The following is a 66,824-nucleotide window of genomic DNA, read 5'->3' on the forward strand; positions in this document are numbered from 1 at the left end:
ATTTCAAAAATTATAGCTTTTCTAACTCTTATACCTAGTAATAATACTCCAATAAATAGTTGGTATGTATTAAACATGCTGATAAAAATGTTTTGAAAATTTTACTTATACATGGTATTTTGACCCCCCTGCCATGGTATATTGACCCCCCTCTTTATACACCTCCAATTTCGAAATTTATAGCTTTTCTAACTCTTTGACATAGTAATAATACTCCATTAAATAGTTGGTATATGGGTCATTATCAAAAAAACATGCAAATATATGTTGTTTGGTCTTTTTATTAAGTCACAGACATGAAAATATATCAAAACAACACTTGTATATGTTAGATATGGATGTTTTGTGATACACTATATACAGTTTACAGTATGAAATGTTATAAAAACATCCTTAATGTTTTCTGAAACCCTTGGATATAGCCAGAATTAATTGTTATTTTTTCTATAATACCTTTCAGACCTGAAATAGGACTATTATTCATATTCTTTGTTATTAGGATTTATCACTTTTTATTGCATTTTGATATATACAAACATCTTTTAATGATTTGGAAAGTGTATGTTGGTTTTATAATAAAAAATTACAACAAAAAGAAGAGTCTCATTTTTTTAGGTCACTGGTGTAACCAAAAGACAAATTGGTTGGGTAAGAGTTTTCTTTCTCAAGATTTCAGCATTTACAAGTTTTTTTTAAAGTTTCTCCCCTAGCAATGTTACCTGTAAGCATGTAATGCAGACGACAAAAAAAATATATGTTAGAAATTAGTGAAAAATTCTTAAAAGTAAGTAAAAGCTGTATCGTAAATTAAATTAGTGTCCATGGTGTACCCCTATAAAAATCATTTTCCGAAAGATTTCCTAAACTTTGATTTATGAAAAGATATTGATTGTAGAAACATGCACCAGGAACAACATATAAAATAGGGTAATGGAGCACTTATTTTGCAACTAAATCTAAAAATACACCTGTACGGCATTGGTGTTACTGTCAATGGTGAGACCACTTTATTAAAGTAACACCTTTGACCAGTTTAGTAACACCACTGAATATATTATGACAATCAGCAATTTTTTGTGTTTTTTCATCTTTAACAACCGAAACATCATATTATTTATGAAATTTAATACTTATTTAACAATGTTTTAACAATATAATGTATTACCTATACCAAGTTTTCACAAACTGGTGTATGCTGGCAACACCAAATGACACTATTTAGTAACACTATTGACATTTTTAGTTATTGATGTTATTTTATATAATTTGGGATTTTTTAGCATAAGAATTATTTTTTTTTTCTTTTGCTTAGTGTTCTTTGTTTTGTGTTCAGTACTTAATAAAAGTAAAATTTGAACTTTGTTGTCAATGGTGATACTTTTTTGTCATTGTAGTTACTGAAGGGTCAGTGGTGTTAATATATAAAAATGCAATAATTTCTATTTTTTATTAACAAATGAAAGTTTTTTTAGGCTGTATACGAAGGATTTATTAGGTATTGATTTCAGTCTTACACATTTTACATATATTCAGTTTTAGTGTATACTTTCATATTAACAACAGCCATAATTAGGACAGCTATGTTTTTTACAACAATTTATTCTGAAATTTATGTTCAAATAGAATGCATACCTATAAAAATAATGTCTATAAGTAGTAATTTAACCCTTAACAACAAATTGGAACAGTTGTTTGGTTTTAAAAAAAATATGTTTTTTAATAGCTAAATGCATGTTTTTATATTGGTAACACCATTGACATGATTCTATCAAAGGATGACCTAAAATTGTTAAAATTGAAGGAACTCCTATTTTTCCCCATTGCATATTTCTGAATATAGTTGCTACCATATTTCAGAATAGCAGGACATATTTTAATTTTTAAAACAATGACATCAGTTTCCCGAAATTTCCCTCATCGAAATATGCATGTTTTTTCTTATAATGACCCATATATTAAACATGCCTATAAAGATGTTTTGAAAATTTTACTTAGCCATGGTATTTTGACCCCCCTGCCAAGGTATATTAAACCCCCTACTGTATTCCTCCAATTTCAAAAATTATAGCTATTCTAACTCCTTTACATAGTAATAATACTCCAATAAGTAGTTGTTTGTATGTATTAAACATGCTTGAAAAGACGTTTCAAAAATTTAAGTTAGCCATGGTATTTTGACCCCCTGCCATGGTATATTGAACCCCCTCCTATATACCTCAAATTTCAAAAAATCATGTACGTTCAAACTATCTTACATAGTTATAATGCTGTAACTAGTATTTGGTATATCTGTCACATGTTAGAAGAGATTTTTTAACAATTTTACTTAACCTTGATATTTTGACCCCCTGCCATGGTAAATTGAACCCCCTTGTCTATACACCTCCAATTTCAAAAATCGAATTATTTCAAACTGCTTTTCAAAGTTTTAGTACTCTAATAAATATATGGTATATATAAAACATGTTGAAAAAGATGTTTTGACTATTTTACTGAGCCATGGTAATTTGACTCCCTCCCCCTTTTTTACCATGGAAAATTTAACTCCCTTTATATGTTAGGATTTCAAATAATCAAAGCATTTAAGCTACATGGTATAGTTACAATGCTTCAATAAGTATTTTGAATGAAATTATGTTGGTAAAGACTTCAGAGCACTTATACTAAGCCATTGTATTTTGTTTACCTACCATGAAAAATTGACCTCCCTTTTTTGTATGTCTGATTTTCAATCTACAATCAGCTTTAAAATAATGTATAATGTTCTAATAATCATCTAGAATGAAAAAAAACAGGGGTGGATCAATTTACCATGGGGGTCAATTTTCCATACAGGGGGGGGGGGGGGGGGGGGGGTGTTCAATTTACCATAGCGGTATTTTGACCCCGGGGTCAATTTTCCATGGGGTTCAAAATACCATATGACACCTGGCGTTGACTTGTTGGATAGTTCCACCATATTTTCATGGGCGTGGACATGTTTGATCTATCCAAATATACCAATGCCGGTGTCCATGCAATTTATAAGATGTGACAAACAATAATATATACAAATACTAGTATACAATGCTTTTTACGAATGTACTTGTTACGAACTACAGTATTATCAAACTAGTTAAATGCATTGGTTTCGTGCTTTAAAAAGTACCTTATTTGAACCTTTTTCATTGTTTTTAAAACGTAATCACACTGATATATAACATTTAAAACCATTGTAATTTTATTTAATCACTCGATCATCACCTGGACCGAACAAAAAAATCCGGACAGCTCTCGGAAAAACACGGACATATAAAAATGAATTCATTCTAAAAATGTCCTTCTTAATACAATAACAAGAATTTTTGTAAAGTGTCTGTATATCTAAGGATAATTATATAGATTCGAAATATACATTTCCTTTGAGATTTGCATTGGTACTTGTATATAAATATCTTTATTCTATATTTTGGAATAAAAGTATTATAAAGCTAAATCAAACGTTTAGAACACAAAATAATGTAGAGGTGATGATTTCTTTTTATCACCAATACTAACTTACCTTGTATGATCTTGTATATCAAGTATAAGCATCTATTTCACGTCTTATAAAAAAAATGTCTGTTTGTTAACATTTTTTATCATGTTCACTCGAAAAATCGTGGTCACACTCGAAGAAAAAACCCTATCAAATCACTCGAAAAAAAAAAACGATCCCAGCCGGACACTATACCTACTGTGACATTTTTGTATAGGTCTTGCAATTAATTTTCACTGTTTACAGTTTTTACCTACGGGGCGCCGAATGGTACTTGAACTTTTTGTTATCAAAATCAATTTTGTGTACACAAAATTCAATTCTGTCATAACAAAATCATGTTTGTCTTACAAAACTGTGTGATACAGACTTGTTTTATGAGAACTTCAATTTTGTATTGACAAAATTCTTTTTTGTAGACAAAATTCATTTTTGTAGACAAAATTCATTTTTGTCATGACAAAATTCTATTTTGTCAAATAGGTATTCAAATATAAACTTATTTGCATACAAAATTGACTTTTGTTACCTGATATGGAAATTAAAATACAAAAGTCAATTTTGTGAGACAAAATTGAATTTGTACGCAATTAACATGTTGATTAAATTAGCATCCTGTGATTTTGTAATTAAAATTATTTTTTGTGTAGACAAAATTGAGTTTTGTTAAACAGAAGTGAAAATTTAACACAAAATTGACTTTTGTGGCACAAAAGTTGACTTTTGTGACGTGACAAAAATGACCATTGTGACGTGAAAAAAAAAAGACTTTTGCGACACAAAATTGACTTTTGTGAAAAAAAAAAATGAATTTTGTGACACAAAATTGACTTTTGTGACGTGACAAAAATGACTTTTGTGACACAAAATTGACTATTGTGACTCAAATTTGACTTTCGTGACACAAAATTGACTTTTGTGACACAAAATTGACTTTTGTGACACAAAATTGACTTTTGTGACATGACAAAATTGACTTTTGTGACATAAAATTGTGACGTAACAAAATTGAATTTTGTCACACAAAATTGACTTTTGTGACGTGACAAAAATCACTTTTGTGACGTGACAAAAATCACTTTTGTGACGTGAAAAAAAACGACTTTTGCGACACAAAATTGACTTTTGTGAAAAAAAAAATGAATTTTGTGACACAAAATTGACTTTTGTAAAGTGACAAAAATGACTTTAGTGACACAAAATTGACTATTGTGACTCAAATTTGACTTTCGTGACACAAAATTGACTTTTGTGACACAAAATTGACTTTTGTGACACAAAATTGACTTTTGTGACATGACAAAATTGACTTTTGTGACATAAAATTGTGACGTAACAAAATTGAATTTTGTCACACAAAATTGACTTTTGTGACGTGACAAAAATCACTTTTGTGACGTGAAAAAAAATGACTTTTGCGACACAAAATTGACTTTTGTGAAAAAAAAAATGAATTTTGTGACACAAAATTGACTTTTGTAAAGTGACAAAATTGACTTTTGTGACACAAATTTGACCATTCTGACACAAAATTGACTTTTGTGACATGACAAAATTGACTTTTGTGACATGACAAAATTGACTTTTGTGACATAAAATTGTGACGTTACAAAATTGAATTTTGTCACACAAAATTGACTTTTGTGACGTGACAAAAATCACTTTTGTGACACAAAATTGACTTTTGTGACACAAAATTGACTTTTGTGACATGACAAAATTGACTTTTGTGACATAAAATTGTGACGTAACAAAATTGAATTTTGTCACACAAAATTGACTTTTGTGACGTGACAAAAATCACTTTTGTGACGTGAAAAAAAAATGACTTTTGCGACACAAAATTGACTTTTGTGAAAAAAAAAATGAATTTTGTGACACAAAATTGACTTTTGTAAAGTGACAAAATTGACTTTTGTGACACAAATTTGACCATTCTGACACAAAATTGACTTTTGTGACATGACAAAATTGACTTTTGTGACATGACAAAATTGACTTTTGTGACATAAAATTGTGACGTTACAAAATTGAATTTTGTCACACAAAATTGACTTTTGTGACGTGACAAAAATCACTTTTGTGACACAAAATTGACTTTTGTTAAATTTTCACTTCTGTTTAACAAAACTTAATTTTTTCTACACAAAATTGAATTTTGTTAAATTTTCACTTCTGTTTAACAAAACTCAATTTTTTCTACACAAAAATAAACACAATATTGAATTTTGTGACAAAATCTCATTTTTGTATGCAAATTAGTTCACAGAATCCAAACTAAACTAATTTGCATACAAAATTGACTTTTGTCGCCCAGTTTTCAAATTAGGTAACAAAAGTAAAGCCTGTGATACAAAAATGAATTTTGTCATGACAAAATTATTTTTTGTCCACTGAAAGATAATTTTGTATGACAAAATTTACATTAATTTGTAGTATGCTACAAATTTTGTTAAACTGAACTCATTTTTATTGAACAAAACTCACTTTTGTCCGTACAAAATTGAATTTCGAGTACAAAACCACAAGAGTCCCGTTCGGTGCCCCGTATTACCTTTCTACTGAAGATTTTGAAATAAAAAAAAAGTCATTTAATGGCACAAGGATAATAGTTACGCTGAACGGTGCCCACTGGTCACCCTATAAATAGTGCTCTTGTGTGTAGTAATATTGTAGTTCTAACACATGTCTAAAAATAGAAAGCTTAAAATAGACAATTCATCTTTCTATTTAGCAATACACCATAGAGCCTGTCACCGTCTGTATTATCTGTAAGTAAAATTAACATACCGAGCAATTGAATACAATGAATAACACAAACTTAAGCATATTAAGTTTAATTAAGTCATTCGAAGCAAAATAATTGTTTCATCCATTTTGCATGATTTGTCATTTGTGATGACACGTTTTTTTTAAATGTTCGAATCACAGACTAAAAGGATATATTCACCCTAAGACTCTAAGTAGAAGTAGATATAAAAAAAATTCACAAAATAAATAATTCACTAAGGCCGTGTTCACACCAAACGTCGTGTACAGTAAACATGTTTACATTTGGTTTAATGTAATGTACGCTAGTTTCACATTAAATTTGTTCACATCTATACACCTTGTTTAGTTACATGTACATAAGATTTGTTCACACTCGTAAACTATATGTCATTTAAATGTTCATTACGTAGAACCGAATTCAAATTTTCGAACAACTTTTCTACAGTTAATAAACGACCACTTGACTTTAAAAAAGGGGGGGGGGGGGGTGGATTTTTCCACAATTAGATTAAAAAAAAAAATTGAGACATTCAGACAATTATAGAATGAACAAATATTCTGAATCAAACGTTTTCCCATACATTATAGTGTTAAACATGTTAAATATTATATAAATTGGTACCATCGAAAAAAAACTAATTATAAACTTTCGCGCGAGAACTCAGAACCCCTCTCCCTTTTTTTTGAAGTAAAGTGGTTGCTCCTTTAAGAAAGTCATTTTGGATGATTTGCAGTAGTTTAAAGATGTCTCGATTACGCATTAAAAACGTAGGATTGCCATTAGCGTGCTTACAGACGAAGAAAAAGAATTGCTATGTTAAGGATCACTACATTTCTATCTTTTCTGTTTGTTTCAAGTGCTATTTTTTTTTATCCAAGGAGTATTTGTCAAAGGGAGGGGAGAATGTTTTTTTTATTATTTCTAATAGTATTTTAACGAGTCTCAGATACTACACAAACAAACAATTAACCTCCCCCTTTTTCAGTAATGCATTTATAAGTGAATCGCTGTTTGAGTATAAAGACCAGTGGCAAATATTTCTGTCAGTGTGTACGTCTGATCGATTCAGGAAGACCTTTTCAAATGAACTATGTGTTCGGCAAAGATGATAGATGAGTCTTGATTAAATCTTCATGTAAACATTAAGTTTTATCAATGGGAACGCAATTATGTTTAGTTAATGTGTGAGTTACACTAACACAACACCGAGTTTAAGTCAATGTGAACACGGCCTAATCTTATACATGTAGTTGATGATATTGATAATGTTAAGATAACTTAAGCAATGGATGAACTGTATTTTAATATTTTTTAAGGATAATGTTAGCTGTCATAAAAGAAAGAAGTAAAGGTAAATTTTTAAATCAATTCTATATTTATCTTCAAGAAGAAAGGAAATGCTATTGATCTAGTGCCACCTTACAAACGGAAGACAAAAGTTACACAATACAAAGTTAGGGATTTACCTACTTTAGAGGTTTGATCAAGAGTACCAGAAGGTTCCATATTATGACATTTACTTTTAATAATATTTTTCAATGATTTATCTCTTGAGCTTGAGAAGGTTTCTTCTGATGTTATGCTGATCTTACAGTTTTATTTGTCAACTCAACCAGTAACATATTTATATGTATTTATGAATGTAGACATTTGTAATGTTGTTAGCTATATATAGTTGGTGTAATTATATTAAAATGCCATTGAACAGTATTAAGAGTAAGGTCACATTCTAATCGACTTAATCCTTTTAATTCAGGATTTAATATTTATATAATAGTTGGACCGCTCACAGGACAGTGGTATTGACTAAGGTAGCGATAATGACGCGAAGGCGAGGTCATTATCGCTGTCATAGTCAATATTACTGTCCTACGGGCAGTCCATGTATCACGATAATGACCAGTTTTTTTTGAAGAACTATTATGTTTATTTCATTGAGGAACTATGTTTTGAAAATTTTCATTAATTCAAAATGCCTAAAGCGAACTCGAGTAGTTGACGTACGATTTGTATGGCAGAGAGTGAAGACCAGTTGTAGGAATACTCCCATTCATTTTAGTGCAATTTTTCAGTATATAAATACTTAATCAAGTTCTCTTTAATTTTATTATTAACAAAAACAAATAATAAACAATTCAACAAATTAAATATAATATTAAAGAAAGGAACATGTTTTAAAAATGGATAAATCTCTCTAAACAGAGAAACCACGCCCCATTGGTCATTAACAGAGAAACCACGCCCCAACGGTCATTTACAGAGAAACCACGCCTCAACGGTCATTATCAGACGGAAACCACGCCCACCTGTCATTTTCATGTAAAAGTTCGTTAACGACCAGTTTTCTGGTCCGTTTTGTTCTGTTAATGAAGGATGGAATTTATTACTGAAAAATAATGAATGTCATATTACCCCTTTTTATCCAATAAGAGAATCTTATTCTGAACCGATATGAAATAAATAAAATTACAATTAAATTTCAAAGTAGACGTAAACCATAACATAAAACTGCTAGGAATCCAAAAAAATAAAGAGGGAGGGCCAATTTGCCGGAGATTTGTTTCATTCGATAAGATAGGTAAATAATGTTTTAAATAGCCCGATAGATGCTAATTATAGTACAAGAAAATACGTCACATTATTTATTTTCATACCTTGAACAGGTATTCCTACAAAAACAAGGCCAAGACTATTGTTTTTTAATATTGATTTTATTTTATTATTAACATCCTTTATGCGAGGTGCCATACCATTTAAATTGTCAAGGAGCCAAATAATATCGAACTAATTCAAATCGTGATTTTCTCATTCTGAATATGTATATCTGTATTTGTCCTGGTCTTTTAAGGTTTTATCGTCTATAAGATAAGACAAGAAAATACATGTACATGTATATAAAATTAAAACCGGAGAACATCTTACATCAGTTGGTCATAGATCACCCTGTGTTACTACTTCATGTTTTATTGCCTTTTCTGTAATTTTAACAAATCGGCCCTTCGTTGTGATACAGATGCAACAGCTTCTTGATGTTTTACCTACAATCGCGATTTGTAGTGTAATTGATTTGTTCTGTTATGTTGTTTTATTTTTCTGATGAGTTAGGTACCCGTGTATAGAAGGTGGTAAAAATTTCAGTACTAGTATCTTTACAGTTTGTGATTTGGCGACAAAATTGTTGTTGACTGCATTTGTTACATATAATACCATGTTCAAAAAAGGTTTCAACGAATTGTTTTTTGTTGTTATGAAACTTGTATACAATGGCCTTATTTTAAGTTATGTGTATATTACACCCGCAACATGTAGGCTTAATTTCTATAGAATTAATTCTCGTGTTATTGGTTATGTACAGGCACCTACATCAATTTGACGGCAGTTGTCCCTTGGATATACGTAATAATGTAAACACATGAATAGAAAGTAATTCAAGAGTATGGACAGTCATAGGATTGCACACAATAAGCGATACATTATTTTTCTTTGATACACGTAAAATTATATACTAGTAAACTAACTGAATAGTCAAAATGAACCAGAATGACTCTATGAGTCAAGCAAACATCCGAAAAAATATGATAGAAACTTTAAAATTTAATATAACAACACAAAAAAATGCAAAAGTTCTGAGCGAGGTTCGAACCCTTTCTTCAAATTCATCATTTATTAGTAGTTCTGTGCTCTAATGGTGGAGCTACGGCGATTCTGATCATTATGACTCTTATTTAGAAGGTATATCGGTACAATTTATCGATGTTACAATTTTTTCTTTAAAAAGTTGTTTTTTATGTAATAAGGACACACTAAACCAATTTCATTTTTGAAGTAAAAAGTAGTATGAATAACAACAGTCATAAAAAGCATAACTTTTTTTTGGTTTGAAATGTCCTTCTTGGGGGATTCCCTGTTTTTTCCACATAAAAACACCCGAAAATCCGGATATTGGATTTTCATAATTTTTTAGGGTTAAATTAACTATTGATCACACATATCATACTATATGTAAATCGAGATATTGATCAAAAAGCATTTTTATTTTTTGTTTTTATAGTAAATTTTATTCTGTCGGCACTTTTTGAAATTGGCCCTTCTGTGAAAAAAAATCCTCGGCATATTGGCCCTACCTCTTTCTTTCGTTGGAAAATTAAAATTACCAAACTCTGTGCAGTAATTGTGTGCATACTAACATCATATCTTCCAGATTAAACAATGGTTACCTTTGGTCACCCTTCATATATATTGAAACTGGTTACTTCCTAACGCCATACACGTGACAGATATTGTCTTTCGTTTGCTGTCGGCAGTTTACATAGATATAGATTTTGAATAAAGATTACATCTGGTCGCCATAGAGATTTATTGACTGGTGCCCTCTGGTCACCTTTCACATATATTAACTTTGGTTACCTCTGGTCACCTAACACAGATATTAACTTCGGTTATCTCTGGTCACCCTACTCATATATTGACTTAGGTTGCCTCTGGTCACCCTTCACATAAAATGACTTTATAACCTCTTTTCCTACTAAGTTATTGACCTGAGTTACCCCCGCACAATTATCAAACTTGTTAACTTGTAGGCAGTTCACACATATACAGATTTGGGTTACATTTGTCCCCTACAGATTTATGGACTGGTGCCCTCTGGTCACCCCTTCCCATTTATTGACTTTCTCTACATTTGGTCACCTTACATAGTAATTGACTTTTGTAACCTGTGGTCATCTTACACATATATTGATTTTAGTTAACTTTAGTCAGGTGACAAAGTTATGAACTTTGGCTAGCTCTGCGACATTTAAACAGATATATATTCTTTGATTAAATCTGGTCACCCTACGCATATTGTCTTAGTTAACATTCGCTTACCTTACAAATATATTGACTGGTTACATCTTGTCGCCCTTCACTGATAGTGACTTTGGTTGACCTCTGGTCACCCTACATAGTTTCTGACTTACTCTGCTAACCCTACACATATGTTGATATTAATTACCTCATGTCATTCTGTAACTTGTAAACCTTTATTACCTCTTTGCAATTTAAACGGTTATAGACTTAAATAATATGGCACCTATTGTTTATATAATATTGACTGCGGCTACTTCTGGTCACCCTACCCAAATATTGTGATCTTCTGTGCTAAACAAGATTGCACTTCTGTTTTCGTAGAATTCCAAAATTTAAAAGAAACTTAATTGATGTCATTTGTTTCAGGTATTATTATTTGTATTACTTTGATTGTTAAAAATGATTATTTATTTAAAGCATTTTTGGAAACTATATGGGATTCATGGAAAGGAAATGCTGACGAAAAGTTTGGTACGGTGTATGGGAATGTTCTTTACGTATCGGATTTAATGAGCTTAAAAATTGAGGAGGAGTTGAATGATCAGGTAACAGTACTAATGGTTTAATTTATGTAATAAAGGTTAAACGTTTTCAAAGATCTTGAACTCTCCTCTGAAACTACTGAACCAATTCCAACCAAACGTAAGCTTAATCATCCTTAGGGTATCTAGAATAAAATTAAATCTGACATTGGTGAAAAGGTTCATTAGGTAAAGCATTTTCAGACAAATAAAACTACCCATTGTTTGGTTGATGCCACTAAATTGCTAATTTTTGTGACCCCTTAAAGAGTTACTGGCCTGTAAGTAATTGTGTTTTCTTTTATGCCAAGAAATATAGTCACTATGGCTTAATAGCATATTGGTTTAAAATGCATTGTTTTGCCATTGAAGAAAATATGACAGATACCAAAAAAAATTAAATACCAATTTGACAATGTAAGCACTACTTTATTTCCATTGAAAAGCAGAAATAATCATTGATGAAAGATTTAACAACAAAAAAAATGCAGGTAAGTCATTCAGGTTTTTGGAGGTCTTTTGATTTTATTTAGTTCTATAAAATGTACAAGGATTTTTTTAAATAATCTGTCTTAAACTGATAACACAATCATGGTACTTTATGTTATGTGTTATCTTGATCAAACTTGTATGTCTTCACCTTTGTGATATTTAGTTTTGTTGATGGTTTCCTTTGTATCATACTGATTGAAAAGATCTGACCTTATCATTTTCTTTTTTTTCTTCAGATAATTAATCTTTATTGTAGTGTACTGCAAAAACGGACGGATCAGTGTGTACAGGTAAACGAATTAAAAGTATTTATTTAATAACCGTTTTATCATATTTCAGTGCATTTATTTTAGAGTTGACTGATTTTTTCATCGGCTACTTTAAAGCATGCTTATTTTTTTGTAACTTCCAGGATCAATTCATTTAATTTCGCTTTTTCTACATGATCCATTCCTCCATTAAGGGTATCTGAATTATCATTCTAAACTTGTTTTATGCATTTTTTATTCATTTCCAATTTCACCAAAGTAAACTGTGTATTGTAAAAGTTACTTTCGCACCCACCACCCTTTTTGCAGAGAATGAAATATTTGTTCCACTAAATCATCTTTTATTTTTTCCCTTTTATATAATTTAAGGTCTTTCTACCTTTCGGTTGAAAGACTTTTAGCTTTACTTAAGGATTATAATTATTATCATTATTTTGATATTATTATTTATATTTTGTTCGCCTTTTTTAAGTTGAGCTATTATTTTTAACAGATGTAGCTTTGACTTTGTTTTATATGATATCGTACAGCTTATGAGCTTTCGCCATTGCCCTAACGAAGACTTTTTACTCTCATTAATAGAGTTACCTCCCCAATCTCGATTTTGCGTGTAGATACATCTACTGCGATATTTTATTAGTTTACTCAATTACTCGTTACACCCTTATGATGTCATATATTATTTAACCGAAGCTATCTGGATATTCCTTATAAGAGTTATATCCCATTTGGAATTGTCGTTAAGGAAATATATGCACAACTCATTAACTATGAGAAAAATGAATTTACTTTTATTCCTCGTATTTTTGATGGGTAATTTCATACTGACTTTGAAGAAGTATTGAACCAGGCAAGAAAAACCTTATATTATTTCACGTTCCGATGTAATAGAAACAGTTAAATAAATCCAATGTTCTTGTCACACAATTTGTTTTATACATATTTCCGTTTTCCAGAAAGTGTCCCGTGCAGATTGTCTGATTCTGACCTCAATTTTTGAAGGGAGGAAAAGCGTAACTTGGTTTAAAAAGGTATAATACTATATAATCATCTGTTATAAACTCTTTTTATATAAGTGCTTTTGATTTACACATAGATTACTCTTTTTACAGCTAAAAGCTGGATATTACCAATTCGCCTTTCACGTTTTAACAAAATAATAAGACATTCTAACATATTGATGATATATGTAAATTATCAAATGATAAATAATAAAACAATATGCTAAATATTGTATTGTGTATGGTATTATATTGCTGTTTATAAAATGTATTTAATGTTTCATCGGTCTTTTTTTTATCAGTTTGCAAGTTAATAATAACATTTTACAATACTTTTTTAGGACGATATACAACAGTATGACACTGTCATTGGGTGCATTAATGACGGGAAGTGTCATTGGGTTGCTGTGGTAGGTTTATTTGCTCAATTAATGTTATTAATTACACTATTCAGGCATTTTTCCATGAGGTTATAAGTTAATAGAAAAATGAGTTGCAAGAACAGCATTTCAGACATTTCGTTGAGTTTTTAGTCATGTTAGTTGTTCTTCTATAACTTAATTCAACTTACTTGACTTAATATATATATTTTCTCATACATTTTTCCAACTGATTTTGCACTCATTTATATGAAAGCATTTATACTGCATGGAAATGATAGTTAGAAAAGAAATATCAGATATAAAATATTGGCTTCTTCGTATAGAATATTATCAAATATTTGCTTCTGAACATTGAGCAACAACCAGTAATTAAGCAAAATATTTATTTGTTTATAAATGTTAATGTAAACAGATTTAAGTATGTGAAATTAAAAAGAGAGAATAATTTTTGTTTCAGGTTATGGATGTCCAACACCATATTGTGACAATTATGGACCCGCTCAAAATATCAAAGAAATTGAGAACATATGAAAAGAATTTCAAGTAAGATTGAAACTGTAGTTACATGACAGTCGTTTATTGCTTTAATGCATGTGATTTGTTTCAAAGTAAATTTTTATTTCTGTGTTTGATATATATACTTAAAAAAAAGTTTATTATTCTGAAATTTTCAGAAGTGAGTCACAAGTTATAAGGACAAATCTAGAGAAATATAATTTGTTAATCTAAAATGAAAATTACTTCTGGCTGATACTGGAATTGAACTATAATTGTATTATTGATTGCACAGCTTTGTAAATTGAATATAGCAGTAAGAACTGAAGACCAGTTATTTTTTTCCAAACGTTGTTGATATCAACTTTAAAACAGCTGCAATTATTTTTTTTCCTACATTAGAAAGGTTGGTCAAATGAACGGTTTTCTATGGAATGTGCAATATCTCCTTAAGTATCATACATCTAGCTAGACATGTAAGTTCTATGATACAGTCCGGGGTAAGGCAATGGCTGGCATTATGGCTATAGCCAGCTTGACTTTTTAATATATATCAATTTTAAGTAACACATTTTTCTTTTCATATTATATTATGTAGCTATTTCACTAAAAGCAGAGATCTTGGTACATGGACAATCTGTACAGCAGTTGGGTATCCTCTGCAAAATGATTTTAGCTCATGTGGTGTTTATTGTTTGAAGGTACATAAAACATTGGGCTTTGCATGTATGAATTGAGAGTTAATAAATGAAAGTTCAATTGAAGCTTGAATCTTAAATCAATGGTATATATATACTAATAAAGATCACAATTTTGCACGTAAAAGACACCCTTGTTGATTTTGAAAAAAAGGCAGAATCGTACAAACAAGATGAACAAAATATTGTTGTAAGTTGTAAACAACTTGTTTCCCAAACCTGTTTATTTAAATATGTGTAAACAATAACTTGGAATATATATCATGTAAACTATTTCAGTAAAATCCGCAAAGCACAAAGGTTGTGTGAAATTTAACCAAATCTATGATTTGCATAAATTACTTTAAATGTAATGGAAAGAAAAACAAATAAATATGTGGTACTTTTAATTTACCTTTTGTAAAAAAAACATTTTTATATCATTATTAGGCCTACATGAATCATTTCAGTAATTTAAACATTCAGATTTGAACAGGCCATAGAAAATTTACAAAACAATGTGTACATTTAAGAATTATTTTTTTAGTTCCTCGACCGATACCTAAGTAAGACAGATACATCTTTGGAATTAAACGTCCAAGCTGAAAGATTCACAATTAGCAGTGAAATTGTTCAAGCTGTGCGTAAGTAATCAATAGAATAAAAGCATTTACTAATAGTACCGTATGTTATGTAAATACTTAATATCTTCTTGCTAGACAATAAGTGAATCTAATAAAAAGGGAATATGAATTTTAACATGTTCAATAATGTGTTTGAAATCCTTTTCTTTGATGTTTATCTCAATTCATTGATGATTTGTTTTTAATTTTATCTATTGTTTCTGACCAAATTTCTTTACGCTATAAATGATGTATTTATGTTTCTTTAATGTATTATTCATTATTGATATGTTATACTTAAAAATGTAGTTTGGAAATAATAGCTTAATAATTCCGGTTGTTTTCTGTAATAATTTCTCTCTTTTTTCTACAGCTCAAACTGTACTTATTTTTATGATATTCTATGTCTTATATATGTATGATAATGTGTTGTTGTCAAATATTACGATCTTATTAATGGAAATATAAACATGGAAAGTAGATGTTTAAAAATCAACTAGTTTTTGTAGGTCTAATTAAGTTAGCCGATATATTTATGCGATTGTCTTCTTCATATAAACTGCCGCTGTCATCAATGAGCATCACCATCATAATTACCATCTACGGGAAGGAACGTAAAAAATAACATCAACCAAGTGTAAACATTTTCAATTTTATGACTTATTATCAGCTGCTGCAATTTGTGATTTGGAGCAGAAGAATGTTGTTCCTAATTCATGTTAACATCTATTTCTATTTTACTATAGAAACAAAAGGTGCTGTTATGACATGCTTCTTGTGTGCTAAAGAACCAACTAACATGGTAAATATACATTTATAGATCGTTGATGTTCAACTTAACAGGGTGCTTTATTATTTTTATTGCTTATTTAAATACGTTTTATGGTTAAAATTGATAATTTTTTAACAGAACCTTGTGATATTGTAGGTTAGAATATAAATGGTTTTTTTTATATCAATTTGATGAACTTTCACTAATATTAACATTTTTCGCAATAACTACATTAATTCATAGAATTTGAACATGTCTATTAAATATTGCAGAGAGCATGTTCATGCTGTAAAAGGAATTTCCACAAAAAGTGTATGACTCCAGGACTATGCAGTCTGTGCTCAATTTTTCCACCTGGTGAGTGCAATAGAAAATTCTACCATTTCTATTTTTTTTTAAAGTAATACAATGAAATAGAATTTAATTTGCAAGGACAAAATGCGATATAACAAAATTGTAGAATGATCATTGTTCTTCCATTTGTTCAATAATTCTATAAGTTGCGTTTAATTTCATAACAGAAGTCGACTTATTAATTTTTGTAGATATATTCATGTTGATATTTCTTACATTTTTTATAGATTGCACTAAATGAACTTATTCTAAGATATCTTTGAAATCCAAAGATTTGTTGTTCTCACATTCAGACTCACATGGTAAAGGCAGACGTTTAATGTTCCCCCTCATGACTTAGTTGATTAATACAGAATGACGCTGGCATAGGTACCGTTTGCTTAGTGCACACTACTTTTTAAGTCTTCTTTAAATATTGTCTTTTCAAATGATTTTGTTATATAACTTGTCAGTTTCTTGTTTGCATTGTATAAGCTGTTGGATTTTATTTATTTTTTTGTTTCTTATATACAGATGTATGGTAATGTATAAAATACTGTGAACTTTTAGTTTGGTGTGCTTTATCCTAAATCTGTACGCTTCAAATATAATCAATGTGTAGTCAATATGCCACTACTTTTACATATTATAGTTCTCACTTAATGTTCTGCTTGACACAATAATTACAATTTCCTTATTTATTATCTCTGCTGTGAAGTCATGTATCTTTATCACAACTTCATTTCTATCCTGTATCAATTTTACATTACATTATAATCAATGATAGATAAACATAAATGCATGCAGAAAAAATAATAAAGCATGCTTCTGAATTAATTCCTATGAATATATATGATTCACACAGTTTTCGCTAGAAGTAAGTTCACGTTAAGCTATTAATTTTTTTATGTTTCACCCACACTTATTTAAAAGCACTAAATGGTTCGTGTTGTTCAAGGTAATCTATACTTGACAGAGAGGTTACCCTTTTTTTATATTGCAATTTAATAATTTGAGTATATATTTTTACTCTGAATTGTACTGACTTTAAAAATATTAACCTTTAGTTTCTCTTCATGGATTTTGTTTATTCTTTTTTTTAGAAAAAGTTAGACATTCAAAGAGAGGAAAAAAAGAACAACAACAGGTTTGATATCTATAATTGGTTCATCAAGACTACAGATGATTGTTGCATAACATTTTAAATGTTTATTCATTGAAAACACTTTACCATCGAATTTTCTTCCTGATCATCTAAAAAAAATGAACGAACTTGCAAAAATTGTCAAGAACATTCACAATTAAAAATCGGGTCAATTTATGCTTGTTCTCACTTGATACTTCTGAATAAATCAATTGATTTCCTTATACAATTATTATATTTTTATCTTCTTTTTTCAGAAGTCCATACAAATTTTAGATGAGAATGGTATGTATGCATTTAATTTGTTGATTAAATCAATTAATATGATGGATAATACCTTATGCAGATTTCAGATTTTGTTAACTCTGATCAACTAATGCAAATATTGAATTTGGTTACCTCTGGTTATCTTATGCAAAAAAGTATTGTATTACCTCTGGTCAACCTATGCAATTATTGGATTTGATTACCTCTGTTAGTTTATGCAAATAGCGGCTTTTGTTACATCTGGTCAACTTATGCTAAAATAGTATTCGGTTAACTCTGGTTACCTTCTGCAAATATTTGAATTGTTACCACTGGTCACCTTCCGCATATAGGATTTGGTTACATCTGGTCATCTTACGCATATATAGGATTTGGTTACCACTGTGTACCTTATGCAGATAATTGATTTGGTAACCTCTTGTCACCTAATGAAGATAACGGATTTGGTTACTTCAGGTCAACTTATGTAAATATTCGAATACGTTCATCTAGTCACCTATGCTGATATTGGATTTGGTTACCTCTGGTCACCATATGTATTTATTGGATTTGCTAGCTCTTGTCACATAATGTAAATATTAGGTTTTGTTACCTCTGCTCACCTTACCGCGATATTGCATCTGAATACTTGTGGTCACCTTGAGAGTGGTTTGTATGCATTTAATTTATTGAATTAAACCTTTAATATGATAGATATGTACACAAAGTTCATATAATGCTGCAACTAATATTCTTTTTGAACTTAAAACTTGCAATCGTTTCTGGTAATGGCCACTTAGGCTTAGTTGAACAAATAATTTTTTGTTTCTTGATTACCTTACACAAATATTTAATTTTGATTACATGTGGTCATTTTTACCAGAAATTAGATCTGTTAACCTCTGTTTGCCTTACTACAACGGGGTTACTTCTGGTCACCTTATTCATATATTGGATTTGGTGACCTCTGGTCACCTTATGTTAATAACGGGTTTGGTTACCTCTGGTCACCTTATTCATATATTAGATTTGGTTATCTCTGGTCACCTTATGGAAATACTGGATTTGGTTACCTCTGGTCACCTAATGCAGATTTCAGATTTGGTGACCTCTGGTCACCTTATGTTAATATTGGATTCGGTTACCTCTGGTCACCATATGCATATTTTAGATTTGGTTATCTCTGGTAATTAACATTTACATACAACTAGTTGATGTTTTTCATTTCATTTGTAGAAAGTTTTAGACAATCAAAGAAAGACAAAAAAGAAGAAGAACAGGTTTGATATACATTATGGATTCAACAAGAATATAGAATATTATTACATTAAGTTTAATATACGGATAAACTTTACACATTGATCATTATATTTCATGATCATCTACAAACAAATTAAAGAAAAATCATTGATCTTTCAAACATTGCCAAAAACACTGACAGTTGATAATTAAATAAAAATAATACTGATCCTCATTAGATATTTTTGGATAAATAAAATTGAATTTACTAATACAATTATCATATGCTTATCTTCTTTTTTCAGGAGTCCTCAGAAAATGTAGATCAGAGTGGTATGTATGCATTTAATTTATTGTATCAAACTTTTAATATGATGGAAACATACACTATGTTTATATAATGCTGCAACTATTATTCTTTTTGAACTTACAACTTGCAATCGTTTCTGGTAAAATGGCCACTTAGGCTCGATTGAACTAATCATTTTTTTTGTTTCTTGATTACCTTAGACAAATATTTAAGTTGATATCATGTGGTCATCTTAGCCAGAAATGGGATTTGTTAACTTCTGTTGGCCTTAATATGCTAGAATGGGGTAACTTCTAGTCACCTTATTCATATATTGGATTTGGTTACCTCTGGTCACCTTATGTTAATATTGGATTTGGTGACCTCTGGTCACCTTGTGTAGTTTTCAGATTTGGTTATCTCTGGTAAATAACATTTGCATACAACTAGTTGATGTTTTTCATATCATTTGTAGAAAATTTGAGACAATCAAAGAAAGACAAAAAAGAAGAAGAACAGGTTTGATATACATTATGGATTCAACAAGAATATAGAATATTATTACATTAAGTTTAATATATTGATAAAACTTTACACAATGATCATTATCTTTCATGCTCATCTACAAACAAATTTAAGAAAAATCATTGATCTTTAAAACATTGCCAAGAACACTGACAGTTGATAATTAAATAAAATAAAACTGATCCTCATAAGACACTTTTGGATAAATAAAATTGAATTTACTAATAAAATTATCATATGTTTATCTTCTTTTTTCAGAAGTCCTCAGAAAATGTAGATCAGAGTGGTATGTATGCATTTAATTTATTGTATCAAACCTTTAATATGATGAAAACATACACTATATTTATATAATGCTGCAACTATTATTCTTTTTGAACTTGAAACTTGCAATCGTTTCTGGTAAAATGGCCACTTAGGCTCGATTGAACTAATCATTTTTTTTGTTTCTTGATTACCTTACACAAATATTTAAGTTGATATCATGTGGTCATCTTAGCCGGAAATGGGATTTGTTAACTTCTGTTGGCCTTAATATGCTAGAATGGGGTAACTTCTAGTCACCTTATTCATATATTGGATTTGGTCACCTCTGGTCATCTTATGGAAATATTGGATTTGGTGACCTCTGGTCGCCTTATGTTAATATTGGATTTGGTTACCTCTGGTCACCTTATACAGTTTTCAGATTTGGTTATCTCTGGTAAATAACATTTGCATACAACTAGTTGATGTTTTTCATATCATTTGAAGAAAATTTGAGACAATCAAAGAAAGACAAAAAAGAAGAAGAACAGGTTTGATATACATTATGAATTCAACAAGAATATAGAATATTATTACATTAAGTTTAATGTACCGATAAAACTTTACACAATGATCATTATCTTTCATGATCATCTACAAACAAATTTAAGAAAAATCATTGATCTTTCAAACATTGCCAAGAGCACGGACAGTTGATAATTCAATAAAATAAAACTGATCCTCATAAGATACTTTTGGATAAATAAAATTGAATTTACTAATACAATTATCATATATTTATCTTCTTTTTTCAGAAGTCCTCAGAAAATGTAGATGAGAGTGGTATGTATGCATTTAATTCATTGTATCAAACTTTTAATATGATGGAAACATACACTATATTTATATAATGCTGCAACTATTATTCTTTTTTAACTTGAAACTTGCAATCGTTTTTGGTAAAATGGCCACTTAGGCTCGATTGAACTAATCATTTTTTTTGTTTCTTGATTACCTTACACAAATATTTAAGTTGATATCATGTGGTCATCTTAGCCAGAAATGGGATTTGTTAACTTCTGTTGGCCTTAATATGCTAGAATGGGGTAACTTCTAGTCACCTTATTCATATATTGGATTTGGTTACCTCTGGTCATCTTATGGAAATATAGGATTTGGTGACCTCTGGTCACCTTATGTTAATATTGGATTTGGTTACCTCTGGTCACCTTATGTAGTTTTCAGATTTGGTTATCTCTGGTAAATAACATTTGCATACAACTAGTTGATGTTTTTCATATCATTTGTAGAAAATTTGAGACAATCAAAGAAAGACAAAAAAGAAGAAGAACAGGTTTGATATACATTATGGATTCAACAAGAATATAGAATATTATTACATTAAGTTTAATGTACCGATAAAACTTTACACAATGATCATTATCTTTCATGATCATCTACAAACAAATTAAAGAAAAATCATTGATCTTTCAAACATTGCCAAGAGCACGAACAGTTGATAAGTAAATAAAATAAAACTGATCCTCATAAGATACTTTTGGATAAATAAAATTGAATTTACTAATACAATTATCATATATTTATCTTCTTTTTTCAGAAGTCCTCAGAAAATGTAGATGAGAGTTGTATGTATGCATTTAATTCATTGTATCAAACTTTTAATATGATGGAAATATACACTATATTTATATAATGCTGCAACTATTATTCTTTTTGAACTTGAAACTTGCAATCGTTTCTGGTAAAATGGCCACTTAGGCTCGATTGAACTAATCATTTTTTTTGTTTCTTGAATACCTTACACAAATATTTAAGTTGATATCATGTGGTCATCTTAGCCAGAAATGGGATTTGTTAACTTCTGTTGGCCTTAATATGCTAGATTGGGGTAACTTCTAGTCACCTTATTCATATATTGGATTTGGTCACCTCTGGTCATCTTATGGAAATATAGGATTTGGTGACCTCTGGTCACCTTATGTTAATATTGGATTTGGTTACCTCTGGTCACCTTATGTAGTTTTCAGATTTGGTTATCTCTGGTAAATAACATTTGCATACAACTAGTTGATGTTTTTCATATCATTTGTAGAAAATTTGAGACAATCAAAGAAAGACAAAAAAGAAGAAGAACAGGTTTGATATACATTATGGATTCAACAAGAATATAGAATATTATTACATTAAGTTTAATGTACCGATAAAACTTTACACAATGATCATTATCTTTCATGATCATCTACAAACAAATTAAAGAAAAATCATTGATCTTTCAAACATTGCCAAGAGCACGGACAGTTGATAATTAAATAAAACAAAACTGATCCTCATAAGATACTTTTGGATAAATAAAATTGAATTTACTAATACAATTATCATATAATTATCTTCTTTTTTCAGAAGTCCTCAGAAAATGTAGATGAGAGTGGTATGTATGCATTTAATTCATTGTATCAAACTTTTAATATGATGGAAACATACACTATATTTATATAATGCTGCAACTATTATTCTTTTTGAACTTGAAACTATCAATCGTTTCTGGTAAAATGGCCACTTAGGCTCGATTGAACTAATCATTTTTTTTTGTTTCTTGATTACCTTACACAAATATTTAAGTTGATATCATGTGGTCATCTTAGCCAGAAATGGGATTTGTTAACTTCTGTTGGCCTTAATATGCTAGAATGGGGTAACTTCTAGTCACCTTATTCATATATTGGATTTGGTTACCTCTGGTCATCTTATGGAAATATAGGATTTGGTGACCTCTGGTCACCTTATGTTAATATTGGATTTGGTTACCTCTGGTCACCTTATGCAGTTTTCAGATTTGGTTATCTCTGGTAAATAACATTTGCATACAACTAGTTGATGTTTTTCATATCATTTGTAGAAAATTTGAGACAATCAAAGAAAGACAAAAAAGAAGAAGAACAGGTTTGATATACATTATGGATTCAACAAGAATATAGAATATTATTACATTAAGTTTAATGTACCGATAAAACTTTACACAATGATCATTATCTTTCATGATCATCTACAAACAAATTAAAGAAAAATCATTGATCTTTCAAACATTGCCAAGAGCACGGACAGTTGATAATTAAATAAAATAAAACTGATCCTCATAAGATACTTTTGGATAAATAAAATTGAATTTACTAATACAATTATCATATACTTATCTTCTTTTTTCAGAAGTCCTCAGAAAATGTAGATGAGAGTGGTATGTATGCATTTAATTCATTGTATCAAACTTTTAATATGATGGAAACATACACTATATTTATATAATGCTGCAACTATTATTTAAGTTGATTACATGTGGTCATCTTAACCAGTTCGGATTTGTTAACCTCTGTTTGCCTTAATATGCTAGAATGGAGTAACTTCTAGTCACCTTATTCATATATTGGATTTGGTGACCTCAGTTCATCTTATGTAAATACTGGATTTGGTGACTTCTGGTCACCTAATGTTAATATTAGATTTGGTGACCTCTGGTCACCTTATGTAAATATTGGATTTGGTGACCTCTGGTCACCCTATGTAAATATTGGATTTTGTTACCTTTGGTCATCAAAACATAAGTCATGTTATGTTTTTTATCATTTGTAGGAAACGTAAGACAATCGAAGAGAGGAAAAAAAGAACAAGAAAAGGTTAATATGCATTACTGGTTCAGCAAGGCTATAGAATTGTATTGCATATTACATTTAAAATATTAATAGCACTCAACAGAATGATCATTGTCTATCCTGATCTTTTAAAGAACAAATCTTTGAAAATCATTGACCTTGCAAACATTGCCAAGAGCATTGACAGTTGAAAATTTTGTCAATTTTTACTTATCCTCATAAGATAATTATGGATAAATAAAATTGAATTTACTAATACAAATATCAGATGTTTATCTTTTTTTTTTAGAAGTCCTCAGAAAATGTAGATGAAAGTGGTATGTATGCATTTAATTTATTGTATCAAACCTTTAATATGATGAAAACATACACTATGTTTATATAATGCTGCAACTATTATTCTTTTTGAACTTAAAACTTGTTATCGATAGCTGTAAAATGGCTTTTTCGGTTTGATTGAAATTAATTATTTTTGGTATATTTAATTGGCTGCATATGGTCAACTTTCCCAGATATGGTATTTGAGTACCCTAAGCAACCTTAAAATGATATAGAATTGTGTTAACACTGATCACCTGAAGCAGATACTGTATTTAGTTATCTTTGGTCACTTTCTGTTGTTATTGGAATTCTCTTGACAGTTGACACCTTTTGCAGATTTCGGATTTTGTTATTCACTGGTCATTAAATTTTACAAAAATTGGTCATATGTAGTCTTAGATGTATGATCGTTTGAATTATTTTACATTTCTTATTTCCGGGCCTTTAATAACTGACTATGCGGTATGGACGTTGCTCATTGTTGAAGGCCGTACAGTGACTTATACTTGTTAATTTCTGTGTCATTTGGTTTGTTGTGAACAGTTGTCTCATTGGCAATAATACCACAATTTCTTTTTTAAATGTTGAGTTTTTTTTATCATTTGTAGAAAATGTGAGAAATTTGAAGAGGGTGAAAAAAGAAGAACAGGTTTGTATATATCATTGGTTCAAAATATAGAATACTATAACATTATATTTACTATCTAAGTAACACTGAACAGAAAAAATGTACATTATCTTCCATGATCATTTAGAAATAAATCTTAAAAATAATTGAATTTGCTTGCGTTGTCAAGAGCCGATAATGAAGTCAATTTATACGTATCTTCATTAGATCCTTTGGATAAATCAGTTGATTTCCTATACGATTATTTAATATTTAACTTCTTTTTTCAGAAGTCAACAGAAAATGAAGATGAAAGTGTATTTATTTTTTTAGTATGATGGATAGGTTCATTACGTCTATATGATACTGAAACTAAATTTCTATTTAAACTTACAACTTGTTATCGATAGCTTTAAAATCGCTACTTAGGTTTGATTGAAAAATTTCTTTTTCTCTTTGGATTAACTTAGAAAAATATTTAATTAGCTATAAGTGATCAATTTTATCATATATGGTATCAGATTATCTCTAGTGATCTTAACATGATATGGAATCGGATTACCATTGGTCATCTAATGCAGATACTAGATTTAGTAACCTCTTGTCACCTTATGCAGATATTGGATTTGGGGACCTCTGGTCACCTTATGCAGATATTGGATTTTAGGACCTCTGGTCACTTTATGCAAATATTGGATTTGGGGACCTCTTGTCACTTTAAGAAGATATTGGATTTGGATAAATCTGGTCACCTCATGCAGATATTGGATTTTGGGACCTCTGTTCACCTTATGCAGATATTGGATTAGAGTTCCTGGTCACCTTATGCAGATATTGGATTTGAGGACCTCTGGTCTTCTTATGCAGATTTCCGATTTGGGGACCTCTGGTGACTCTATGAAGAAATTTGATTTGTTATATATCTGTTCACCTTATGCAGATATATGATTTGGGGACCTTTGGTCACCCTATGCAGATATTGGATTTGGGAACCTCTGGTCACCTTATGCAGATATTGGATTTGAGGACCTCTGGTCACCTTATGCAGATTTCAGATTTAATTAACTCTGGTCATCAAAACATAAGTCATGTTATTTTTTGTTATTATTTGTAGGAAATGTAAGACAATCGAAGAGAAGGAAAAAAGAACAAGAACAGGTTTGATATGCATTACTGGTTCAGCAAGACTATAGAATTGTATTGCATATTACATTTAAAATATTAATGATCTCAACAGAATGAACATTGTCTATCCTGATCTTTTAAAAAACAAATCTTAGAAAATGCTTGAACTTGCAAACGTTGACAAGAGCATTTAAAGTTGATTATTAAGTCAATGTATACTTACCCTCATTATATTATTTTGGATAAATCAATTGATTTCCTAATGTAATCATTATATATTTTATCTTCTTTTTCAGTCACTAGAAAATGTAGATAAAAGAGGTATGTATGCATTAAATTTGTTAAATATAATTCTTATTTATGATGGATAAGCGCCTTGTGTCTATATAATACTGCAACTATTATTCTATTGAAACTTTAAACTTGTTACGAATTTTGTGAAATGGCATTTAAGGTTTAATTAAAAAAAAACATTTTTCTTTTGGGATAACCTTATAAAAATTTAAATTGGCTACATGTTGTCAACTTTACAAGATATGGTATATGGTAACCTCTGGTCATCTGAACAACATATAGAATTTGGTTACCTCTGGTCACCTTACGACGATATTGAATGTGTTTACTTACCTCTGGTCACCTTACGACGATATTGGATTTGTTTACCTCCGTTCATTTCATGCATATATTGGAAATCTCTGGCCACCCTATGTATTATTCGAATTTGGTTATTTCTTGTCATCAATATTTACCTACAACTGGTCATGTTGTGTTTTTTTATCATTTTAGAACATGCTAGAAAATCAAAGAGAGGGAAAAAAGAAGAAAAACAGGTTTGATATACATCATGGGTTCAACAAGAATATAGAAAAGTATTATATATTACTTTTAATATTTTATTACAATTACCAGAATGAACTTTGTCTACCATGATCATCTATAAAACAAACGTTAGAGAATGATTTAATTTGCAAACGTTGCCAAGAGCATGTTCAGTTGATAATTGATACTTATCCTCTGTAGATATTTTTGATAAATCAATTGATTTCCTTATACGATTATTGTATTTGTTATCTTTTTTTTCAGAAGTCACTAGAAAATGTAGATGAAAGAGGTATGTACGCATTTAATTTGTGATATATAATCATTATATATGATGCATAAGTACATGAAGTTTTTATAATACTGAAATTATCATTCTATTCTAACACAAAACTGGTTATCATTTTTTGTTAAAACGGCTACTAAGGTTTGATTGAAAAGTAAATTCAATATTCTTTTAGAATTTCCTTACAAAATTCTTAATTTTGGATACATGTGGTCATCTTCCCAAGATATGGTATCTGGTAATTACTGGTCACTTTTAAAAGATATAATAGGGTTTTGTTACTGTTGGTCACCTGATTTAAATATAAGTTTTGGTTACCTAAGTTTATGCAGATATTGTAATTATCTGGTCATCTTCTGCATATTTCGGATTTGGCTTCCTCTGGTCACCTTATGCAGATAATTGATTTGGTTACATCTGGTCATCTTATTCATACATGGGATTTGGTTACCTCTGGTCACCTTCTGTAGATTTCAGATTTTGTCACCTCTGATCACCTTATGTTGATATGAAATATGGTAACCTCTGGACACACTTACGCAAATAAAATTTGTTTTATTTAGTCTTTTATAACAGAAAATGAAACAATTAATGTTAATATAAATTGCAAAAAAATATCAACATTTACATTTGAATGGTTCATGGTTTTATTTCTTTTCATTAGTAGATAATGTTAGACAACCGAAGATCCAGAAAAAAGATGAAGATCAGGTTAGATATACATTCTTGGTTCAGGGAGAATATGTTATATTGTTATATTAATTTCAATATATTAATAACCATTAAAAAATGTACATTGTCTTTCAGAGTCGTCTAAAAAACAAATCTTAGAAAACAATTAAAATTTCTTACTTTGTCAAGAGGATTTTTACAATTGATTATGTAGACAATTTATACTTATCATTATTAGATAATTTTTGATAAATCAATTGATTTCCTAATACAATCATTATAATTTTTATCTTCTATTTTTAGAAGTCAACAGAAAATGTAGATGAGAGTGGTATGTATGCATTTAATCATGATGGATAAGTTCATTAAGTTTTATGATACTGAAACTATCATTCTTTTTGAACTTAAAACTTGTTATTGATATTTGTAAAAATGCTACTTAGGTTTGATTGAAAAGTAATTTCATTTTCCTGTTGAGATTACTTTACAAAAATATTGAATTGGTTACATGTGGTCAACTTAACAAGATATTGCCAATTTCATCAAAATTGAATGGGCAAGATGTGGCGCCATAGTTAAATTTATGAACATTGAAAAAGGTGACAAAAAAGTAGGGATATTGACCAAAATGAATTATTTTCCTATTTTAGAATGATATATTTTTAAATATGAAGCATATAATAGTTTTTGTTATACTTTATATAAAGAAAACAATTGAAGTTTTTAATATACTTCTTCACAGGGCAGGCTTTGGAGTTGACTGGCTCAACCCCCAACCTAATTTTATTTAGGAGATATTGGGGTAGAAAAATGTCACTTTGTTTCTAAAAATGGTATCATAATGATCAAGACATTGATATTATGTAGTTATTTTGTACACAAAATCAATGCAACCACCAGGAATTAATTACCGAAGATAACTAGGATTACATTTTATGATTAAAGTAATTGTGTTTTGATTGGTTTCTTATCAATTATCCTGAATAATACTCTTATCTCAACAGGTACAAGTGAGACGACGGATTGGAATGAGATTACTTCTTTTGAGGAGTTTAGGATTGCAAGTATGTACATTATATTTTTTTTATCATTTGCATACCATGATCACCAACAATCTATATTTCACCTCAACAATCATTATATTTAGCACTTCATGGATTTGGATATGAATCATTACTTGTTTTATTATTGTCTTTCCAATTACTTTTTATGAATAACAAAGCTAAATGTCCTGTGTGATGACTGTACCTTCACATTTTCAGGAATGGCTTTTATCTGTTTAGTAACAACCTATACATATACTAGTTTGATATTTACTTGGTAATTTTATACATTTAGAAGCTCCCTGTATCATTTATTTTTACATTGTGCCTTAAATAATTCAAGTCATTGATTTCTTTTAATAGGCTAACAAAAACACAATTTTAAGTTTCTCATTAATCTTATCATAAGGGTTCATGATTATTTTCCAATTTATTTTAAAAAGACATTAGACCTGTGAGAAGTAGACTACAGTCAATGAAAACAAACAAAACGGAGAAAAGAATGATTTATATGGTGAAGGGAGATGAAATCACGGCCAGAGTCCAGGGACCAGACAGAATGTCAGTTCACCAGATAGGTGATTACTTGACAATAGGGAAATCAAATACTACTCAACAAAATCGAAAGGAACTTTCAAGACTAGTCAATTTGATTCCAAAACCAACAAACATAGTGCCACCGATCACATCAGCCTAGTCCATGTTAACAAACGGTAAGACTTTAGTGAATACACTTGATTCTCAAAGAAAACAGTTTATGCTGGTTAAAACACATAAATTGATGATCTCGTGTTTTTTTAAGCATTGATTGATTAGAAGGTAAGGAATGGTGAATGGGTCGAAAGGAACAATCAAACTGAAATTTGGAGAACAAACTGACAAAGCTGAGCAAAAAAATTAAAAAAAATGATGGAAAGTCAAAAATGCAATCATTATAATTCAATATAGAAAAAATAAAACTGAGCAACATAAACCCCATAAAAAACTAGGGTGGTCTCAGGTTATCTATATTGGTTAGCAGATCCAGCTTATTATGTGGTGCCCATAATATTGTTCATGCTTGAGTTTATGATCCCTTGGTATATAACTGTATCTTTTGAAATCATATGTCTACTGTGAATCATATACATGTCGCTTTGCCAATCTGTAAGACATTTTTTTAAGTTGTAAGAACTTTCATAACGGTGCTTAATATGTCTTATTACATATATTTATCAGCTTAACTGCAAGAAAAGATCACAACTGTATTTCACTTCATTTTCAGGTGATGTTGACTATCAAGTTCAATCTTTAAACACTTTGACCGAGGCTCTTGTTGACAAAGAAGCAACCAAAAAGGCTGTATGCAAAAAAATGAAAGGGACATCTGCCCAAAAAAAGGGTGACATTGAAAAAACTAAGTAAGTGTTTGAGGAGAATTCAATTGTTCAGATTTTATGAACATTGGATTTATAATGGCTACAAAGGCAATCGTCTTCTTGACATCTTTATTACATACTAAGAGTATGGAATAAAATACACAATAGAAAATGCAAACATCTAGATTAACATGAAATATATAAAACATACATTTTCCAAATACCATGATCATTATGTATTTATCTTCTCAACAATCAATTATAAACTGAGTTCTCATCTATTCAATTGATTGCTTATCTGTTTCAATAATTATTCTAGACTAAATTTGTGACAAAATTCAGATCATAAATTCATAATCAAGTCTATAATGCAATCTATCTTTTTACACTCGAGGTCTATATATAGAAAATGAACAATTGTGTTAAAAGCGAATGGAAATGTGTAGTTATCATTTTAATATACAGTCAAACACAAACATACTACCAGCTGTTTAAAAACAGATTTCGTTTTAATATAACTTTATGGACACAGGGATTATGTCAAAGAAACAACAACCCGACCAAAACGTAAAAAACAACTCAAGGTTTCACATTTCTCTGTGTACTAAATAATAAACTTTTCAAAGCAAAATGACATGGAATCAATCATTTTAAAATTAATAGCATCGTTAGAATACTAACTATAAAATCATATACAATCTACTTCTTACTGGTCATAAACTTGAAACAATCCACACTACATGTTTATCAGAAAGCTAGGTAGAACAATTGACTTATAATTATTGATGTACAAATTACTATTTAATTTGGCCTTACAATTCGACTTGGTCCTTTGTTTTATTATTGATATGTATAACATTGCTATTCTCATTTATTTTCCAACGGTTTAACATGCTCTATTTTGTTGTAGCTAGGAAACATTTGAAATTATTGAATACAATTTTTGTTAGTAATGACATAAAATAAGCATTATAGTATTAACATATTAAAACATTTAAAAAAAAATATTTAAGTCAATAAAATAAAATGCATTCTTGTAAATTAAGTCTTTTATTTGCTTAGATTAAGTGATTCTTATTAAAACTAGAATAATTAAGATGGTGTCATTATATAAAATTGTGTAGGTAAAGAAATGTCCTATAATAATAAAATTGCTGTCTTAACTTATATTTGCAGAGAAATTGTTGGCCATGTTATAGCCGAACTAAATAAAACTAATGTAAACAAGGCAATGCATGGGAAAGTTTTTGAGGCCTTTTGGAAGACAATACAGACAATGCTGCCAGGTAATGATTTATTAGACACATGACACGTATTATCTTAACTTAAAACATATTTGATCATTTGCTTAAAAAATATAACCTACTTGAGACAACAAACAGACCTAGTCCAATGTAATAATTAGCCAAGTTATCTGCTTGACAAAATCATCATAAGGAATAGGTATTTGTTATATTAAATTATATCCATTTGTTCACATCAGTATCTTTGCAAAACATTTCAAGAGCAAACTGTATATGTCCTACTTTTAAAGCATTTAAGCACCTATGTAACATATACAATTTTTGAACGAATATCTAGAAAAGGCAGTTTTTCAAAATCAGTATAATATTTCATTATTTTTTTCATTGAAATGGTTTACGAATGGATCCTTTCTTTCTGTGCGTAGATTTGAAACTGCCATCATCATTAACTTTACGCCCCCGTTTTTTCAGAACACACTTTCGGCTTACTGAATAGTCATGATCAGTTTTTGGACTTTTGGATTTTCTGCTTGGAAACAGCGGTTGCTGCTTTCGCTTTCTTGTTGTTTTGGAAAAGTTGGTTGTCTTACAAATATGTAATGCCGTTGTGAGTGCTTGACAAATAGCTTTCTTTTTTTTCACGTCAATTGTCTGGAAATTTTTATTGTTTACATATAAATTGATTTCCTCAATTTTTCTTTTAATAGCCTGGTCGGTTGTTTCTTTGTCTTCAATTAATTGTTGTTTTGTTTCATCAATTGAGGTAGACTCTATGTCAGGTGATGGAACTACCAGTTTTGCTACCATCACACAAACACAATGTTTACCATGGCTATTGGCAAAACATGTACATTTGAAAGAGGTCAAATTAACAACTGATACATTTCCCAATCTTGACAAAACCTCTACCTGGTTGTTATCTCTGTCATAAAAATAGTGTTCTGCATTAAATACATCCATTGCTTCTGATCTGCGCTCTACAGTAAGGTCGATGTTCCTTTTAGAAGCAATCAATTCAGCTAAATGAACATGCTTACACATTCCTGAAAAATAGTAGAGAATGGAACATAAATAACTTGTACCTTTATGGTTCACTTTCAATTGTACAAACTTTAAACAAAACCACTAATGAACGTTGAGTAAAGATTTACTTAAATTGGATCGCATTGTTTTAGAAAATTTGATGAGGAAAATGATTATTTGCACTTGTATAACCTGATGACGGTTGATAATGCCTTGTTGGAAGACAAAAACAATCAAAACCGAGGAGACTCATAAAACCATAAGACATTTACAACAACAGTAAAAAACAATAATAAACAACACGAATTCCACTGAATACCTGAAGTGAAATTAGGTGCTTTAGAAGGATAAGCATTTCCGGGAACCATATACGGTACCCGAAATTAATAATCTTGATTTCAACAATGCATACTTGATGGTGTACTTTTAAACATTGTTGGACTGACTTAAGATGCTAAAAAAATACCTCTTGTTGTTGCTGCTGGACAATTGCACACTTCATTGACAATGTCCACATTATAAATCGTCCCAAATGCTGTCTGTGATGGAACAGTGCATTCTGTGGATGAAGTCCAGTGCACAGTTTGGTCGAGTCCTGCCTTGAGCATATTCTCTGCTGTCAATTTACTTTTGTCTCCCCTTTGTCCTCCCATATTTTTCAGGCGACCAATCTTTGCGAGTTCATCCAGATAGCTAAAATTACGATTTTTTTTTAATTTATTTTTGGTTATGAAAACATAATTCAAAGATCTAATAATAAATTATTTCTTAAAAAATTGAATTCACAGTATTTAATATTCAATGTATTTGCATCTTAAATTAAAATGATCTTTCTAATTTCAGACGATTCAAGTGAACGATAAGAAGAACAGGATTGTGACAAATTTAAACTTACTTACTCATAAAACATAGTTACATTTCCATGTAGAAGGAGTAGTAAGTCCTCTACTCTGCTATTGGCATACCCACCAAGGAAATGGTATTTCATGCCCAGGAAAAACCTGAAAATGACAAAATGTTAAGGACTTTGAATTTATGATTTATATTTGAATGTACAAATAGAAAGTACATAAAATATTAATGTGTTAACATTTGAATGTTATAAGTAGCATTATATTTTTTTGTTTTAATATCCTCATACACATCAGGTTTTGCTAGACTACATTTTTTCATTTTGTCTGCTTTTATGTAATTATCGACTTGCATTGACAATTATGATATTTGTATTAAATTTGCATAACCCTATCATGAAACAACGGCAAAAATCCTCTCCATATAGTTAAAAATTGTAAAGTTTATATCATGCTATGTCTTTGGTTACCCATGAAGAAGTAGGATTTAGACAAAGTGTAATACTTTTTATAAATCAGGTCATAAAAACAGAGACAGTTCAGAAAATTTATCCCCAAAATAAAATATACTTAGTTACTATTATCAAACAGATGATAATTAGATGATGCTTAAAATTTCGATCTTGTAAAATATAAGGTGTATAGTAATAAAATGTATTAATAACCTTTCAACTAAGTTATTTGTATCTTGATCTTCATGAAAAAAATGTCTTCCATAGTTGGCCCATCGACATCCCCACTTGTCAGTACACCAGTTGTCTAACAAGTAGTCTGCTATTTGTTTGGAAGGCATCTTCTCTTGCAACATTTTAACTTTTTGAGAAAAGTCTTCTTTCTGATGAAAAATTATATTGACACATTTCTTTTGAGTATAAAATCAGATTTTATAGATTAAACACGCGTGTACTCATAAGCATTGTATATTTATAGGTAAGATCTTTAAATCGCATTAAGCAACTATTTGTACTTTCTAAATTATTTTACTGCTTTAATTCAATAGAGATTCATTTCTATATGTTTCAGTGGTTTTTTTTTCATCTTTTATCAACCAAAATTCATTGATTGTATTTTTTATTATTATTATTATTGCGTTTTAATTGACTCTATTTGAAAAATCTTGTTGATATGATTTTGATATTAAAACAATTACAATGTTGGAAAAGGAGAAAAAGATCCCACTGAGGTTTCATTTCTACAGGGATTTTTCTTATAATATAAACATATCAATAACCAATCGTGTTTCATTGTGAGGCAACACACTCGTGATTAATTTTTTAACAATGTTTCACATCCTCTGCATATAAAACTGTTATTATCAGAAGCAGGTCAAGTTATACTATGTAAATTAACATTCACCTAGTACATATTAAATATTCGAATACATTATTTGAATTTGTCAGGACCAACTCAAAATTATTGACCAATTTAAAAATTATTATATTTCACTGTGGTATCATAGGTTCATTATATTTTATTTGTCTTAACTATCACGTTTGATTACCTTGGTACATATTTTCATAGTTCTAATATAGTCAATAACTTTTTTTCTGGTATGTGCGTGCATGGGTCCTGATACACCAGATTCTTTTTTATTCAAAAATCTGTACACAGACTGTAAATCAAATCATTTATATTTAGTTCATGTCTTAAAGATTCTTGATAATAATAATTAAACATTGTCTTGAATATATCATGACTAATTATTTTTCAACAAGATAATATTTGATCTATGAAAGTATTAATGCGAAAGAGTCTATTTATTAATTCAAAACTGACCTCAAGCTTATAAACACAAAAAAAAGATATAAAATGTTAAATCCAATGCAATTAATACTTATTGATCCAAAAGAGTGAAACTTCACAGAATAACTCTCATTTAATAACTGATTTTTTTCCCATAAAGAATAAGGTAAAATGTATGATACATATATTGAATAATATAATACCTGTAAAACATGAAACCAGCAAAGTAAAACAGAGCTGTTTGGGAATACTTCATTAATTGCGCTGATTTCTTTGGTATCTCTGTCTACCATAAAAGATCTAGTAAACAAAATGTAACACTGCAGTATCAACAATCTATATCTTTATCTCATATTGGTTTTATTCTATAATACTATTTGTTAATTTGTAAATAATTATGTAAATTCTTTTTTTTTTTATATCAATTAGATTTTTAATTTGTGATTAAAAAGTTTGGAAACAAGCCTAAAAAAGCTTTAATTATTATGTTATGTATAAACCTGACTATGCTTTAATCTTAAATGCTTTGGTTTTAAAGCCTTGCTATAGATCACACTCAAAAGATTTTAAGGAAATTGATGTTTTTGTAAGTTTCATTAGTCCATTAGAAAAATATTATTATGCAAAAATTATTTATCTAATATTCTTTGCCAAAATTCAACTGAAATTATTGTGGACCTTAATTGTATTAATTTTGATATGCATGAAAAAATGTTTCTTTAGATGAATCTTTCATAGCATTTCTATTTGTCATTTTAAATAACTATCACTGCACGAATATGTGAATAATGTCATAGTTTAACCTGTAATTTTTACAGCCAAATTAATTAAAACATATAATTGAATGGTATTTATTTATCTTTTATATCCATATCAGATTTGATGTTGACTCCGAATAATGTTACTAATTGTAAACAAATAATAAGACGAAAATGAAAAGTGTTAATAAGCAATGATATTGAATTCGAAATATTGTCAACTTTGATACCCACAAACCTTGGACGGAAATCAAATCCATGATTTTCAGCCGTAGTCTTCAGAGATCTCAGAAATATTTTGACAACTTCACCAGTATCATCTGACGAGATACAGTACGAAAGAGGAGTGCCTCGGCCTTGCTGTTCATCTCTTGCAACAAGAGCATAGAATGAATAACCATAGGCAGTTAATCCTTAAAACAAACAAAAAACATGTTGTAAGTTTATTGTCACACAGTTCAATTCTTTTAAACGTATCAATATTTTAAATTGAAATTTCCATGATTATATACAAGTATATACCTTTATATGTAGCATCTAAAAACACCACATTTTCTGCTAGTTTCACCATTCTTTTTCTTTGTGCTTCATTCTGGTAAATAATTACTAATGGCTGTACTCCCCTACAATGTAAATGTTACATATTTAATGACCAAAAGTATGAGTATGAATTATATATTTTATGTTGAAATCATGTCCATTTAATGGAAAAGAAGACGACAAACTAGCTACATTGTACTCATATTAAATAACCTCTATTAAAACTGAAAAAGACAAAAATGTAAAATATATTGACAAAATATATGACTTGTGAACAAGTGTAGCACTAAAAACACTCAAAAGGATAAAAACCAAAAATACAAATCATCTATTATGAGAAGTCAGATATACGTTCAGTCTACAGAAAACTCATCTGTACAGCTCTCATTGAAACATTTTACAGACAAAATCATATACGAAATTGGACAGACGAGTACTATAAAAACTATTTGAACATAAGGCAATCCAGTCATGTCTGAAGAACAAAACAGGGTATCAATCAGTAATTTCAGAATTACTCTTTATCAGCATTATGCTTATATCAGTTATTAAAATTTACAAAAGTACATTATTATATAAGAATAATTACTCTTTCAATTCTTGGTAGAAAATTATCTCTTCCTTCAGTATTTGTGTGCATAGCTCGTGTACAGCTACAGCATCATTCTGGTGAATTCTAAAACAAATGAGGAAATATCATAGATCAATACCAGTACTGACATATACAAAATCAATGTCAACAGTACATCTGTATAATTTGACCAGAAAACACCAAAGTTAATTTACTGTGTAAAGTGCATGTTTACAATCAGATTGGTAAAAAGATTAAAATGGTGAATAAAGTAATGATTTTAACAGACGAACCATTGGGTTTGCAAACAGTGCATCAGTTTAAAGAACCACAAACCAAAGGCTGTATCTATAAATGTGATGGAGGTAACCAACGTCATTTCCAGTGTAAGGTACTAAATACCAAATGCTCTTTAAATTTCACTTTACTAAAGTATGTAGATGTAACAAGACGGAACCAAGGATATACTTTGTGTAAAGCTATCATTTTTTTTTAAATTGTCCAGATGTGACCAAAGTTGCGGTGAACAGTGGTAACCAAAGATAATATATGTGTACGGTTTCAAAAGGGATATAGATTATATACATATCTAAAATAGACATAGGAAACACAAGTATGATTAAGGTAGCCCTAGTCAATACCTGTGTATCATTATATATATGTTTCAGGTGACCAAAGTTAACAAAATGGTGAAAAGTGATTATCAAATTCTACAAACATTTAAGGGTACAAGTGGCGACCCAGGTCCATATATGTGTTCATTAACCAGAGGTTACCAAAGTCTGTATATGTTAAGTGTTATCAGAGGTAGCAAAGTCTTTGTCAATATTAAGATTTGGTTCAAGTTATCAAAGAAGATATGGTATGATTACCAATGAGACAACTATCCACAAAAGACCAAAAATGACACAAACATTAACAACTATAGGTCACCATACGGCCTTCAACAATGAGCCTGTTTCTTTGGATTTTTTAGAAGAACAAAGTAGTAAGTACATATTTTAAGTAAATCTTTTGATTATGTTTTGATACCTTTTATCCATTTTGTAACGTTGACATATATTCTTAATGTCAACTGGTGTCAGATAGTATCTTTTATCGTGCACATCAAAATGCCCTTGATCTCTAGCCCATTTCCATGCTTTGCACAATATTTCCATGGGTTTTTTCCCCTATTGATAATGAAATAAAATTAAATTCGTGCCAATTACAATTAATTTCAAATTTAGTTAAAATCTTTTTGAGCTTAAGGATTTTTTCAAATCAACACAAAATATGTCGTTGTATCAATATATGTCATTGTAAAAATATATGTCTTCTAGAATATTTTATCATCAATGCTATTCAGCTTTAAACTGGTTTTTTCATTAAAATATTTCATACAAGCGTCCGATATTTATGTAAATGCATTAAATGACTCTCTGGCAAGCCAATTTTATCCTAATCATTTTATTTTTGATTTATTTCAACCTATTCATTCATTATAATCTTTGCAAATTATGAAAAAATGCGCCGGAAGACAAACACAGACATCGAAAAGAACAGAATGGTTGAGAAAATATTAAACTCCAATAATGTCAGCATACACAGTTTTTATTATCATTGTGTTTATAAGAGTACCAGCAACTTATAATTGAAAAATAAGTCAATTCGTTATGAGCAATAAATTATATATAATACCGACGACATGAATACCTGATCAAGTAAAGCATCTATATAAAGCAGTAAGCTGTGATCTGGGCGTGATTGGTGTTTTTCCTCTTTTATCTGTAAACTGTGTCCATTGTGTTTTAGTTGTTGCCGAATTATTACTGCTTTTTTACTCAAATGGGTCAAAAATCTGTGTAAGAAGATATTAACATGCCCTTTAATGATTTTTTTTACATGTACAACGTCACTGGTTAGTACTGTTTTGCCAAACGTATCATTATTATATTTATTACAACAGCTTGTAAGCAATATTTACGATCTATCGGACTTGAAGAAAAGGATTATTTTTTCTAAAAATATGTGTAAGGCTACTTCGAATAACTGCTATGGTTGTTGTGTTCTCCTTGTAAATTGATAACTTATCATCAAAATGATATATACCAAATTCTATATAATTTGATACAGGGATTCTCTATATAATAATTTCAACCATGACAGGGTGTATTGACCCGCTCATCACATGAAATGTCAGGTAAACTAGCCAGAAACTCATGAATGGTGTATGCCCGGTGAATACCTGTTTAAATGTGTTTGGTTTAGTAATATGATAAATGCATTTAATTCCCACTCTCAAGACACGGACAAAAGGTTGCTTAACTACAACAAGGATGTTAGGATCAATAAATAATGATGTTCAAACGCTTAAAAGTTATAAATTAATTTATAGTTTTGCATCATAAAAGAAAAGTAAAAGAGATAAATGAATATTACATTAACATAACATACTGTAATGACACATATGCCTGACAATTATTTGCCCTGGTATTCAAAGGACCTGTTTTTTTTTCCTCTTGGTTTATTACATCTAATATAAACATGATAAAATTTAAACAAATATGCATCTTAACTTTATAGATAACCAAAGAGAAAGATGTTGTGCAATATTTCAGAAAATTCATAGTTCAATACGTTTAAAAGCTTTCGGAACTATCTGTTATTAAAGGCCATACTATAATTACTGTATAATCTATAACACAAAACGTATATTATTGAAAAAAAGCAAGAGAATAACATACAACCAGAAGTCAAGATTATACAACTCATCTCTTTCAAAACTATACCAATATTATTTTCTGTCACAAATGTATCTTTTAACTCAGCATTGTCTTGCAAATTTGATATGCAAGATATGTAAATAGATTCTTTAAGAATGTTTACGATTGTTACTAAAGTTGTTCTCTTTTTCTATTTATTGTTTATTTGGAGAAAAACAAGAGTGGATTTATTTCAAGATAAAATTCCTTTATAGATTATCGACTTAGATGATTAAAGTTACCTTTCACACCTGTATTGCAATGTGGTTTTATTTGCTTTCCTGTGAATAAAATTCCCTGTGATTGTTATATCCATTAAATGCTTGGTTATGACGTCTTCGTTGTCCACTTCATTTCTGTTGAATGATAAGCAAAAACTGAAGCCAAAGTCACAAATGCTAGCTGATAAAACACAACAATATGTTTCAGTGTAAAAGTGTGACCAAAAATTCATCCATATATTCAGAAACATTGGAAAGAGTTACACCATAGTATAATAGACTTAAATTGTCCCCCAAAAAATAGAGTTCTTAAAAATGATCCCTTTGTTAATACAGTGATTTTTATATTTTGTAAGACTATTTGAACTTCAGTAAAATTATTCTGAATAACAAACAGAGTTATTTTTCAATAATCTGAAGGTATATGTTTTGCTGTGATAGATATTTATTTTCTTTTAATTCTATTGAAACCATTAGGTCATAGGAAGAAGGTAGCATATAGAAATTAGTTGATTTCAAAACTATATATTTTCGATTAAAATAAAATTTCCCATACCTTAAACGTCTAACAATGCAATCAGTACCATTTTTCCGTTTTTTGATGAAGGTGGATCTCACAAACTCTACGAATGGCATATCTAGGGTAAGAAAAGCATATGTATTGCTATGTAGTAACACTAGTTTACTTGTTATAAATTTAAAAACAAATGATGACATCGATGAAAAATACCAACAAACGACCTCTGCACAATAAAATTAACGGTACCAATTTTCTTGCACCAGATGCGCATTTCGACAATACATGTCTCTTCAGTGATGCTCGTTGCCAAATTATTTGAAATCCAAAGCTTATATAAAAGATGAAGAGCTATAATCCAAAAGGTCCAAAAAGTATAGCCAAATCCGTGAAAGAAATCAGAGCTTTGCATGAGGGAGATACATTCCTTAATTTATAATAATTTCTAATATGTTGTAACAGCAAATTTTAATAACACAAAAAAATAGTTGCATATAATATATTTGAACGTTTCAACAGGCGCAAACCTGCACATTACACGTAAAACAGCAGTAAAACATTAAAAGAAAAGACGCACTATAAAAGCAAATAATGGAAAATGGCTTAACTCTGACAAAACAATTAACGAGTTACAAAAAATACAATTATAAACATAAGTATACTTCGCGACACAGTATTAATACAATAATAAAACGCATTTGCAGTATAACATAGACGTTACAGTTAATAATAAAAAAGGAGGACACATGATACAACTATTGCGACAAAATGACGTTAGATAAACCACTTTAAATTTCGCATGTAAAGTCAAATTTAAGTATAATAATTTTGTCGTTGGAAGTACGGAGAAATGGAAATAAAATGTGTTTTAAATGCATTGTTGACTTTCGAAAAGCCTTCGATAAAGTCATGCTCATTGGTAGTATCTATAAACTGCAACTTTATAATACAACTAATTATTTTTTATAGAATATTGACGTCTATGTATACTAATGGTAGGTTATGTATAAAAGTGGATGATAAAATGACTTTTACTTTTTATAATAAAATTGAGAATAAAAATGGGGAATGTGTCAAAGAGACAACAACCCGACCGTAGAAAAATACAACAGCAGAAGGTCACCAACAGGTCTTCAATGTAGCGAGAAATTCCCGCTAATTATAAGTTATTCAAATCATTTTAAAATCACTGATGATAAGTATGGCTAGTGAACATTTCCGAAGGAACAATATTGTACCTTCAACATCATGTGTCATGTTATAGTTGCTGAGTTCTTCGTTGCACACATCAACAGGAATAAAAAGCTTATCATCATTTGTTGCATGCTTATCATTCGTGTGGTGATCAAGTTTGCCACTGTCACCTAAAATTTGTTGTATAAACGTTACAATTAACAAAAAAACGTAATAATTTATAATTAATACTAGTTTATCTGTTAAAATAAAGCTTTTTTGCATCTGAATGTATTTGCCAATTAGAAAAACTTTGCCTCTAATGCTGATTGATATCAATGCAGTAATTATGCAATCAAATTATGTAAAGTAAACTTATATAAATATCACATTTACAATACTTCCTTTAATATTTTTCTTTTTCAAAAACAGTCTACAGTGAAAAAACGTAAAACGATTTAAGGTAGATCATTACTGAATTTTTTTCTCAGACATAATTTTCTTATACATAGCCACAATTTAGTAGAAAATCAAAAGAAAAAGGGTGAAAATAAATCTCGTTTTCTTGCGAAAAATGGAAATTTCATTATCATTCCTTTAAAGAAAATTCACCAAATAAGTTATCTTCCGTTAATTAGCTCAGTTGACAAATTGAATCAAACAAAGACTGATAGCCGGTTTTTACAATAACACTTATTTTTTCAATGATATAATGCACTTATTTACATTTATCAAACAAGAGTTTTAAAAATGAATAGCATTTATGTCTCAAAATTTGCAGTTTTAAATAAAGAACTTTGTCGCTTGTGTGCTGCTATTTTACAATTCAAGATGGCGATATACAGATATATAGTGATGATCTACCTAATTCAAAGATATAAGGCTTAAAAATGTGTTCCGTCTACGTAATACTCATTAGGGTCGCTCCTATCGAAAATGTGAAAATGCCTAATGAAGAACAAAGTTAAAGTAAACTTATTTCATTTCGTTTTGCCAAAAACAATTTGATAAAATATCAAATATACAAATATGGACATTTTACTGATTCTATGGTATTTATCCCTTTCTGAGCACAATATTGATCAACATTTTACCAAACGTGGGTCATTTGATCGAAGTCCTTCCTTAGTCGAAATATAATAATGACGACAAATATTTTGCTTTCCTCTGAATTTTATATAATGACGTCATTGGAATAGGTGATCATGCCCGATGAAGTCAGACAAGAAGAGCATGACTTTTTGTAAATAATCTAAACAAATTATCAAATTTTATTGGAATCATTAGATTAACAGATTCCACAACTATATCTCGTGTTATAAGATATTTCCCAACTATCAACCGTAGACATTATTTTTTTAACATAGATTTACATATGCGTTACTTTAAACTATAACTGTAAAGGTATCTCTTTATGAGAGATAATCATAAATTATATAATTTCTATTATCAGTTACCTTTTGGCTGGAGTGACTGGTAGTGGTTTTCGAAAATGTGCCCAAGAAGAATAGGATTACCGGAAAAACCATCACAACCAGTTACCCAAAGGACACTATCCTCATTATTGGTACTGGAAGCACTGGTGACAATAACTATGTCTCTCTGTAGCATTCTGGACATTCCAATGACCACAACATGGTCTGCGTACTCTCCATTCTGTAACATCCTGTCACAGTAGTCCGGAAAATTGTCTTCAACGAAGTTTTCTAATAACACAATGCCTTGACTGCCCTATTGATTGAAAGAAAGCTACATACATAAGTCTTTATTAACTACTGTACATTGAAATTGATTAATACAAAACAAATACTTTTATAACTACATTTTATCAAAAATCATCATGATCATAACATACATTTTTTATTTATTTTATTGTTTTTTGTCAATACCTATTATTTAGCATTGTACTATATTAACTGTAAATGATTTATTTAAACATCTGCAGAAAGAAGCATTCTGGTTGATATGAAAGTCTTAACTGATGCTTATTCTTTTATCAGTTTGTAAATCTTTAAATATTAAATTGCATTAATCACAGGTATTACGGGCAGTTACGTCAATTCCAAATTAATATTCTGTCGGAAGTATTTTTGATGGTATTTGTGTGTTAATAGCTTCTTAACTGATTTAAATCATATATTTAAGTTGTGCTGATGCGCCACTAACGTTGCCAACGGTTTTGATTTGTCCCCTGAAAACATGTCCAACTAATTCTTTATGTTTCTGTCCATGGAGGAGTTTGATAATTAGTGAATGTATTTAACAAGTAAATTAGTTTACCTCAAAACTAGGATGTGTTGATATGTAGTTTACAACATTTGTTCTTAATTGTTCGGGAGCAATAACGTCTGCGCCAATTCTATCTAGCTGGCATGTGATTGCTTCAAAAAAACAATTCCCATTTCCTGGTGTTTGACCTCTGTATTCTAAGCCATGGGATGAACAGTTCCTCTTAAGTCTCTCAACTATTAATGTTTGTTCCTCGTTTGAAGCTATGGATTGCTTTATAGCAATTTGTAGTTCATCAGGTGTTTGGAATGATTTCCCTTAATATTAGAATATAAGGTTAAAATTTCTTCACTTCAAATTTACAGCTAAATGACATTGTTTATACATACTTATGTGTATTCAATTGTAATAAAAACGTATCATTGAAAATATTACTTGTTTATTCAGGGATCATTTGACAGATTTGTTAAGAGTGATATGATTCTGGGTAAACTCTGAATTTTACAATAAAATATGAATTATGATTCTTTCATTTCTTTGTGAGGTTGTTGACATTCACCTCTTTAGAATTATAAATTAACTTTTTCAGACCTTCTGCTCTGAAATATTTGTATCACAAAAGTCTGACATTTTTGGCTATTCATAAATTTATTCAAAAACAATATTTGACTTTGTTATTCATGATTATTGAAAGCAATGATAATATGCTGGTGGTTGACTGGTTTTGTGTAAATTATTTTGTTTTGAATTAAACAAATAAAATGAAGATACAGAACCAAAAACATTCTAAAATTTGAATGATGACAGCAACTAGATGCATGTAATTGGTATTGACATTTTGTTTTAGAAAATGTGTGTGTAGGTGTGTATGTGTGTTGGTGTGTTGGTGTGTTGGTGTGTGTATGTGTGTTGAAGTGTTGGTGTGTATGTGGGTGTGCTGGTATGTGTGTGTGGGGAGGTAAAAATTTGATATGAATCCTTTCTTTTTACTTATAAAGGGCATCATAAGAAAATTGAAATAAAACACTGATCAGTATTAAGTGAACTGCCAAAGTGTGTTATGTACACTAGTTTTGAGATAATAAACAAATGATAAAGTAAGGAATAAACCGCAAACCAATTCCGTGGAATGATGTTTGTCTTGTTCCCGATTTTGTGTTTATTGTCGTGGCTTTGTCAATTTGGTTATGACAAGTGGATTTGATTAAGTGCCTTTTGAATTTTCTGTTTTTCAGTTTCCAATTTGCGTGCCAACAGATATATTCAACTACAAAAGTCTACAGTATTAACATAAAAATAACACTACTGTGTTATAAATGTATATCTATAATATAATACAGATAAAGAAATAAATCACCTGATGCTAAGCATATCTTTTCTTTCATCTCATTTGCTTTTTCTGTTAAGGTTTGTGCGTGGCGAAGAATATACTGTTTTGAATTTGTATCACATGCTAAAATGGTAGGGAAATATAATATTTGTGCGTGTAATTTCCTAGAATAAATCATATTTTTACAATTTGCATATGTACACAAAAAAACAAAAACAGTAACAATTTTCGATTTGTTGGAATAAGATACTAATTTTGAAACACTTTTAAAAAAAATATATACGCAGTCGCTGAGCCATTACAAATTGGCCAAGGATAATTGATCGTAGCTGAATAAAGTTTTAAAAAATGAAGAGCATATTATCCATGCCATCGGTCGTTGTAAAATATTTAGCATAAAAGGTCAATCCGTGGTAAAATCAGTATAAATTCAAGCCTAAATGAATTATTTCTCAATTGTATGATCTAAACAGCGTAATCTATACAATACTGTATGAAAAATATCACGACATTTGTGGCGGTTTGGGCATAAATGAGAAAACACAATTCATACCCAATTCTCTGGCTTTTTTCTCCAAAGAGGTTGCCTCAATATATATGGCTTCAATCTGTTTTTTAACTTCTTCCTTTTCTTCATGTCGCAATTCATGGAGGTCTTCCAAATTAAAGTTTTCCAAACCTGTAAGATATGGAAATGGCGGAATAAATAACGATGTTTCAAATATACACCGCGATAATGTATCATAATTTGACATTCCTTAACTATAATTTTGGAATTTGTGCAGTTTTTCTAGTTTTTGAAGTATTTGATTTGTACTATCAACCCTACGTTTCGAATTCTGATTTTAGGAATTGAATATTGGTCTTAATATGACCTCTACTATGATTAATGAAATAATTATGTTTGAAACTGTAACCATTACCTTCAAAATCGCCTGTTACACCTGTCATATTTCCTCTATTTAATTCACGAACAAAAAACCCTGTAATGAGAATGTGAAATATATCATATTTATTTTTAAAATGTCAACAAAATCTTTTTTTTTATTAATTGTATATAACCGGAGAAACCATGAGACCCCTTAAAAGTCATATTGCGTCAGATTACCAAAAGTAAATAAATTATAGGATGGGTATCCAGAGATATCCATAATCATTATCTGTTTATGATGAGCAATATTCATATTCAATATAAATGTTGCGGGAAGTGTTAACCAAATTTAACATCTGGATAGTGTGAAACGAGATAATCGATGCCAATAAAGATTCATTAATTATGAATTGTGACCAGAACCTAAAGTTAATACCTGTGTATGGTGACCAAAGGTAACCACATTCCAAATCTGTAAAGGGTGACCAGAGGTAATTTAAGTAAATATATGTATATGATGACCGGAGGTAATCTCATTCAATAATATGAAAGGGTTACCCAATTCGAAATCTGTGTAGGGGGGCCAGAGGTAAACATATTTAATATCTGTGTAGAATGACCTGAGTTAACCACATTCAATATCTTTTAAATTGACCAACGATATTCATCTTATGAACTGTTACCATGGTTAACATAAGCCAATTTATTGTAGGGTGACCAAAAGTAACCATTTTCAATATCTGTGTAGGATGACCAGAGGTAACCATAGCCAATATCTGTGTGGGTGACCAGAGGTAACCATATGCAATATCTTTGTAAGGTGACCAAAGGTTACCTTAGTCAATATCTGTGTAAGGTGTCCAGAGGTAACCTTATTCAATATCTGTGTAGGGTGACCAGAGGTAACCATATTCACAATTTTGGTAGGGTGACCAGAGGTCACCCTATTTAATATCTTTGTAAGTTGACCAGAAGTAACCATATTCAATATTTTTGTACGGTGACCAGAGGTAATCACATTTAACATCTTTGTAGTGTGACCAGAGATTACCAAATTAAACATCTAAGTAGGGTTAATAAAGGTACCTAAATTCAATATTTATGCATGGTGTCTAAAGATAAATAAATGTATATCTGTGTATGGTGACCCGAGGTAACCACATTAAAAAAAACCAATTGCTATATATATTTGTTGACAACGGCTACATAATTTAATATATGTGTACATCGACCAGAAGTGGCTATATTAATTATAAAAGTAGCGCAAAAAGTGTGCACCGAGATAACCATTGCTAACCAAATTCATTATTTATGAATTGTAACCATAGGTAACATAAGCCAAATTTTTGTAGATTGACCAAACGTAACCATAGCCAATATCTGTGTGGGTGACCAGAGGTGACCATGTTCAAATTATGCGTAGAGTGACCAGAGGTAACCATACTTAATATATGTGTAGGGTGACCAGAGGTAACCACATTCAAACTCTTTTTAGATGACCAAAGATAACCATATGCAATATCTTTGTAAGGTGACCAGAGGTAACCATATTCAAAATTTTAGTAGGGTGACCAGAGGTAACCATATTCAAAATTTTGGTTGGTTGACCAGAGGTTACTATATTCAATATCTTTGTAGGGTGACCAGAGGTAACCATATTCAATATTTTTGGAGGGTGACCAGAGGTAACCACATTCAACATCTTAGTAGTGTGACCAGAGATTACCAAAATAAACATCTTAGTAGGTTTAATAAAAGTACCTACATTCAATATTTATGCATGGTGTCTAAAGATAAATAATTTTATATATGTGTATGGTGACCCGAGGTAACTACATTAAGAAAAGGCAATTGCTATATATTTTTGTTGACAATGGCAACATAATTTAATATATGTGTACATCGACCAGAAGTTGCTATATTAATAATAAAAGTAGCGTAAAAAGTGTGAACCGGGATAACCGATGCCAACCAAATACATTATTTATGAATTGTAACCATAGGTAACATAAGCCAATTTATTGTAGGTTGACCAGAGGTTACCATTTTCAATATCTGTGTAGAGTAACAAGAGCTAACCATACTCAATATATTTGTAGGGTGACCAGAAGTAACCACAATCAATATCTTTTTAGATGACAAAAAAAACCATATCCAATATCTTTGTTAGGTGACCAGAGGTAACCATATTCAAAGTTTTGGTAAGGTGACCAGAGGTTACCATGTTCAAAATATGTGTAGGGTGACCAGAGGTAACCATAGTCAATATATGTGTAGGGAGACCAGAGGTTACCACATATAATATCTTTTTAGGTGACCAAAGATAACCATATGCAATATCTTTGTAAAATGACCAGAGTTAACCTTATTCAATATCTGTGTAGGGTGACCAGAGGTAACCATATTCAAAGTTTTGGTTGGGTGACCAAAGGTAACCTTATTCAATATATGTGTAGGGTGACCAGAGGTAACCATATTCAAAGTTTTGGTTGGGTGACCAGAGGTAACCTTATTCAATATCTGTGTAGGGTGACCAGAGGTTACCATATTCAATATCTTTGGAGGGTGACCAGAGGTAACCACATTCATCATCTTGGCAGTGTGACCAGAGGTAACTATATTCAAAGTTTTGGTTGGGGGACCAGAGGTAACCTTATTCAATATCTGTGTAGGGTGACCAGAGGTAACCATATTCAATATCTTTGGAGGGTGACCAGAGGTAACCACATTCATCATTTTGGCAGTGTGACCAGAGGTAACCATATTTAAAGTTTTGGTTGGGTGACCAGAGGTAACCTTATTCAATATATGTGTAGGGTGACCAGAGGTTACATCATTCAAAAAAGGCAATTGCTATATATATATGTGTGTGTTGACAATGGCAACATAATTCAATGTATGTGTACAGCGACCAGAAGTTGCTATATTAATTATAAAAGTAGCGCAAAAGTGTGAACCGGGATAACAGATGCTAACCAAATACATTATTTATGAATTTTAACCATAGGTAACATAAGCCAATTTATTGTAGGTTGACCAGAGGTTACCATTTTCAATATCTGTGTAGAGTAACAAGAGCTAACCATACTCAATATTTTGTAGGGTGACCAGAAGTAACCACAATCAATATCTTTTTAGATGACAAAAAAAAACCATATCCAATATCTTTGTTAGTTGACCAGAGGTAACCATATTCAAAGTTTTGGTAAGGTGACCAGAGGTTACCATGTTCAAAACATGTGTAGGGTGACCAGAGGTAACCATAGTCAATATATGTGTAAGGAGACCAGAGGTTACCACATATAATATCTTTTTAGGTGACCAAAGATAACCATGTGCAATATCTTTGTAAAGTGACCAGAGGTAACCTTATTCAATATCTGTGTAGGGTGACCAGAGGTAACCATATTTAAAGTTTTGGTTGGGTGACCAGAAGTAACCTTATCCAATATATGTGTAGGGTGCACCGTGACCAGAGGTAACCATATTCAAAGTTTTGGTTGGGTGACCAGAGGTAACCTTATTCAATATCTGTGTAGGGTGACCAGAGGTAACCATATTCAAAGTTCTGGTTGGGTGACCAGAGGTCACCCTATTCAATACCTTTGTAGGGCGACCAGATGTAACCATATTCAATATCTTTGGAGGGTGACCAGAGGTAACCACATTCATCATCTTGGCAGTGTGACCAGAGATTACCAAAATAAACAGCTTACTAGTAGGTTTAATAAAGGTATCTACATTCAATATTTATGTATGGTGTCTAAAGATAAACAACTTTATATCTGTGTATGGCGACCCGAGGTTACCACATTCAAAAAAGGCAATTGCTATATATATATGTGTGTGTTGACAATGGCAACATAATTCAATGTATGTGTACAGCGACCAGAAGTTGCTATATTAATTATAAAAGTAGCGCAAAGTGTGAACCGGGATAACAGATGCTAACCAAATACATTATTTATGAATTGTAACCATAGGTAACATAAGCCAATTTATTGTAGGTTGACCAGAGGTTACCATTTTCAATATCTGTGTAGAGTAACAAGAGCTAACCATACTCAATATTTTGTAGGGTGACCAGAAGTAACCACAATCAATATCTTTTTAGATGACAAAAAAAACCATATCCAATATCTTTGTTAGGTGACCAGAGGTAACCATATTCAAAGTTTTGGTAAGGTGACCAGAGGTTACCATGTTCAAAACATGTGTAGGGTGACCAGAGGTAACCATAGTCAATATATGTGTAAGGAGACCAGAGGTTACCACATATAATATCTTTTTAGGTGACCAAAGATAACCATGTGCAATATCTTTGTAAAGTGACCAGAGGTAACCTTATTCAATATCTGTGTAGGGTGACCAGAGGTAACCATATTTAAAGTTTTGGTTGGGTGACCAGAAGTAACCTTATCCAATATATGTGTAGGGTGCACCGTGACCAGAGGTAACCATATTCAAAGTTTTGGTTGGGTGACCAGAGGTAACCTTATTCAATATCTGTGTAGGGTGACCAGAGGTAACCATATTCAAAGTTTTGGTTGGGTGACCAGAGGTCACCCTATTCAATATCTTTGTAGGGCGACCAGAGGTAACCATATTCAATATCTTTGGAGGGTGACTAGAGGTAACCACATTCATCATCTTGGCAGTGTGACCAGAGATTACCAAAATAAACAGCTTACTAGTAGGTTTAATAAAGGTATCTACATTCAATATTTATGTATGGTGTCTAAAGATAAATAACTTTATATCTGTGTATGGCGACCCGAGGTTACCACATTCAAAAAAGGCAATTGCTATATATATATATGTGTGTGTTGACAATGGCAACATAATTCAATGTATGTGTACAGCGACCAGAAGTTGCTATATTAATTATAAAAGTAGCGCAAAGTGTGAACCGGGATAACAGATGCTAACCAAATACATTATTTATGAATTGTAACCATAGGTAACATAAGCCAATTTATTGTAGGTTGACCAGAGGTTACCATTTTCAATATCTGTGTAGAGTAACAAGAGCTAACCATACTCAATATTTTGTAGGGTGACCAGAAGTAACCACAATCAATATCTTTTTAGATGACAAAAAAAAACCATATCCAATATCTTTGTTAGGTGACCAGAGGTAACCATATTCAAAGTTTTGGTAAGGTGACCAGAGGTTACCATGTTCAAAACATGTGTAGGGTGACCAGAGGTAACCATAGTCAATATATGTGAAGGGAGACCAGAGGTTACCACATATAATATCTTTTTAGGTGACCAAAGATAACCACCATATGCAATATCTTTGTAAAGTGACCAGAGGTAACCTTATTCAATATATGTGTAGGGTGACCAGAGGTAACCATATTTAAAGTTTTGGTTGGGTGACCAGAAGTAACCTTATTCAATATATGTGTAGGGTGACCAGAGGTAACCATATTCAAAGTTTTGGTTGGGTGACCAGAGGTAACCTTATTCAATATCTGTGTAGGGTGACCAGAGGTAACCATATTCAAAGTTTTGGTTGGGTGACCAGAGGTCACCCTATTCAATATCTTTGTAGGGTGACCAGAGGTAACCATATTCAATATCTTTGGAGGGTGACCAGAGGTAACCACATTCATCATCTTGGCAGTGTGACCAGAGATTACCAAAATAAACAGCTTACTAGTAGGTTTAATAAAGGTATCTACATTCAATATTTATGTATGGTGTCTAAAGATAAATAACTTTATATCTGTGTATGGCGACCCGAGGTTACCACATTCAAAAAAGGCAATTGCTATATATATATATGTGTGTGTTGACAATGGCAACATAATTCAATGTATGTGTACAGCGACCAGAAGTTGCTATATTAATTATAAAAGTAGCGCAAAAGTGTGAACCGGGATAACAGATGCTAACCAAATACATTATTTATGAATTGTAACCATAGGTAACATCAGCCAATTTATTGTAGGTTGACCAGAGGTTACCATTTTCAATATCTGTGTAGAGTAACAAGAGCTAACCATACTCAATATTTTGTAGGGTGACCAGAAGTAACCACAATCAATATCTTTTTTGATGACAAAAAAAACCATATCCAATATCTTTGTTAGGTGACCAGAGGTAACCATATTCAAAGTTTTGGTAAGGTGACCAGAGGTTACCATGTTCAAAATATGTGTAGGGTGACCAGAGGTAACCATAGTCAATATATGTGTAGGGAGACCAGAGGTTACCACATATAATATCTTTTTAGGTGACCAAAGATAACCATATGCAATATCTTTGTAAAGTGACCAGAGGTAACCTTATTCAATATTTGTGTAGGGTGACCAGAGGTAACCATATTTAAAGTTTTGGTTGGGTGACCAGAAGTAACATTATTCAATATATGTGGAGGGTGACCAGAGGCAACAATATTCAAAGTTTTGGTTGGGTGACCAGAGGTAACCTTATTCAATATCTGTGTAGGGTGACCAGAGGTAACCATATTCAAAGTTTTGGTTGGGTGACCAGAGGTAACCTTATTCAATATCTGTGTAGGGTGACCAGAGGTAACCATATTCAAAGTTTTGGTTGGGTGACCAGAGGTCACCCTATTCAATATCTTTGTAGGGTGACCAGAGGTAACCATATTCAATATCTTTGGAGGGTGACCAGTGGTAACCATATTTAAAGTTTTGGTTGGGTGATCAGAAGTAACCTTATTCAATATATGTGTAGGGTGACCAGAAGTAACCATATTCAAAGTTTTGGTTGGGTGACCAGAGGTAACCTTGTTCAATATCTGTGTAGGGTGACCAGAGGTAACCATATTCAAATTTTGGTTGGGTGACCAGTGGTCACCCTATTCAATATCTTTGTATGGTGACCAGAGGTAACCATATTCAATATCTTTGGAGGGTGACCAGAGGTAACCACATTCATCATCTTGGCAGTGTGACCAGAGATTACCAAAATAAACAGCTTACTAGTAGGTTTAATAAAGGTATCTACATTCAATATTTATGTATGGTGTCTAAAGATAAATAACTTTATATCTGTGTATGGCGACCCGAGGTTACCACATTCAAAAAAGGCAATTGCTATATATATATGTGTGTGTTGACAATGGCAACATAATTCAATGTATGTGTACAGCGACCAGAAGTTGCTATATTAATTATAAAAGAAGCGCAAAAGTGTGAACCGGGATAACAGATGCTAACCAAATACATTATTTATGAATTGTAACCATAAGTAACATAAGCCAATTTATTGTAGGTTGACCAGAGGTTACCATGTTCAATATCTGTGAAGAGTAACAAGAGCTAACCATACTCAATATGTTGTAGGGTGACCAGAAGTAACCACATTCAATATCTTTTTAGATGACAAAAAAAAACCATATCCAATATCTTTGTTAGGTGACCAGAGGTAACCATATTCAAAGTTTTGGTAAGGTGACCAGAGGTTACCATGTTCAAAATATGTGTAGGGTGACCAGAGGTAACCATAGTCAATATATGTGTAGGGAGACCAGAGGTTACCACATATAATATCTTTTTAGGTGACCAAAGATAACCATATGCAATATCTTTGTAAAGTGACCAGAGGTAACCTTATTCAATATCTGTGTAGGGTGACCAGAGGTAACCATATTTAAAGTTCTGGTTGGGTGACCAGAAGTAACCTTATTCAATATATGTGAAGGGTGACCAGAGGTAACCATATTCAAAGTTTTGGTTGGGTGACCAGAGGTAACCTTATTCAATATCTGTGTAGGGTGACCAGAGGTAACCATATTCAAAGTTTTGGTTGGGTGACCAGAGGTCACCCTATTCAATATCTTAGTAGGGTGACCAGAGGTAACCATATTTAAAGTTTTGGTTGGGTGAACAGAAGTAACCTTATTCAATATATGTGTAGGGTGACCAGAGGTAACCATATTCAAAGTTTTGGTTGGGTGACCAGAGGTAACCATATTCAATATCTTTGGAGGGTGACCAGAGGTAACCACATTCATCATCTTGGCAGTGTGACCAGAGATTACCAAAATAAACAGCTTACTAGTAGGTTTAATAAAGGTATCTACATTCAATATTTAAGTATGGTGTCTAAAGATACATAACTTTATATCTGTGTATGGCGACCCGAGGTTACCACATTCAAAAAAGGCAATTGCTATATATATATGTGTGTGTTGACAATGGCAATATAATTCAATGTATGTGTACAGCGACCAGAAGTTGCTATATTAATTATAAAAGTAGCGCAAAAGTGTGAACCGGGATAACCGATGCTTACCAAATTCATTATTTATGAATTGTAACCATAGGTAATATAAGCCAATTTATTGTAGGTTGACCAGAGGTAACCATTTTCAATATCTGTAATTGTTTACCAGAGGTTACCTTTTTCAATATTTGTGTACGTTGATCAGAGGTTACCACGTTCAATTTATGACCGAAGTTTACAAAATTAAATATTTAAGTAGGCTAACTATAGGTAACCAAATTAAATATTTATGCACGGTGACTAGAGGTAATCAAGTTTTCTATCTGTGTAAGATAAGAGGTAACCACATTCAAAATATGTGAAGGGTGACCAGAGGTAACCCAATTCAGTATTTGTGTAGGGTAACTTGAGGTATTTAAAGTTCATATATGTATAGGGTGACCAGAGGTCACCAAATTCAATATTTTAGTAATTTATGTATGTAGGTAGTTAAAGCCAGTATATAGGTTTTGAAATCGAACATAACTCAATTAAAAGTATTTGAAAGATGTCCAGATATAACCGTGATCATTATCTGTGTAGGATGGCAAGTTTATAACTAATTCAAACATCTGTGTTGGGTGACCAGAGGTTTCCATATTCAGTATATGTGAAGGGTGACCAGAGGTAACCATATGCAATATCTTTGTAAGATGACTAGAGGTAACCTTATTCAATATATGTGTAGGGTGACCAGAAAGAACCATATTCAAAATTTTGGTAGGGTGACCAGAGGTCACCATATTCAATATCTTTGTAGGGTGCCCAGAGGTAACCATATTCAACATCATTGTAGAGTGATTAGGGTTAACCATATACAACATCTTGGTAGGGTGTCCATATATTACCAAATTAAACATCTAAGTAGGGTTATTAAAGTTAAATAAATTCAATAGTTATGCACAGTGTCTAAAGATAAAAAATAGAATATATGTGTAGGGTGACCAGAGGTCACCACAATTAATTATGTAAAAGGTGACAAGGTGCAACAAAATTCAATATCTGTGAAGGCTTGCCGGGTTGACAAGAGGTAACCAAATTCAATATCTTATAATGTTTATTGCAATTCAATACATGTGTTGGGTGACCAGAGGTCACCACAATTAATTATGTAAAAGGTGACAAGATGTATAGAAATTCAATATCTGTTTAAGGGCCATTCAATATCTATATCTGTGTCAATTAATCAGAAGAACCACTGTAAATTTATCTGCAAAGGAAGTAAGGTTAATAAAGTTACTATGCATTTTGTATCAAATGACCAGTGTAACTGTATGCACTATTATTTTCTGTATAGGGTGACCAGAGGTAACCAATGGCAGTTTAAAGGTACCCGAGTTCGAGGCATACCATCTTTTTAGTTATATTTCATGAGAGTGCAATATAGGCCATTAGGTTATTTTTTTTTCTGAAAAATAAGCCATATCACTCGTTAATAGAGTTACAGATGAATCTTCTATGCATTTTCAATTGTTTGTTTTGAGTGAATCATTATGATTATTGATTATTTGTGTATTATTTTTTACTTTTTGTACCTCTCTCAACAGTATCCTTTGAAATATGGTGATTCCAGAACTTTGCATTAAGCTCATATCCGTATTGTATAACAGCAATTATAAACTGAGTATGCTGCACTGAGTATCCCCTTAGTAACGTACTTTCACTTTAAACCGGAAATCATGTACTATTTTTTGTCGCGTATAGACTCAATTTTAACCGTTTCTGTTCAGGTGACCAGTGGGCACCGTTCAGCGTAACTATTATCCTTGTGCCATTTAATGGCAATAAATCCTATAACTAGTGTGACACTTCGACCATGTTGACTTACTTGATCTAATTTTGTTGATTTTTGCTTTTATAAATTTTCTCTTTAACTCTATAGAATTGACAATAATGCAAAAAATAGAAAAACCATCTTTCAGTGAAAATAACTTCTTTAACGAGTTGATACTTTCGACAATAAATGACTGATTTGTGATCTTATTATGCCGAACAGTTTTGCTCTTTTGCTGTTTCTCACTAGCTACTATAGTTTGTTCAAAAACTGTAAAATTTAAAAAAAGAGTTATCTTTCAAGGGCAATAACTTATAAGCTCACTTGTAATTCGAAATATAGGAAAGCAAGACAGGTGTCTGATACAGTTGTAAACAAACTAAGCATACACTCATATCACTTGTTATTCAAAGCATATGAAAGCAGGAAATAAGAACATACTTGTTAGCGTTGTCCTACTAACCATACATTCACTTGTTTTTAGTTGTATCGGAAAACAAGACTGAGGTATGTTTGACAGTGTTGTCTTGCTAAACACTTGTAATTTGAAATTTAGGAAAGCAAGAAATAGGTACATGTCTGACATCGTTGTCTAGATAAACATACACTTACACTCGTTTGTAATTCAAAGTATAGGAAAACAAGAAGTGTGTGTCTGACAGCGTTGTTTAGCTAAGCATACATTCACTTGTAATTCAAAGTTTAGGAAAACAGGACGTAGGTTTCTGACAGATTAGAAAAAAGAAAAAAAATCACGCCCTTTTCAAGTTGCCGACCAAGTATGAAATCTTTCTGTTTAGACTATTAAGTAGCTCCCGGGAAAGTGTGTCGGAAATATTTGAGAGAAGAACAGACGTGATAGTTGTAATATAGTTCCCGTTCCTGATGGCGTTTGAATACTTTTCAAACATTCACTGAGATTCAGGAAATTTTAAAATTTGAATAACATTATCATACCTTCATGGAATTTTTCAGAGTTTAGACAGATACTTGTTCGTAACCAAAAGATAGCACCCTGAATAAAATTTTGATTTCAGTTTATTCATTTTCTTCATTTTACTGATAAATGGACTAAGTTATTTTGCTATCAAAATTACAACATTACACTGAAAGCAGAAATTACAGGCATTTTTGTAGTTTTAATACTAGTTAATTCATGTTTTAAATGAAACTTTGAAATATTTCCCTGCTTATTTTCGCTAAACTATCGAGAAATGATTCAGTAAAATAATGTGTTTGTCCATAACAAAGAATGGCATCATTTCATTCCCAACTGAAGAATTTCAAGATTATCTTTGAGAATGGTTTGAAAATGGTTTTATGACCAGCCCGTTTTATTTATAATTGCTGTCATTTTCCTATGAGAATATTATTTCAATGTTTATCTTCCGCATTTTCCCAAACAATAATACATAGCATGGATTTAAAATGTAGAAAAGTGTTAACAAGCTGTATAGGTTTGTATTGTTGACTTAATATAAACTATACAGTCCTAAAGCCGTAATGACCACCTCTATGCAAATAATTCTTAGTATAACTAGTTTCCAGCAGCTTTTTATAGAACGCTGTCTATCTCATGAATAGTATTGCAGGCTGGTCTCATAGATGTACACGCGGACCAAGCTTCTTTCAACGGCTGGCTACACACAATTGAGACTCAAATGTATATTCTACCGTCGAATGTAACTGTCACACAATCAGACTTTTTTTTGATTTTTTTGCGTTATTTCGCAAACATTTGCGTTGATTCACAAACTTTTGTGTTATTTCGCAAACCTTTCCGTTTTTTTCGCAAAATTTTGCACGATTTCGCAAATATTTTGCAGGGTTTTTTTCGCCAAATTTTCATAATTTCACAGAGATTTAACATCATTTTGCTAACTTTTTCATTATTTATCAAACAATGCGTTATTTCACAAACAATGTGTCATTTCGCAAACATTTGCATTCATTTGTCACCTTTTGGGTGTTGTTATATTTTCTAGTTTCTGCCACTCATTGTGTACTAGTAACTTGTTAAACCTTATAGTTCAACAATCATCAGCGATTTTAAGTGAGCCTTGCCAACATAAAGTAACCTCTTTTTTATTTACCCAAATACATGTCATACCCTTTAAAATGCCATAACAAAGAAATCTTGTTACTTGTTCCTTATATAAGAATGGATTTCTTATATTTGTAAGACAGATGGGTTGTCAGACAAAAGTTCTATGGATTGAGGGGTGTGGGGGTGTTTATGTCGGAAAATTGGGCTATTATACTACTGTAAGAGATCAGCCAAATTTTGTAAACATTTGTATCCTTATGGAACATATGTAGTTTTCAAGATGTCTTCTTGTGTTTGTTCGTTAGGAAGGTCCTACATCTGTTCATTCGTATGTAACTCCTGTATATGGATTCCGCAACAACTCATAAACTGCAACATATTTTTAGCCAAACCTTTGTCCTATCTATTTGGAGTACTATGTAGTTTTGCGTCATGTATAAGGGTTTTTGAAATCCATGTAAATTTAAGATCAAAAGGCAACATGATTTGAGATACTCGTGAGCTTGAGAAACACTGTAATGGAAAATCAACAAAAGGAAAGGAAAAATCGTACCACTCTCATAAAATTCTATTATCAATTAAGTTCTCAATGTTTGTTATTGATTTTATAATATTTGTAAGAACGAATTCATGATCAATTTCAATGAATATTATATGCATTTATGATAAATTTTCCTCTAATAAATTCAAGTTATCACATCAGTTCTACATGCAGTCACACGAACAATTGTTAACTAGCTATTGCACTTGTTTTTGAATTATTACCATTATTACAATTTTATGCCCCCTGTAACCTTATCCGAACTCGGGCTACAAAGTCTGAAAGGAACAACAACAAAACTGTAGTTACAATTAATTGTCCTGTATTATGGAATTTATTATAACCAATGACAGCGAAAGAAAACGTGTCTTACAAACCATCTCAAGTAACATGAGAGTTTGGTTGGAGGGTTCTCCAAATTTGTAGAGCTTCTGTGGTCGAGTGGTCTAAGTAATATATTGGCAGTTATCACTAGCCTGTCAACGCTGAGGTTATGAGTTCGAGTGGATGTGCGTTCGACTTAAATCTTAATTGACTAGATTTTCTAGTTTACCTGCCTAAGGTCTGTGTTTTTTATCCGGGCATTCCGGTTTCCTCCACCAATAAAAACTAAAATGGCATTAAACGATATCAATCAACCATTTAATCAATCATTTTTTGTTATTCTTTAATTCATTTTGGTCATTTTTTTCTTTTCATTTTTTCTAATGGTCTCTATTCTTTGTATGTTAGCATTGCCGCGATAAAGCCTTTTTGTGCTGTTGCTGCGTAATGCAAACAGCAATCACTTGCATAGTTTAACACCCCATTATTTTATATATAAAAAAAAGGAGATGCGGTATGATTGCCAATGAGACATCTATCCACCCAAGTTCAAATGAAGTGGATGTAAGTAATTATAGACAACCGTACGGCCTTCAAAAATGAGAAAACTTCATACGTAAAGTCGGCTATTAAAGGCTCCAATATTAAAAAGATGAAATAATTCAATTGAGAAAACCAACGGCCTAATTTATAACAAAACAAAATACGAAAAACAAATATGACAGACATGAACCAACGACAACCACTGAACTACAGGCTCCTGACTTGGGACAGGCACACAAAGAATGTGGCGGGGTTAAACATATTTGTGAGCGCTCAGCCCTCCCCTAACCTGGAACAGTAGTGTAACAGGACAACATAATAACAATCTTTCAACATCAGTTTACTTAACTCATCAGATCGATACAATGCAGAAAAACATCAAACAAAAACACAGACCGGAAATGGCAGGGTATTTATCCATCCCTCATCCCTAACAAAAAAAAGACACTAAGTACAGATCTGAGAGTACTCGCAGTTACTGACAGCTAGTTCAAAGCCAATAATAACTAATAAAAATCATGTATCTAACACTAAAATATCAATCAGTACACATCCAACATCCAATGGATTTAGTGTAAAGACGTCATTAACAATCAGAGAAAAACATGACCTTGTGCAATGCCAAAATATAGGTATCGACAGATTGTAGTACTGTGAAAGAACATATGTGTATAACAATAATATTTAGTATGGGTTTAATTTATTGATAACAAAATCAAGATTTATACCAATAAAAACAATATTCAAAGATTTAATTACAGTGTTGAATTGGTAACCTTTTACAATAAGTTTATTCAAAGGATTTATAAGTTTACCCGGATCGTATCTAAATTTCCGGGCTTGGTTAACAACATCACTGTAAAATTTAGGATGTGCTATTCCGTTTGAAATCAGTTTTCTACAGGTACAGCAAAACTTGCAAAACATATATTACGCTCATTGAAATCCAAAACGTCACTACAGACACGGGCATAGCGTACAAGTTGGGATATATAAACACCGTAATATGGTGCCAAAGGGACATCACCGTCCAAAAAAGGAAAATTAACAATTTTTGTAGAGTTTCTGGTGTAACATTGAAATGTCTAAATTAAAGAAAGGACACATATTGCTGTTAATATTTGATTAATTTAAGGTAAGTTCCTTTGGGTAAATATCGGTAGTAAATTTAGAGAATTTTTGATTATTTAACGAAAAAATATCATCAAGAAAACGGTAACTGTTGTTGAATTTACAGTTAAGGGCATCCGATACAGTTTCAAGGGAGTTAACTCTTGGCGCGACGTTCAACGTTCAAATTCCCAAAAACGTTACTTTGTGTTGGGACGTCATGCGTGTTATTTTCCTTAATAAACTTCTTTCCATTTGAATGCCATGACGTCACTGTAACTAGAACAGGTTGCAGGAACCGCCATTAAAAATGGTAAATTCCGGGCACTTTCTTAGCGTTAAAGAGAAAGAGAGACGAGAAAAAGTGAAACAGTCGAAGCAGAAAACGTCAAATAATTGTCTATCAGAGCATGTTATTAACTAGCGAAAACAGAAACGGTCACAATTGATGAGGAGTCATGGAAAAAAGGAAGAAGAATGATAGATCTATTTTATGTAGCCAAACAGCTCTTTTGTCGACAGTGCAAGGAGGCACTTGCTCTGATAAACATTTCATCAGAAAAAAAATATGGGGTATGCAAGCCATTTGTTTATACGATGTGAATGCGGGCAAGTATATCAGATTGAGACCAGTGAAACGCATGTACATGGAAAACGTGGCCAACAGGTGTATGATGTAAACACAAAAGCAGCATTAGGTAATTAAATAATAGAGCTCTTGAATTGATATATCTTAGTGGCTCATTCTCTTGCAATTCCATTCCTTAAAAAATAAGAAATAAAACAACACTTGAACAATATTTAGTATAAGCGATTTCCGAATTAATGTTTCTCGAACACATCAACTTCTACGTTTTTATAGTAGTGCATTTTATTCTTAAAAATGACTGGAAGCGGTCAAATGGTATGCAGTCAATCTATACAAAACTCATAATATAACGGCTTTACCTTGAGCTTTCTACATATATTCTATAACAGTCAACAACTTCGTGAAGGCGCCAATAACAAAAATCGAAGTGATAAACTGCTTCCTTGTTAGCAGCAACCCTCTTTCAATGAATTTGTCTTGTTTGTGAAGGAGACAGCATTATAACAACCAAAACAATTTACAGAAAAAAACTAAATAACTAATGAAAATAATCACCTAGAAATCCTCCTAATGTCTTTAACAATAGTGTAACTGTTACTGTAAAAGTACCAGTATGTCTAGCTATAAATTGAATTCAATCTATCAATTCAGCCATGAAGAATACAAAAAATCTACAATAAGTACCTGCGATGTTTCCCACTACATAGCTACAGGAACATGAACCCGTGACGGTGTTAAGATAGTTTTATTATATGTAAAATCTGGTCTCTCATTTTTAAATAATCACAGTAACAGAAAGCAAAACACCTATCCGAATCATATAAAATCATACTGCCCCTACATTGTAATATCGGCAACTGTACCTCGGAGTAGATTTCCTATAACAAACCCATATACAATTTCCAAGAAAAAAGGTTCCTGTATATACAAACAGATCTTTCATTTTAAACCAATTTTCTGAATTTTAAAGACGATTTTATGCTTCCCGAAGAAGAAAAATAACGGAATCATATGTATTATTTTCGTTTTATTCGTCAGTCCGTCCTACTCCGTTTTCAAAACCAAGCATACTTAGTCTAGTATTCTGAACTCATGCGATGAAAATGTTTCTGTAAATAAGTATACCCGTGTCAGCTTTATTGATGTTTTGATTTGAATTAAGTAGAATATAATCCAATTTAATATACTTCTATAGATGTACACACAAACAACCAACCAAAAAATGGATATTTCAATTTTAGCAATGATAGATGTTGGTATAGGTGTTTGTCAGTTTGCAAGACTTACGACAATAATGGGTGTTCCTGGTAGTTCTGGGAGAATGATGAAGAAGAGAGAACGCGAACTGTTTAAACCAATGGTAGATGTAGCACGAGATTCATGTCATCAAGCAATTACAAAGGAATGTTCCGAAACAAGGTAATTATGAATACGCCGGAATTAATCTTAAGAGAATAGATTCAGCATATCAAAATAACCCTTGAATACATCTTTTTTTATGCCCCCGCCGTAGCGGAAGGGGCATAAAGTTTCATCCTTGTCCGTCCGTCCGTACATTCGCACGTACGTCCCAAAATTGGTTTCCGTTCTCTTACTTTAGTTTGCCTTAACCAAATGTTATAAAACTTACACATAATGCTTATTACCACAAAACACAGATCAAGTTTGAATTTTGGTAGCGTCATTTTTACCATTCTAGAGTTATGCCCCTTTACAAATGGAAAAATTGCTAAATTTTTCGTTTCCGTTCTCTAACTTTAGTTTGTCTCAACCAAATGTTATGAAACTAATACACAATGCTTATTACCACAAAACATAGATCAAGTTTGAATTTTGGTGGCGTCACCTATACCGTTCTAGAATTATGCCCATTTATAAATGGAAAAATTGCTGAATTTTTCGGTTCTTTTCTCTAACTTAAGTTTGCCTCAACTAAATGTTATAAAACGTATACACAATGCTTATTACCACAAAGCTCTAATCAAGTACACATTTGGGTAGCAATTTTTTTACAGTTCCTGAGTTATGTCCCTTTACAACTTCACATGTGCACGCGGGGGCATCATCTGTGTCCCATGGACACATTCCCCATTTATTTTTTATTAAAATCGAACTAAGTTTAATCTTGAACCCAATTCGAAAACCAGGCATAAAATTTAAATTCACAGTTAAAATCAGTATATAAAATAACCCCTAGAATTCAGTTTTTGAAGAAATCAAATAAAGTTTAATTTTGGAACTAAAGGTGGACCAATTCAAAAACGGGCACATATTTCAAAATCAAAGCACACAGTTAGATTCAACATATAAAATAACTCTTAGAAATTAAGACTTTTGAAAAGTATTGTTTTTTACTCCTTTTCTCAAAAAAGTTAGGACCATAGCCTCCAAAATCAATCCCAACCTTCCTTTTTTTTGGTATGGAACCTTTTGATAAAATTCCATAGAGGTCCGTACAATTATTGTCTGGCAACTAAATGTCTTCCGACGAGGACGAGGCTGACAACGTTATAACATTATACGAACGCAAATACTTTTCAGTCGTATAAAAAGGTAGTGCCTCATCTACGTAATCATTTATGAAATTTCCAGAATTACATGATGAATGTATAGACCATCTTATTTGCAAGGACATAGTATCTACATGTTGATGTCTTAAGTTGTTGGGTTCACTTATAATTGTCTCCTATACACATATTCCCTTTATTCCTGTACGAAGCACTTTAAAATTACATCGTCCTGAACATGCATGAAATAATTGCCACTGGACATCAAGCAATCATCAATCAATCAATTCCCAAAACTACGCGTAGCTCATAATTGGCATTAAATGATTTTGCCGCTACATCCGGTTTTACTGACAATACTAGTCTTTTTTATATACTACGTGGAATTTATAATTAGAATTATAAAACCAATATAATCAAATATAATAATGTAAAATTAATTTTCTTTTAAGAATTGCAACTCCAGGAAAAGGATTGTCAGTAAAGTATGATATGTGTTGGCAGAAGCGAGGATCAGGTCGCTCGTACAGTAGTTCGTCGGGCGTTGGAACAGCAATTGGTCAGGTTACTGGGAAAATATTAGATTATGACCTTCGTGTTACACATTGCGCCATATGTCACAGTGCTGAGAATTCATAAGAGACGCAAAACCGCACAACTGTCAAACGAATTAGACAAAAAGCGTAAAAGCCATGGATTCGTCAACAGGAGCATCCTTGATGGAAAATATTGAAGAAGTGTCTGGGGTTCCTGTTGATGTGCTCATTATGGATGATGATGCAGCTACTTTGTCTAGGGTAAAAGAAGCTTTGGACCACGAGGTTAAAAAAACAGGAGCGATATCAACCAGTCAACAAAATCACTCAGTAATGCTTTTTATTTTTTGAAATCTAAGCACAAAACACTGAGTACAGATATTATAGAATATTACAATATGTGTTTTTCATATGCTATTCAACAAAATAAAAACAATGAAACTAAGCTCAAAGAAACATTGACAGCAATTGTTCCACATTCATTCGGTAATCATGACAAATGTGGCAATTGGTGCAATAAAAGCATTGAAAATAATTTTCATAAATATCTCCCTCGTGGTAAACCGACAAGACGTCCAAATCATATTTGACATGGTAGCTAACAATGCTGAACGCCTAGTACCGGCTGGATCCACAAAGGATGTTGAATCTACAAATAATATGTATGCATCAAAAGCACCAAAACGGTTTTGTTTCAGTAAAAGTGAAAATCTGAAAACACGGGTGAGTGCTGCAGTGTTGCAAAAAAACATAGGATATTCTTATATTTCATGCATAAATACACAAGCTAACCTATTAACTGATGAAATCACTAATAACCATTCTGAAAAATTGCCAAAAGAGAGAAAACGGAAACGGAAGTATTCCCGGCAACCAGTTATAAAAAAGAGGCGTTTAGAAAAGAAGAAATTTAGAAATAAATTAATACAGACAGAAACTAGAGGCTCTCCAGAGCCTGTGTCGCTCACCTGACTCTACTTTGGTTTTAGAAATCATGTAAAGATAGATAAAAATCATAACAGATACCCAAATAATGATTGAGGCCAAATTTGGATTAATATTGGTCCCGTTATTTAATAAAATATCCTGGTGGCCATCTTGAACAGTAAATCGGCAACAAAGTAGCAACACTTGGTCAGCACCTCATAAGGAACATTCATGCCATATTTGGTTTCATTCCATTCAGTGGTACTCTAAAAGAAGACATTTGTATGTATTTCCCATAGGGTCCTATGTTAAACTAAGCCCCCCCACCCCCATTAGCGGCCATCTTGGATGATGGATCGGCTGCAAAGTAACAACACTTGGTCAGCACCTCATAAGGAACAATCATGCCATGTTTGGTTCCATTCTATTCAGTGGTTCTCTAAAAGAAGACATTTTGTATGTATTCACCGTAGGGTCCTATGTTAAACTAAGTCACCCACTGGCGGCCATCTTGGATGATGGATCGGCTGCAAAGTAACAACACTTGGTCAGCCCCTTATAAGGAACATTCATGCCATGTTGGGTTTCATTCCATTCCCTGGTTCTCTAAGAGAAGACATTTGTATGTATTTCCCATAGGGTCCTATGTTAAACTAAGTTCCCCGCTGTCGGCCATCTTGGATGATGGATAGGCTACAAAGTAACAACACCTGGTCAGCATCTCATAAGGAACATTCATGCCATGTTTGGTTCATTCCATTCAGTGGTTCTCTAAAATAAGACATTTGTATGTATTTCCCATAGGGTCCTATGTTAAACTAAGTCCCCCGCTGGCGGTCATCTTGGATGATGGACCGACTGCAAAGTAACAACACTTGGTCAGCATCTCATAAGGAACATTCATGCCATGTTTGGTTCCATTCCATTTATTGCTTCTCTAAAAGAAGACATTTTTATGTATTTCCCATAGGGTCCTATGTTAAACTAAGGCCCCCGCTGGCGGCCATCTTGGATGATGGATCGACTACAAAGTAACAACACTTGGTCAGCATCTCATAAGGAACATTCATGCCATGTTTGGTTTCATTCAATTCAGTGGTTCTCTAAAAGAAGACATTTGTATGTTTTTCCCATAGGGTCCTATGTTAAACTAAGTTCCCCGCTGGCGGCCATCTTGGATGATGGATCGGCTACAAAGTAACAACACATGGTCAGCACCTCATAAGGAACATTCATGCCATGTTTGGTTTCATTCAATTCAGTGGTTCTCTAAAAGAAGTCATTTGTATGCATTTCCCATAGGGTCCTATTTTAAACTAAGTCCCCCGCTGGTGGCCATCTTGGATGATGGATCGGCTACAAAGTAACAACACTTGGTCAACACCTCATAAGGAACATTCATGCCATGTTTGGTTTCATTCCATTCAGTGGTTCTCTAGAAGAAGTTCAAAATGTAAAAAGTTAACGACGACGACGGACGACGACGACGGACGACGACGGACGACGGACGCCAAGTGAAGAGAATAGCTCACTTGGCCCTTCGGGCCAGGTGAGCTAAAAAAAGAGGGTGTTATA

General features: G+C 31.5%; 4 protein-coding genes and 4 long non-coding RNA genes across 9 annotated transcripts; 3 read left to right on the top strand and 5 right to left on the bottom strand.

The window, feature by feature from the left end:
- The first annotated feature begins 6,121 nt into the window (after positions 1-6,121).
- On the top strand, positions 6,122-14,354 carry LOC127712013 (uncharacterized). The gene is made up of 7 exons (XM_052218170.1): positions 6,122-6,288; positions 7,607-7,641; positions 11,559-11,686; positions 12,391-12,444; positions 13,380-13,454; positions 13,766-13,834; positions 14,265-14,354. The coding sequence occupies exons 1-7, from the start codon at positions 6,203-6,205 to the stop codon at positions 14,352-14,354; spliced, it is 537 nt and encodes a 178-aa protein (XP_052074130.1). The 5' UTR covers positions 6,122-6,202.
- Positions 14,355-15,602: 1,248 nt separating this feature from the next.
- LOC127712192 (uncharacterized) lies at positions 15,603-16,744 on the top strand. Its single transcript, XR_007986984.1, has 3 exons — positions 15,603-15,623; positions 16,349-16,404; positions 16,647-16,744. It is a non-coding gene; the product is annotated as an uncharacterized LOC127712192 (long non-coding RNA).
- A 497-nt stretch (positions 16,745-17,241) lies between these two features.
- On the top strand, positions 17,242-29,638 carry LOC127711200 (cilia- and flagella-associated protein 251-like). Its single transcript, XM_052217174.1, has 19 exons — positions 17,242-17,248; positions 17,811-17,854; positions 18,109-18,136; positions 19,334-19,377; positions 19,642-19,669; positions 20,101-20,144; positions 20,409-20,436; positions 20,904-20,947; positions 21,212-21,239; positions 22,510-22,553; positions 22,818-22,845; positions 23,314-23,357; positions 23,622-23,649; positions 24,042-24,085; positions 24,351-24,378; positions 24,991-25,031; positions 28,195-28,222; positions 28,896-28,955; positions 29,378-29,638. Exons 1-19 carry the CDS (start codon positions 17,242-17,244, stop codon positions 29,629-29,631), a joined length of 894 nt encoding a protein of 297 aa, XP_052073134.1. The 3' UTR covers positions 29,632-29,638.
- Positions 29,639-31,572: 1,934 nt separating this feature from the next.
- On the bottom strand, positions 31,573-33,478 carry LOC127711195 (uncharacterized). The gene is made up of 3 exons (XM_052217166.1): positions 33,459-33,478; positions 33,026-33,252; positions 31,573-32,579 (listed from the first exon to the last, which is right to left on the bottom strand). Exons 1-3 carry the CDS (start codon positions 33,467-33,469, stop codon positions 31,918-31,920), a joined length of 900 nt encoding a protein of 299 aa, XP_052073126.1. The 5' UTR covers positions 33,470-33,478; the 3' UTR covers positions 31,573-31,917.
- A 1,550-nt stretch (positions 33,479-35,028) lies between these two features.
- Positions 35,029-38,117, bottom strand: LOC127711199 (uncharacterized). 2 transcript variants are annotated; one of them, XR_007986584.1, is made up of 5 exons: positions 38,055-38,117; positions 37,041-37,117; positions 36,434-36,534; positions 36,150-36,324; positions 35,029-35,453 (listed from the first exon to the last, which is right to left on the bottom strand). XR_007986584.1 is itself a non-coding variant. In XM_052217173.1 (5 exons), exons 1-5 carry the CDS (start codon positions 38,063-38,065, stop codon positions 35,171-35,173), a joined length of 657 nt encoding a protein of 218 aa, XP_052073133.1. In that variant the 5' UTR covers positions 38,066-38,111; the 3' UTR covers positions 35,029-35,170. The 2 variants fall into 2 exon arrangements, 1 of the variants encoding a protein (XP_052073133.1); XM_052217173.1 differs by having other exon boundaries at positions 37,041-37,127; positions 38,055-38,111.
- A 1,350-nt stretch (positions 38,118-39,467) lies between these two features.
- Positions 39,468-41,803, bottom strand: LOC127711205 (uncharacterized). Its single transcript, XR_007986592.1, has 4 exons — positions 41,743-41,803; positions 40,544-40,625; positions 40,009-40,122; positions 39,468-39,537 (listed from the first exon to the last, which is right to left on the bottom strand). It is a non-coding gene; the product is annotated as an uncharacterized LOC127711205 (long non-coding RNA).
- A 13-nt stretch (positions 41,804-41,816) lies between these two features.
- Positions 41,817-44,072, bottom strand: LOC127711207 (uncharacterized). The gene is made up of 3 exons (XR_007986595.1): positions 43,958-44,072; positions 43,135-43,408; positions 41,817-41,868 (listed from the first exon to the last, which is right to left on the bottom strand). It is a non-coding gene; the product is annotated as an uncharacterized LOC127711207 (long non-coding RNA).
- A 9-nt stretch (positions 44,073-44,081) lies between these two features.
- On the bottom strand, positions 44,082-56,117 carry LOC127711204 (uncharacterized). The gene is made up of 5 exons (XR_007986591.1): positions 55,887-56,117; positions 46,160-46,219; positions 45,790-45,915; positions 45,264-45,359; positions 44,082-44,223 (listed from the first exon to the last, which is right to left on the bottom strand). It is a non-coding gene; the product is annotated as an uncharacterized LOC127711204 (long non-coding RNA).
- Between the last annotated feature and the right edge of the window lie 10,707 nt (positions 56,118-66,824).

Source organism: Mytilus californianus, unplaced genomic scaffold (genome assembly GCF_021869535.1).
Source record: "Mytilus californianus isolate M0D057914Y unplaced genomic scaffold, xbMytCali1.0.p SCAF_8, whole genome shotgun sequence".
Taxonomy (NCBI): Eukaryota; Metazoa; Mollusca; class Bivalvia; order Mytilida; family Mytilidae; genus Mytilus; species Mytilus californianus.

What these genes read in the sequence shown, in the direction of transcription:
- LOC127712013 (XM_052218170.1), top strand. Translation starts at nt 6,203, where the DNA reads ATGTCTAAAAATAGAAAGCTTAAAATAGACAATTCATCTTTCTATTTA. An exon ending in TGTCACCGTCTGTATTATCT is followed by an intron (nt 6,289 to 7,606) that starts GTAAGTAAAATT and finishes ATATTTTTTAAG; the next exon opens with GATAATGTTAGCTGTCATAA. An exon ending in AGTGTCATTGGGTTGCTGTG is followed by an intron (nt 13,835 to 14,264) that starts GTAGGTTTATTT and finishes TTTTTGTTTCAG; the next exon opens with GTTATGGATGTCCAACACCA.
- LOC127711200 (XM_052217174.1), top strand. An exon ending in AGAAAATGTAGATGAGAGTG is followed by an intron (nt 23,650 to 24,041) that starts GTATGTATGCAT and finishes TATCATTTGTAG; the next exon opens with GAAACGTAAGACAATCGAAG. An exon ending in GAAAAAAAGAACAAGAAAAG is followed by an intron (nt 24,086 to 24,350) that starts GTTAATATGCAT and finishes TTTTTTTTTTAG; the next exon opens with AAGTCCTCAGAAAATGTAGA.
- LOC127711195 (XM_052217166.1), bottom strand. An exon ending in TCCAGCAGCAACAACAAGAG is followed by an intron (nt 32,580 to 33,025) that starts GTATTTTTTTAG and finishes ACTATTTTTCAG; the next exon opens with GAATGTGTAAGCATGTTCAT.
- LOC127711199 (XM_052217173.1), bottom strand. An exon ending in TTCTACCAAGAATTGAAAGA is followed by an intron (nt 36,535 to 37,040) that starts GTAATTATTCTT and finishes TTTACATTGTAG; the next exon opens with GGGAGTACAGCCATTAGTAA. An exon ending in TTTAGATGCTACATATAAAG is followed by an intron (nt 36,325 to 36,433) that starts GTATATACTTGT and finishes GTTTGTTTTAAG; the next exon opens with GATTAACTGCCTATGGTTAT.